The sequence below is a fragment of the Dermacentor silvarum genome, chromosome 8 (genome assembly GCF_013339745.2).
Source record: "Dermacentor silvarum isolate Dsil-2018 chromosome 8, BIME_Dsil_1.4, whole genome shotgun sequence".
Taxonomy (NCBI): Eukaryota; Metazoa; Arthropoda; class Arachnida; order Ixodida; family Ixodidae; genus Dermacentor; species Dermacentor silvarum.
This window is the reverse complement of record NC_051161.1, coordinates 69,296,878-69,368,966: the sequence shown is the minus strand read 5'-3', so window position 1 is coordinate 69,368,966 and position 72,089 is coordinate 69,296,878. Positions and strand designations below refer to the sequence as shown.

The 72,089-nt window shown below is 48.5% G+C and overlaps 1 protein-coding gene across 1 annotated transcript; it reads left to right on the top strand.

The window, feature by feature from the left end:
- Positions 1–23,615: 23,615 nt before the first annotated feature.
- On the top strand, positions 23,616–26,637 carry LOC119461389 (glutamate--cysteine ligase). The gene has a single exon (XM_037722686.2). The coding sequence runs from the start codon at positions 23,682–23,684 to the stop codon at positions 25,629–25,631; it is 1,950 nt and encodes a 649-aa protein (XP_037578614.1). The 5' UTR covers positions 23,616–23,681; the 3' UTR covers positions 25,632–26,637.
- The last annotated feature ends 45,452 nt before the right edge of the window (positions 26,638–72,089 follow it).

The following is a 72,089-nucleotide window of genomic DNA, read 5'->3' as shown; positions in this document are numbered from 1 at the left end:
TGCTATACCTCGAAAGGTCCAGCCTGTTGTTACCACTAGTACATGCAAACGCGTGAAGCACGTTCACAAACAATTTGTTGTGTAGCCCTCGCCAAACATTCCCACACCACAGCGCCCCCAAGCTTCAATGCGCGAGGAGGTCTTTCGTTCCCAGCATCCACAGCAACGAGGCTGCTAGAAGCACTACACGAGCGCTGAGCGGTTATTCTGTTCAGACGGGGCCACCAGAAACCTCTAAGCACGAAGCCCATACTTCTGGTTAACTAGCTGCGTCATCACCTCTGCTGTCAGTCTTGCGTCTATCGCCTGCCTCAACCTCATCTTTTTGCCACTATAGTGCAACCAAAATTTTAAAGTGATTTCTATACAGAGCCTGCGCTTATATTGGGAAGTGGTATCCAGCCTACCTATTTCTATTTCATTTGGGGATTTTTTTTATACGCATCAAGATAATTTCAGGGCGTGTTATGTCAGTGAACCCCTTCACCCTCAGCTACGTCCATGTCATTTGCCTGTACGGCGTGTAACAATGCACAGCAGCTCCCGGCCACTTTAGTCGATATAAAACCGGATCACTAATCATGCAGCCGCATCAACTCACGTCAAAATGTAGTTCTTATATGCGAGCGCCGCTAACACTTGTAAACCATTCCGGAAAGATACGCCATGTTGAGATATCCACCGACAATGGACCCTTCAAGCCGGAGAACTCTAAAGCTGAAACCTCTTGCGACAGGCCGAGGCGTTCCCTGATTTATATCCCCAATATCTAGCCCGCTTCGCTCGACCGCCTGCAGGGTACGCCGACGAGAAAATTAATTTCGCAGCCGCCAGGAAAACAACGACGCGAGCTCTTTCTTCCCGCACCGCTTCGTCGACGCAATCCGTTCGTCCCGTCAAAAATGGCGGACGCACCTTTCCTGCGCCTCTCCTAGCCGCACCGCTCGGCCTTGGTCCCTCAAAAGAGAATTGATAAGTCGACGAGGCGGGCAACTCCCATCACCGCGCGCCAAAAAAGTCGCAACGCGTGAAAACGAAACAAGAAAACGGTCGTTCAAAAACGAAACGCAAGAAACGGGGAAGCCGAGAGAGAAGAGGTGAAGCACGAAACAGGCAGGGCTCTCGAGAGGAGAGGCCTCTCCGGAGCGTCCAGTTCCGCGCATGTTGGGGCAGTAGCGGCGGCTCACATCAAAGGCACCGACCCTGGCCTGTGGAGAGCCAGCACACGCACACACACACACCGGGCCGTCCGATAGGGGAGCCCCAATCCAATTCGAGAGCACACCACGCCGTGCGGCGCAGCTCTGGCCGAACCTACCGCGAAAAAGAAAGAAAAACATCTCCGTATACGCGCTACGCACTAAGTAATAGAAGGAGAGAGATGGGGCGAAGGAAAGGCCAGATAATAAACAGCCCGTACTCAGAGAAGATGAGGAAGAGGGTAAGGAGGTGTGGAGAGAGAGAGAGAGAGTTGGGGGCACACTCATCGGAAATCTCTGCCCTGTGTGTGCCGCAACACGCCAGGCGTGCTGCCTTCTGGATGAAATAAAGTAACAAAAAAACACACACACAAAGAGAAGCCTCGCCATCCATCAAGGCGAGCCGAGGCTGATAGCCGCCGGTGAGAACGGCGACCACGTGCTTCGATTTCGCGCTTGTCCCGCATGCCGCCGCGAGGAGATGACGATGACGCTCTCGCTGACGCCGGTGCAGCTAGCGCCGATGGCCGAATAACAATCTCCCATTTCCCTTCGTTTCTTTCTCTCTCTCTCAGTCAGCTTCTCTCTTCCTCGGCCGCCATTTTGAGCAATCCCCCCTTCTTTAAGCCATTCCGACTTCTGCGCTCTTTGATGGTCACCCGCTCCCAAACGAGGCGTGACCGTTTTCACGTACGTTTACTCGGATGCGGTAACAGTCTCACGCAAGCAGCTGTAACAATGAAGCCTTTTGCGTGCGAGCGCCGGAGAGCCACTATAGGGAGTACCTTGAAATTGAAAAACCGATTTGCAACGCTGTTGGTTGCCTGCTTGCGTGGTAATCTCGCAGCTTTGGCCCGAGACTCCAGATGGTGCACCCGGCGCGTGGTTAGTGCGTCGCAACGAAATATGTCACTCCGAGTGCAGCGACGGATTATCATTAAGCCTCATTATTTAGAAAAATTATTGCATTTATTAAGTTTGCTGCGAGATCCGTGCAACTTCTCATAGGTGATCGCATTAAACATATCAGCACATATCATCGTCTTCTACTTTTACTTCTTGTTATCCTTTTTTATTCTACGGCCTAGTTTACGCCTACCACAGGACGAAAGCCTCCATCAGTGATCTTCAGTTATAACCATGGCTTGTGACAGGCGACTCCACCCTATGGTATGCCCACAAAGTCCTTAATATATAGTGATACTCTCGAATCCTCTGCCATCCTCGACGGCGTTTCCCTTCCCCCGTCGCCCATTCTGGTGCGCAAATAGAGACCACCGCTTATCCGCAAGCTCTATGCATTCGATGACCTGGCCAACTCCACTATTTCCGATTAATCTAAACTAGAATATCAACCATCAGATCTTTCTCTATCACTAATCATAGCGTCGTCTTCCTAATACCCTGTCTTGGATAAGCGTATTACCATCGCGCCGTGATAGTAATCCTTAATATTATTAAATTCCTCGCGAATGATAATATCAATCACGTGGATGTGTACTATATACTGCAACGGGGACACTGCGCCGATGTAAACACAGCCTTTTACTAGCCGCACTAGTTGTTGTTGTTTTTGTTGTTGCCTCAAAACGTGGCTCGTACCCATGAGGGGGATTGGCCACACTGGAGGTAACGAAAATTCGCCATCTTCCAGCTTCAGACGCTTCGTCTTCTCATTCCTTTCCGCGTGCAGCTGCTTCGTACCATAGTTTCCATTTCAGCCCGTAACATACGACTCCCCCTCCTCTTTTATGGTTCAGAGTAACAACACAGTCGTTTAGATATAAGAAGGTTAAGAGATAGTGTAAGCAAGGAAGCAAGAGGTCTGCGGAAGCTATATATTGAGCGTAAAGATATGCTGAAGAGTAATACTGAGTAACTCTGTAATGAAATTATTTAAAAACGATTTTTTAAATTGGCAGAACAATGTTAGTTTTTACTAGAAGAAACGCCCCTTATTGAACTTCCTGCCGAAAACCTCCACACCAGTTCCTCAGTCTGACGTCACCAATACCAAAGTATCTCAAAGTGCGTCACCGAAATCAAAGTATTTCCTTTTTTACTTCCGTTTTAGGCCAAGAAACGGATCGCGAAACTTGCTAGCTTGAGTCGTTGGTTCGCTTAGAACGCAGTGCTGTCCTGCTTTGCCACACAATAATTTCACGAGAGCCGAATAGGTACTGCAAAAATGCATGACATCACTTCGAGCAGGTGCGGCAACTTCATGGTGGCGTCCCTTCAACTGCATTTTTCGCTTTTATGCCTGTTCTGGCTTGCCGTGCAACCTTATACAGAATCCATGATTAAGGTTTCTTTAACGTATTAAAAACAATTGGTTTGTGGGCAGTGCGCATGAGCAGAACCCCAGCATTCCTTTTACACCGGGCAGATAGCGTCAGGTAGCTTTGGAACTGCTATATTAGCGCGATGGCGTTAAGGGCCCAGTGTCACAGAAAATCCGGTGTCGGTGATGGCGTCGGCGGCGTTGTCCGTTGGAGAAAAATCCTCCCGAACCACGCAGGCACTCCGAGTGGCGATAGGCGTTACTGAACTAATTTCTCAAACTAAAATGCATCAGAAAATTCGCGAAGTACAAGTTACACGCAACCTACAGAAATGATAGCGTCGGATTGTAACTTGAATATACGAGAAAAAAAAAATGTCACAGTTTCGCCTTAAGGGCGAAGCAATGAATGCGATAGCAACACAGCAATGTCATACGAAGTAAGGTGAGCGGCTTTGGTAGCAATATGAATTGTAGTAAACATGAGCTGATTAAGTAATCAGGTGTGCTGCGGCGTAAGTAGACCGACATGAAGAGAGACTCGATGACCACGAGAAGGCGCGTGTGAAACGGTGGTGTTGATGAGAAGCGCTTCCCGTGGGCAGCGCGTGCGAAGGGACACACCTGTAGTGCTGCACTGCCGATCCGGGATGCATTGCATGTGTAGCGTGCGTTGGAAAATGTGGCCCGACTATTACTAACTGAATGAACAAGCGTGGTGTGAGCGCGCACAAACAAACATGAATAGATCACAGTGAATGACTGCAGACAACGACGGTCAAAACGCTGGCAGCGAGCCCATACGCCGCAGCGGGCGAAGGTACGTGCGGTCTATCGCTTCAACTGAAACTGAGCGGCGAATGCACGGCGCATAAAGGTCAGAGCCGTGTGGAGATAAGAGGCGAGCGACGAGCGCGGTTGTTGGCAGAGTTGAAGTGCGCCCCCCCCCCCCCCCCCCCCCCCGCGCTCCCTCCGGTGCTGGCTTCCCGTTTCCTTGCTTGCGCGTGGGTGATTGGGTGCGTTCGCTCTCCGTGATAGCGCGCGTCCCCGCACGCGTCCGCTCGGGCATACGGCGCGCGGCGAAGATTTTATCTATAGGGAACCTCACGGCGATGGCGACGACGACGGCGACGGCAGAAATCCGGTTGAAGTGTCCATATAATTGCTATCGCAATAATATAATTTTGTTATGTGGGAACTGAAACGCAAACCCCTTTACCAGCTGCCGTTTGAGCTTTGTCTTAGTGGGAGCGGCGCGCCCCACTCTGTTCTTTGCAACACCGCCAGATGGCGCTCGCCTCCGCGCATCTGAGCAAAATTAGTTTTAGAGAAGCACAGAGCAAAATTAGTTTTGAAGAAAGGCTCAGGAACATGGATGAAAATAAATGGGCGGCTAAAGTGCACAAGTATCTCTACATGAAAAGCGTGGACACAGAATGGAGGAAGAGGTCAAGGAAGTTGGCAACCAAGTACAGGATAATCGAAACTGTAAATAGACAACCAGGAGTCATCAGAAAGAAAATGAGAGAAATAGAGACCGTGAACTGGATGCAAAGAATGGAAACAAAAAGCACAATGGAGATTTACACGAATGAGACGAAAGAAATTAGAAGCGAAAATCTGTGCGATAACACAAAGGGCAGTGCCTTGCTATTTGAGGCTCGAGCCGGTTGCCTAAGGACCAAAAGATACCGGAGCAAATATTCGGATCTAGATGAGGCATGTGTGTGCTACAGTAAAGATCCAGAGACCACTCAGGACATCCTAATGGAATGCGACGGGATCCACCCAGCGAGAACCATACGTAACGTGCAACTCCCAGAAGTGCTTGGGTTTAAAGTGGAAGGTAACATCAACAGATCAGCCGTAGAGATAAGCAAGAGACGATTAGAGTACTGGTGGAAAAGAGCAGGGAAAAGATGGATACGACCTGATCTCTTAAAATCATAGGTAGTGGTACAAGATAATTTTTTTAAAAAGAAAAAAAAATAATGAGAGGTATACAAAAATGCTAGATAAAGAACATGTATAGTATACCTGATTAAATCAAGCAGGCTAGGTGACTATTTGTCGCCGCCCTGTTTCAAAGGGGATGCCAATAAATCATCATCATCATGAATGCTAGATAAACAACATGTATAGTATACCTGATTAAATCAAGCAGGCTAGGTGACTATTTGTCGCCCCATTTCAAAGGGGATGCCAATAAATCATCATCATCATCATCTGCGGCAGCGGCGGCGCCCGCTGTGCGGGGGAAATTAAAAAAAAAAAAAAGAACCAGGAAGCTCGCCTTCGTGCATAGCGTTCACCGCCAGCGTTTCCACGTAAACATTAGGGTTACATAAACTGCAGTTGCCGGGAAGCGTGAGAAGCAGTCGGGGATCTTTGAATCCTATAGCGTTCCACACTTAAAGGCGAATATTAAGCGTCCTCCAAGTTTTTTAAAGCTCATTTCTGACTCTTGAGTCTCGTTCCATGTGCGCGTGTGCGCCTATATGCCGAGGATGTCCTTAGATATTTTACCCTCTATGCCTCTTTCACCCTCTTCCAGAGTAGGGTAGCAAACCAGATGCTGTTGTTGTTGTTGCCTCAAAAAAACAGATGCTGTTCTGGTTAACCTGCCCACCTTCGTTTTTGTCCTTCTCTTTCCCTGCAATGAAAACAAAAGCTCTGTGCGTACTTTTCATATGTTCAAGCTCCGTTGCTGCAATTAACGAAGAAATTCCAGAAAGAATGGCGCGAATGAACAGGGACGAGGTAGAAAACACGAACGAGAGTATGTTTGCTATCTCGTCCCAGTTCTTTTGCGCTATTCTTTCTTAAGCATGGAATACCAACACGCCCAACATTTAGTACTTCTATATAGCAAAGAAAGCAGCGCACGAGTTAAAGGCAGACTGAAAGGTACCACAGCATTTTACTGGCGCTACCACAACAATGAAATGCAAGACACTAAAGGTCCCTGAAGGACAGGCAGAATTACAACATTATTGCGCCATTGGCATTCATCGACATTACCGCAAGACTGCAATGTAGAGCAGGGATTTACTACTATCATGAAAAGAAAAGAGAAATCACTCCTGTCACTCGCGCTGGCAGACATACACATAATGATTGCACGTCTGTTTGTTATAGCATTTCTTGTGCAGCTTGGAATGGCTCTGCTTTAAGTCCGGCTTCTTCGTCTGTCTCCTTGCTCTCGGATGTCGACTGACTCATTTTATCTGGTGCTTGGTGATCCCCGGAATTATCTTCGCTTATCCACCCCATATTGTTCCGAGGAGAAGCCACTTCTTTCTCTGCTGCCTTCTGCTCCTTGATTATGTCCGACCCATCATTTTTCCTGCAATCGTAATGAGGAATTGTTAAGCTCGCTTTTTATTAAGAATGCGGATGTGAAACACGTTTCCGAAACTATACATCACACAATTGTAGGCAGAGAGAGTTTGAAACAATTCATTTTAAGGTATAGAGCAAAAAAAAAGTGATAAATGATCATAACAACTGATCTACATCCGAGTTTCGTATAAGTTCCCTCCCGTGTGTGTGATAAACGTTCGTTTGGTATATATATATATATATATATATATATATATATATATATATATATATATATATATATATATATATATATAGCTCCTATGTCAACAGCACTTCGTTCTGTTAGTTTTGTGTGCTACTTCACTATATATGTATGAGACTTGGTGTTTGAAAGCTCAGTGTGTGTACTTGAGAGGGTGTAATTTTTCGGGGTCTGAACTGTCTCTTGCTTTTCACTCAAAGCTGTACGTTTACGACAACACGGCCACACCTTACGCTATTAATGATCGGTATATATTCTTAGTGAGTCAAGTAATTCCGGCCGCCACCTTACTCAGCTTTAGTTTTTTTGCAAGCGTACACATACCTTATAGAAACCGTTGAATATATACGCTAATGTATCAGCCACCACTGCATATCCAGACGGAACAGATTATGATTCTCAAGAGAGACGCACTCATTCTTGTTGCTGCCTTTCGAAAACGTACTTCAGTTATTATCGTTGCTTAATAGCTGTGCGTCACATTGATTTAGCCTCTCGTGGTACCGCTGACCAAAGTTGTTGGATTCCAATGGCTCTGAGGTATGAAAGACAGAAGCACAAAGGTAACAAAGAGCAAAAATGCCATTCTAATGTTTTTCGCGTTATCGCACTTACATACTTTGAACCTGTAACAACCAGCCCATGCTACCGTTATTCTGCTAGCGTTCTTTGTGGCAAGCGCCGCAAGACTGTAGAGTGCCTCTCCTATCAGTATATTTTTCTTTCAACGTGGCGTTTTCAGCGCCACTCATCGCGTGTAGATTAGGCTTGTGCTGACGACATCGCGTAGCAGCATTCAATTGCTGAGCTCTTGTTTGTACTTGTACCTGCGGCAGTCTCTGCCTGATCATATTCAGGGCAAAAACAAAATCATTTTCGGTTTAGTTGGCCTTCACCGCTGATACGCTCCACTTCGCGAGCTTATCTCACCGACGTGTCCGATGTCCAGTGAGAACCGCGAGCTGCATGTCGTCCCCGTTGTTACCTGCTCAACATACTGTAGAAACAAGAACTAGGCCCCATAACGACTAGTTGGCACACCCTTTCTGTTCTCGTTTTCCTTCTATACGAGTATGCGCACTAACTATACGCAGGCAGGGAGGAAGGCTAAGTCGCGCAGCCGCCTGCAACGCTAATCACGTACATTTCTCATGACGAAGTCTCCGCACCTGCGTGTAATACTGAGCTGTAACGGACTGACGACGACGAGACGACGCGTAATGCCCCGCCCGCGAATCACGGTTACACGACACGCGTCGCGCAATCTAAACCAGCTCTCGCGCAAAGCAAACTCAGCGGTCCTCGGCTAATGCACGCCCTTCAACGCATACGAACGCAGCAGCACGCTACCCGTCTATTAATACGGCCGACGCAGCCGAAGCGAGCTTGTCTACTGAGAAACAAACCTTTACAAGCGAGCGTAGCAAGCCGCTCCCGGCTTATGCATGGGCATGGTCCGCGCACCGCCTATGTATATAGAGCCGGCAGCGCGCGTCCCAATGAGCAGATGATGGAATATCACCGTTCCCCGAGCAGCTAGCCCTCTAGCGCGCTCCGGCGGCACGCATAGACCGACAGGCCAGCGGTGATGCGAGAGTGCATCGAAATAATATTTAAAAAAGGAAAAAAAGACTAAAAAATGTGCAGTACAAGCCTGACCGAGGGTTTGAGAGGGCGCTGTGGCCGTGAGGGGCTATAACATAGAGGAGGAGGAGGGGGAGGAGAGGTGGAATTCCGGCCGGACTTCCCAGGTAGTGTCCACCGCCGCCCCGCTGCTAGGGCGTCCGAGAAAAGACCGGTCACGACGTAGGTTAAGCAAACACGCCGCTGTCATCCCCCCTCTCACTGGCAACCCCCCCCCCCTCTCTCCCACTCCCTGACTCAACAGGCGGCTACACCGCCGCTTTCCTTCCTCCTCCTCCTCCTCCTCCTCGGCAGCCACGAGCTGCTCCGCGTCATCCCCTTTCCACTCACCATCTCTCCGTTCACCATCGCAATTACGCTCGCTTTCCTCGGCCCTGCGTCAGGTCGCAGAACGAGGCGCGTAGCGCAAGCGGCCGTCGCCGACGGAGCGGATGCTTCTCTGTTGCGATGATCAGCGGGCCACCTGTTGCGCGGTGAAGTTTCAGCTGCCCCAGCGAACGCTCGCGGTGTTGTACTTTCCCACGCGAATAGACCCGGTCGTTTAGTTTAAAATACAACTCTGGTGGCTCCCACCATGTTACCCCGAAGGATGATAGTCGAGTGAGTGATCGTGCCTTTCGAAAAAAAAAAAAAAAAAGCATTTTCTTGCTTCGAAACCATGCAGAAATGACTTCGTTACTACCACCACTGATCACTCGTAGAGATCCGCGCTCTTACTGCAGCAATGTTATGTGCAAGTTTTTCTTTGCACACTCGCGCTCGTTCATGCAACACGATTGCTCCCTATAATACGGTGGCAGCTTATGATTAGCATAGTCTAGGTACTTGGGATGCTTTAACTTGGGTCTTTCAAGTACTTAGCAATGCTTAAGCTTGTGGTGATGCCAGGCGCAGTGATGCCTATAGTTCGTTGATGTGATTTCTTTACCAATTTACTATTATTATATTTTGCATTGTTCGTTTTTGCAGCAACATATCTGGGAAAGCTGGCTGTCATGTATCATATTTCCAAGTAGTTGCTATAAAAGAAAAATATATTTGTACGAACTGAATGACAACAGCTGCTTCACTGAACCTAGGCACGCAATGGAAACTAAAAGCGCTGTGTGCGCCTCAAACAAAAATTTTCTCGAGTTAACTAAGGCAGCATGTGTGGAACAATTTTTTTTCGTTTCGCCTCTCTTTCCCTTTCCATTTGCTTTCTTTGTTTTTCTTTTCTTATTTTATTCTTCGAATATTTTCTTACATCTAACGGCGGCTGTGCCCTGCTTTGCGACTGCATTTCTCTGGATCTCTCGAACAACGTTTCTTTAAAAGTGAATTTTATGGCTTGCTAAAGAGGACGCACGTCTCTGCAAGAGTCAGCCACGCCAGCGAAATATTGCTCTATAACTGAAACCTGTCCCCCACAATGATCTCAGTTAACGTCTCCTCAATCTTCACTGTATTCTCGCAGATCAAAGCGCATTCAATTGTTATTATTTGAACACGAAAGTGAGGCTGATACCTATAAAGTAGATTTCAGGATCCAAGAGACATGTTGCAGCATTCCAGGCCTAATTTATATACTTTGTTTAGCAGGAAATAGCTGGATTTTTAGAAACATGAACATATATAACGACCAGAACCGTCGATAACTGTAGCATGGTCAAAGATTAATCAGTGACATCTTCAAACTGACTACCAAGCAACTACACAGGGCAGGAATGCTTCGAATATCATCATCGTTCCAGCATACAGTTCCAGTAAAGGCTCCACGGTGTATACCGTCCATGCTGCGCATGTTTTTACCCGCGCACCGCCGCTCCTGCGGAAGACGCAGCTCCCGAGCTGTGGCGCAAGAGTCGGAAGGGAGCGTTCCGCGGCGTACTACCCTTTAATTACGGGGCTCGCCGCCAGGAGGCAGGAGGGGCGCATGCACGGCGGCCGGCACTGGGGGCCGGCTCGCTGGCCGCGCGCGAGCGCGCTTGTTCCCACTTTGTTGAAAAGCGTGGCATCTCCGTCTCGGGGGGCCGCGGCATCGCTGAAAGCTGTTCTTCAAATGCATAACGAGCCGACCCGTCGATCGTGCCGCTCGCCCGGAACGACTGCTTGCTTTTTCTTACCTCTCTCTCTCTCTCCTTCACTCTCTCTCTTTCTCGATTGCTTTGCTTTTCTTTGATCGCTCGCCCTCTCTCTGTCAGTTTTGGTCCTCGAGTTTTGTTTTTTCGTCGACCAGGTCGGCGTGCACGCTTTCAAAGCCAGGTCACGGTGGTTACGAACTGAGCTTCACTATATTAGGGGGGCCGGCTTGCCACCCCCCCCTCCCCCCTCCCCGTTCCAGCCTCCTCCCCGATCACCACCGGAAGCCTCGTTACTTTGCGGGCTCTGTGCATGATCTTTTCACCCTCGCCCTCTCCCGACTTTTTTCTCTTTCCCTCTTACTCTCACGGATGACGGAGAGCTGGTCGGTTGATATGCTAACTCGCTGAAAGGCATTTGCATACTAATGGCGGATGCCGTTCGCCGCCTGACGAGGGAGAAAGCCTACAGCGAGGCTGGAAGCCTGTTTGTTTGACTACGGAGCCTAATTATAATTGCACCCATCCCGGACACTTTTTTCTTTTCTATTTTTCCTCCTTTTCTTGTTCACGGGGTTCCTTCTTGCATATTTGTATATGGTCGCGGAAAACGCGTAAGCATTGCCACGACAACGTACACTACGATTGCATTTTCTCATACGCTTGGCATCACGAGTTCATGCACAAACTTCTGAAGCGACGATTTCCAATGTTCACCAATCGACGCGTTTCGTTTATACTTATTTTTGCTTCGTTTGCATTTGAGCGCGATCTGACGCCCAACTACGCCTACAGAGCATAGTAGGAAGCCGGAAGCTTCATGGAGCGCGCGGCTTTATGCAGCGTAACATTGTTTGAGACGGTAAGAAAACGTCCACTGCAATCAATTCTTAAAGATCAAAAATTAAATTCCGAAGTTTTACGTGCCAAAACCACGATCTGATTATTAGGCACACCGTAGTGAGGGACTCCGGATTAATTTTGTCCAGCCTGGGGTTCATTAACGTGCACCCAATGCATGGTACACGGGCGCTTTCTCATTTCACCCCAATCGAAATGCGGCCGCCGCGGCCGGGATTTCATCCCGCGACCTCAGGCTTAGCAGCGCAACGCCCTAGCCGATTGGCTACCACGGCGGGAGCTATAAATTTTAATTTTCATTTTCATTTTACTTGGTATTAGTCTTTTACTTATGCCTGATGGTGTTTACCTCTCGCCCGGCTAAATGGTAGATTCTGTGCATCGTGGTTAACTTCTTACCTTGTGGGCATATCCTTACGCTATCTGTTACAATGCATGTCAAACACCCTTTCGAAACAACTTCAGACTTTAATACTACAGCGTAATTTGCTTCAACTTGAAGACGCACAAAGGCGTGTCAATGTCAACGCTTTCGCGGTTCCGTATAGAGAAGACGTGGCGTGTGCACATCACGTGGTTGAGAGAAAAAGTCAATACGCCCACGCGGCACAGAAATCCTACGCAAATGTCACGCGCAGAACCCCCTGCTTCTCTTCGAAGATATGTATATACGGTCATTCTGCTAGCGTACAGAGCAAAGACGTCAAGTAGCACACAAATATTGGGCATATCAGCAATACGCTTATTTCGGGCGCGTGTAGATATGTCTCGCATGGGAATAACTACCTGTGCGGAAAATCAATACGTAGCACACTGGCAAGCACGACGAAGAATGTCGAGCGAAGGATGCCGACAAGCTCTATGTGGCTTATGTGGGTACAAAGGGTCACATATACAGTGCTTGCATGCAACGGGAGTAGTTCACAGGATCACTGACACTTTCTCCTTTAAAGATGTGATTTCAGTTTTACGTATATGTAAGAAGACTATTACTGGGAATGCGCTGGCCTGAAAGAATTTGGTGAGGCAATAATAATAATAATAATAATAATAATAATAATAATAATAATAATAATAATAATAATAATAATAATAATAATAATAATAATAATAATAATAATAATAATACAGAGAAGCTGTTAAGGAGGGATTCATAGGGCGAAGGCCGGCGTACGACGGCATGGTGGATATCAAATGTCAATGCAACGCAAAGTGTGTCGGAGCCCCAAATTCGCTTTGTAACGTAATGGTCTATGATCACGAAATAAATGTTATCCTTGCGTAGGAGCCGTCAGCCAGTCACACTAGGCCGGGAGCCAGCGAACAAACTCCTAGTACATCCGAATGGCGTGAGAACTTGCTTACACGGCGTCGCTGTCTTTGATGTGGCAATTGCTCAGATTGGCATACATCTATTTTTTTTTCCTGGAACAATTTCAATTTAGAATCATTAGGGTTAATGCAGAATATAGTCGTTTCGATTATTAGACTCAACGCACCATGAAGTAATTTGACCTTGCTTGTTGCAGTCCAACTGGACTGCAACAGTGGCTCCAATGCGTGCCAGTGATAACGAGCTTCCATAGCATATATATATATATATATATATATATATATATATATATATATATATATATATATATATATATATATATACATTACGGCACTGAACTGGGACCTTGTTGTAGAACGATAGTGTTTTCTGAAGAATAACCAACCGACGTCGACACAAAAGTCGACAAATTCACGAAAAGTAAGGTGAGAGATGCGAGAGGTGTAGATGAAGCAACTCAAAGAGGCGAATGAACGTTCGTGTCGAGCATCGTTTTAAAGGCGAAGCTTTTCTTTGCGGACCTCGCGGGGTTTCCGTGACCGCGGGTGCTGCGTGGCTGTTCGTTAGCCGAATAGGCCAACCAGTCACAGCGGAGAACGTGCACAACATCGCCGCCGGTTTCCTTGCACCGCCATCAGATGGCGCTCGCTTCCGCGCATCCACGGATTTCCAGAGACGAAAAGAGACCGTTATATGTGGCTTTTCTTAGACATTACCTGAGCGTATGACAGCGTAGACCGCAACATTTTGTGGAATATTCTGAAAGGGGAAGGCTTATGCAACGACTGTATGCAGCTTTTGAGGGAGATTTACCTAGAAAATACAATTTGCGTTGAATGGAAAAGGATGAGGAACGAGGAGAAAGTTGATATGGCTACATGCATATTGCGTGTTTCTTGTGGACGATGCGCGCGGGCACCCGATGAAGAAGACGAACAGCTCCTTGCTCTCGAGCTGTTAGATGAACTGACCAGCGCTGCATTTGCCTTTTGTAAATAGTCTCCAGTGCATAATCCATCGTTCGCGTAACATTTTCGTAGAGGTGCCGTTCCCCGTCCTCGCCACGGAGCTCCGCACCTTCCAGTTCAGTCCACCAAGGGACTGAGACAGGGGTACCCTTTATCCCCACAGTTGCTTATGATGTACATGGTAAGGATGGAAAGGGTACTCGAAAGAATCAATATCGGGTTTAATCTCTCACACTATAGTAGAGCAGCAGCTTCCAGGTTTGTTTTATGCGGATGACATTTTGCAGCTTGCTAACAAGCGAAGTGATATGCAACGTCTGGCTATTATCTGTGGACAGGAATGCGAGTATTTAGGATTGAAATTTAGCGTTACAAAATCAGGTTTTATGGTAGTAAATGAAAACAGTGAACAGACAGTGTCAATACAGGGCCAGGAAATACCTCGGTCAATAGAATACAAATATCTTGGTGTATGGATAAACGAAGGTGATCATCCTCCTCCTCATCATCATCAGCCTATTCATGTCCACTGTAGGACGAAGGCCTCTCCCTGTGATCTCCCCTTACCCCTGTCTTGCGCTAGATGATTCCAACTAGCGCCTGCAAATTTCCTAACTTCATCACCCCGCCTAGCTTTTTGCCCACACAAAGGAAAAAAAACATAATAGCAAAAGGGGAGAGAAATGCGGGCATAATGAAACACAAAGCGCTATGGGGATACACTGATGAGTTCGAGGTGTTCCGGGGTATGTGGAAATGTGAAATGCTTCCAGGACTTACATTTATAAGTGCGGTTGTTTGCTTGAAGTCAGGGTTACAATCACGACTCCATGGCAACCAAAGGTCAGTGGGACGCCTCGCATTGGGCGCTCACGGAAAGACTAGAAATGAAGCTGTGCAGGGTGATACGAGCTGGACAACTTTTGAAGCTCAGAGTAAAATTGATTTCGAAGAATAACTGAGGAATATGAAAGAAAGTAAATGAGTGCGAGAGAGTGGAGGAAAAGAACTAGGAAGCTTAACAGCAAGTATGCGACCGCTATAGTAAGCAACATGGCAACAAAGACCGTAAAACGCAAAGTCAGAGATGCTGAGACAATCTCATGGGTGGCGGCAATGGAAAAGAAACCATCTATGAATAACTACTCAAGAGGGAAAAAAATGAAATCAGGAAAGAAACAATTACCCATAACTCAAAGAGAAGACTGTTACTTTTCGAAGCGAGAACAGGATACCTTAGAACGCGCACTTACAGGTATACAATAAAGAAGAAACGTGTGCTTTGCTGCGGTAAAGCTAGGATAAAGATGGAGCATGTTTTATTAGAATATGAAGATATCTGCCCAGCGGTCAATATTAAGCACCTCTGGCCTCGTTGAGTCCCTTGGTTTCAGCGAGAGCAGGGGGAAAGTAAACATGGCCGCAATTAATAGCGATTAGTAAGAGGCGATTGGAGGTATGGTGGCCGAAACATAGGGAGACCACAAACAACGGAGGCGTACACAAACAAAGATCCCAATGGTGGTTCAGAATTACTTTGATGCTGGAAGTTCTCTCTCTCTCTCATCTCTCTCTGGTGGTGTGGGTGTGTGGTGTGTGGTGTGTTGTGGTGTGTGTGTGTGTGTGTGTGTGTGTGTGTGTGTGTGTGTGTGTGTGTGTGTGTGTGTGTGTGTGTGTGTGTGGTGTGTGTGTGTGTGTGTGTGGGTGTGTGTGTGTGTGGTGTGTGTGTGTGTGTGTGTGTGTGTTGTGTGTGTGTGGTGTGTGTGTGTGTGTGTGTGTGTGTGTGTGTGGTGTGTGTGTGTGTGTGTGTGTGTGTGTGTGTGTGTGTGTGGTGTGTGTGTGTGTGTGTGTGTGTGTGTGTGTGTGTGGTGTGTGTGTGTGTGTGTGTGTGTGTGTGTGTGTGGGTGTGTGTGTGTGGTGTGTGTGTGTGTGTGTGTGTGTGTGTTGTGTGGTGTGGGTGTGGGTGTGTGTGTGTGTGTGGTGTGTGTGGTGTGTGTTGGTGTGTGTGTGTGTGTGTGTGTGTGTGTGTGGGTGTGTGTCACGACCTCAGGCAAAATCAAAACAAGAGCTTGGCGGCGCAACCCACCACCACCACCCCGTTTCAAAGGGGACGCTCATAACATCCATCCATCCATCCATCCGCGGCGGCGACGGCGGCCGTGCGGGAGAAAATAAAAAAATGAACCAGAGAGCTCGACTTCGCGCGTCCGCGGCAGCGGCATTGCATTAGCCTCTCTACAATGCCTGAATAAAGCCTTCCATGTCACTTTGTGCGGACATTCAATGAACACAAACTCGTGTTTCCACTCTTTACGCACTCACACAAAGCTTCGCTGTATATAGATTCCAACTGGTTGGATCTGCTGCATTTCTTTATTTCTTTTTCAGCCATTATATTTTTAAAGAAATTAGTGCTCCAAACGATCATGTACTGCTACAAGAAAACCTACAGGCTATTGGGGACTGGTGCATTCGATGGGACATGAAGTTAAACACTGAAAAAAGTGTACTTCTGCGTATTACAAGAAAGAAAATTCCTAGCACGTTCACTTACTCTATAAACCAGTGTGATATACAGGAGGTTGACAAATGTAAATATCTGGGTGTGACTATCACTAACAAACTCACCTGGTCATTAGCCTCTCTACAATGCCTGAATAAAGCCTTCCATGTCACTTTGTGCGGACATTCAATGAACACAAACTCGTGTTTCCACTCTTTACGCACTCACACAAAGCTTCGCTGTATATAGATTCCAACTGGTTGGATCTGCTGCCTTTCTCTATTTCTTTTTCAGCCATTATATGCAATATAAATCATTAGTAATTTCTTTCTCACGTTCACAATTTCTTTTAAGGAATCGATTCTTTTCTAAACTAACGTATGCTCTTGGAATTCTAACAGGTAACTTTCGCACTGGTTATGTTCTCTTATTATCCACGCTGTAAGTATTCCTTTTGATTTACTCCTGCCGATTGTTTTTGGATCTCGAGTAATGGCAGCAAGAAATGACAAAGTGCCAAATATTTCCATTGCTTCAAAGGCAAATATATTTGTGAATGTCTGAGGATCAGCTTCTGATACGTAATCGTCATCATCATCGTCGTCATCATCATCATCATCATCACCATTAGTGCAAGCATCAGCAGCAACAACGAGGACAACAACAACAAACCTGTTTAAATTTCAGTGCACAAGAACGACGCAACAACAACAACAACGACGACGACGCCTTCCAGAGATCTACGCTTACCTGCCCCTATTCTGCATCAACAGAACCGGCGCTACGCCTGCAAATTTCGTAATCTCAACGTTCCATTTATCATGCTGCTGCTTTCAACTGCGTTTCTCTACGCTTGGCACCCGTTTTGTTTTCCTAACAGATCAATAGGTACTTCTCTAACCATTACAAGACCTTCACAACACTGCGTCTTACACTGAGCCTTCACTCAACGCACGTTTTGTTACATAATCTGGTAGAAAGTTTGTCGCAAACAGCGGCAAATGATGTTCTGCTCTGAAAAAAAAAAAGGGGGGGGGCAAATAACTAAGCAAGAATCAAAACACGCCCACGTTATTTCTGTTAAACACGCCCACTTGATTAGCAAACTAGTGACATCAATGACTGACACATTGACGCAATAAGACGGTCACCAGGTGTTCACAGTAGCGAAAGTCACAATGGCGGGAATAATGGCATACAGTATAGGCACCCTGCAATGCAGTTTGGCTGTACATGTCGCACCACCTAGCAGCGGCGGTGAGCACCCGCGAGTAGGCCCGCACCGCCACTTCACCTTTGACCATGCTTCGCTCAGGCGCACCTGAAAGCTTCCTTTTCAGATTTTTCAATGGATTCACCGCGACCACTCGGCAGCTCCTCCGTGAGAAGTGTGAACAACAAGAACATGCGCATATACTGCTGCCTTAGGTATTTTCACAACCGCGAAGGGGATGTCGGCATCAAATTGTGCCGCTTCCCTTCAAGAATGTGGGGAGAAACCCGGCGGCTGAAGGTGGATCGTCGTGGTTCGGGCCGTCAAGTAAGAGTCGCTCTTGCGAATTTCTGTTGAACTATGACGCAAACGCAAAATTAAAAAATGTAAAAAAAGAAGAAAAGAAAACACAAGGCAGCGTCCATGAAAACGCACAATAAAGCGACAACTGCATAAACACGCGTGATCTGATTCCCGCTGTTGTAAATTGGTTTGATTAATTGTTTAGCTAGTCTCGCTCCAAAACAAATGCGCAGTGGTTGTTATGTGTCAAATCTAGCTTCGTAAGCGCTCCGCGTTGGACCTTTGTAGTTCTTGTTGTGCATTAATAAGCCAATGTGCAGCTCCTTTCTGCGCCTGGATCAAGACGCGACTGCTGAAACCGGGCTCATTCATGCCGTCGTTTTCTCGCGTTTAGAACAACAGAACTAAGGCTGGAGTGCACCGCAGCACACATCGAGTATTCGCAAAATAGCACTTCTCTCGCGCACGCTAGCACACATTTGTTCAGTCTTGGTGTTGCTTAGTGTCAGCTGATTGCTCTCTGTTATGTTTCAGCGATGATAACCTCTCACACTGGAGCCCGAATGACAACACCAGAATATGCTAGAGGCTCGTTGTCAACGGAGAAAAAAGCTCCATAAAGAATCATTCAAGTTACCTTCCAACTCGCCAAAACCTCGACAAATGTGATAAGGCACGCTCGAAGTATACTGAAGCTACAAATGAAAGTTGAAAAACGTCTACGGCCGTATTTGCCCACTTAAGCGGAATAAATTATTTATTTGTTAACTTACTTTGAGTTCGACGTCGTAAACGTGCTTTATTTGTCGTGACAAGAACTTTTCTGCGATGTCCGTCCTGTTTACTTTTTTGACACGAAATACATGGTTGTTGTCGTAAAGTCGACGTCCTTTCTCGAGTGTCGGTGGTCGAAAATGGGCCTCAATGTTTTCAATTGCCTTAAAAACCACAGTTTAGAACGTCCGACTTGTTTCAAATGAGCGCCGCAGAAGCATGCCTTCGTAGAAGTGGCCGCCTCGGTGTTTCGCGGAACTGACACGGCGGCGCTGACGGCTAAGCCGATCGCTGCGCCGCCTGACCATTGAAGGGAGCCTATAGTCACGCACCGAAGGGGCACGCCATTTCCATAGTTGCACAAAGTTCCGGGCGGCTCGCATTTGGCGCAGGAGGGGAATGTGGATGGCGGCTGGGAGGGAGTACGCGTATACATAACTCGCCTCACTGTTTAGCTGTCCTCACTGTAGCTGCAGTGTCCTTCGACAGCCCTTGTCGGGCGGCTCCTGCCGTCTTCAGGGCCAATTAGTGACTCGGCAGTCCGGCGAACGTTTCTCAGTCGTTCCTGGCAAGGACACACCATCGTCCCCAGCTGCGTGGGCACTTGCACACACACACACACGCACTCGCCAATCACGCCGCTTATAGATTGGCTCAGGATGTATATACGACGAGCCGCTAAATGTGCCTCATGTGTCGAGCCAAGCCTGTCTCATCGGCTTTTCCTTGTGAGGATAGCCGTCGGCACCAGGAACGATACCTTCGGGTCGCTTCGGTGATCGTCGTTCACGGAACACTGCGAATAATGAAAAGAAAGAAGTGGATCTGCGACTGTTCTCATCGGGCGCCGTAGTTCCGACGGGACCGCCGAGCGAGACGTGTCCTCTGATTGTGCACGACGGAAACAACGGTATAGAAGGAATAGGTCGAGCACTCGCGGAAAAAAAAAAAAAAAAAGAACGACAACTAAAAGACAAAGCACTGGGGCCAGTACGCCGACTGGAATAAACCTCCGTTGGGCATGCTGCGGGATAAAGAGGGGAAATAAATAAAAATGGAGTACGAAGAAGGTGGGGTGGTGGGTGAGGTTGTTGTGTCCATCAGAACTCGTTAGTCGCACCGGCGGAGATACTGAAGAAATCGGTATAGGCGTGTGCGCGCGCTTTGCAGAGAAAGAGGGAAAACGTTGCTAGGAAAGCAGGAATAACACAAGCAAACACACACACACACAAAATTTTGTTTCTTCTTATTTTTGACGCATTATGTCGCTTGGGGAGTTGTCCTGCAATCAGGTTAAGGAACGTGGTTCCGCCAAAACAACAGACGGACACGGAAAGGCAAGGAAAAAAAATAATAACAATAAACTGGTTCAACACTCCACCACCAAACCGCTCGCTTCCAGTGGGTTTGTGCGTGCGTAATTCTGTGTTTGTGCATCGAGGAGGGACCGCGCCGTGTGTAGCAGAAAAGAGAGGCGCACCGCGCGAGCTACAGGTTCTTTTTGTCGGAGCCGCGCGGCCCGTCGTAAAGCAGTTGTTCTTGGCGTTTCCCTCTAGAAGCGATGGGCTTCGTTTCACTATTTTTTTTTTGTTTTAAAGGTCCCGGACTATGACAGCCAGACACGGAGCTGTATCGTTGTGCAGGCCGAAGAAGGGGAGGGGAAACGGAGGGGGGTGGAAAGGTAGTAATACAGTACTGGTTTGTTTGTCTTGCTCGGTATACGATGAAGCCGGAGACAGGGGCGGGGAGACGGCTACGGATGTTGTAACATTCTCCCCGCGCGAAGGACACCCTCAGCATAATCGCGCGGACCGTGTGGAAGAGGGAAGCGAATGAAACCTGAGAATAGGAAGAGGGAGAGAGAGAGAAATAAATAAACGGAAACGTGACTAGCGCGAACGGAGACCAAGATGAGAGGCATATATTTGCGTTCGGTCTTTTCGGTTGTGTTCACTTCTTTCTTTGCGTTTCTGTATACCTATATTATGCATATTCCTGTTCAGCGTTGCGCTTTTTGACAGTGTTATATAAATATGTTCTGTTCCATCCCGGCTGCCTGATTGTCTCTGTCAGAAACACGAGACCGCTAGTTACGCTAACAGAATAATAATAATAATAATAATAATAATAATAATAATAATAATAATAATAATAATAATAATAATAATAATAATAATAATAATAATAATAAAATGAAGCAGGGAACAACGTGTGCTGAGTGGAAGCTTTTCCTTTTTACTTTTTTTTACTTTTTTTTTTCTTTTTTTTTCGGGTGCTCATACGCCTCGAAAAAAAAGAAAAGAAGTCGAGTGTGTCCTCGAGGAGATCGTTATCGTGCTGGGTTACCTCAGATGTTACTTCTACTGGAATGGTTCTGCCATTGTGCTTTACACAGGCTTCATTCGGAATGCCTCTGTACGGACAAAGAACAATAGAAATGGTGACAAGTAGGAGCTTCGACAGTGATTTGTCAGCCACGCAAACGAGTTTCCACCAGTGTCGAAACTAAAAAGAAGATAGGTAACTTGTAGGAGCAGCAAAGGACAAAGCTGTTAGAGTATGGAGTGGAGGGCCGTCACTGCTCCGAAGGCAAAGGATTACGCATTTGTTCCTCAAGGTTCGCATGCCTCAGATTTTTGGAGTTAGAACGAGGATAATTACCTCGATGCCTCTTGAAAACGAGGATCAATTTTAAACTAATTACCTTATGGCACACGTTGCCACTCAGCTAATTATCAAGGCATATCAACTTGAAGCGAATTCACAAACCAGCACCAATTTTGAGATAAGCGCTGTCAACCTTGCGGTAAGACGCACTGTAGTTCCACTTACTTCTATTTTTAAAACAAAACCCTCTTTAACGCATTGCAGTACAAAATTAGTAGGAAACCAATGTTTCCTTGTACAATTTGGGAACAAGAATTTCGAACCATCTGTCATCCTCGGAATGCGTTCCAAGTGAAAGTGGCTTGGGAACACACCGGCCAGAATTCGTTAATTTCAATACGGGCACTAAAGGAATTAGTTAAAGATTAAGTAGTGAAAATTATTAATTAGTTGATTATGTATTCGGATTTCATGTGCAACTCATGTTCGCATCTTCAAACAATACAGCTCAAGGATTAGAAGTGTACTATCGGCCATAGGTGCAATTTGAACATAACTGTAAATTAAAAAAAAATTATTTATTTATTTATTTATTTATTTATTTATTTATTTATTTATTTATTTATTTGCAATATTGCACCTCCTTAGATGAGAGATAGAAAGGTGGGCGAAATACCTATGACGTCACGCGCTGACAACAAAAATTGAATAAAAAGACGAATATATAAAGTACGGGTGCAACCATGCAAGACAGGAAAATCACAGTAAACATGGTTACGAGTGGGACTAGGACGAGTCAGAATGAAAATTCAGTACGTCGAATAGACTACACCAAATGCATGCACGTGAACACTCACTGTTTCAAGGTTACGACTTAAAATAGAAAGTACAAACAAAATCGCAAATATACCATATGATGCGATATGCCCCAAAATACGCAGGCAATAGCAAAATACTTGGCGCGAACATATTTTGCCAGCTTTAGGGAGCGCTTAAAAATCTACATGACGAAAATAATATTCTTGTGATTCGGAAAACAGGATGGTAACACTGACACTTCTGTGCAATTAGCCTTAATAGATTCATTTTCTTCTGTTATGAGATCTATTTTTCTTGTGAACTCTGGTAACGAATCTGTACTGGTAATGGAGGGATATACCTGATTCGATTCTCTAATTGCAAGGGGGAAGAACGAGAGCTTAAATTAGATCTATATTCCGGACAAGATTAGCGTAAAACGCTATTCAAGCACTGGCTGAGGATTTATGTTACTCTTTGTAGTCATATTTCCAGATTTTCTTAAAGCGATTCCAGGATACACTGCAGAGGCTCCTTTATATATATAAAGCTTGATTCCTGGACATGGTGACCACATTCTGGAGAGCACAATATATAAAGGCGGTCGTCTATTCAGATATATAGAGGCATGTTAGCTAAATAACGTACTTAGATAGTCAAAATAAATTCGGAATCCTTTACACTGGCAACTCCCGTATACCGATGTATTGGGACGTAAAATATTTACAGTCGGTAATGGCTACAGGGTTTCGACATAGCTATTACGCAATTATAATGGCATCTACGGTTTAAAGTAATCAACTTGCGCGCAATTTTCGAGTGTAAGCAATTAAAAATCGCTCACCAAGGACGCACGTATAACCTGCACAGGTGACAGCGCGTGATTGCCTGTGAAACAACATTTCGCGGTGATACAAAAAACAAGTCGTAGTTTTAACGCTGCCCAGAAAGAGAAAATTCGATTCTTAATCAACAAAAGATAAGAGTTGCCTTGCCCTTTTGTATTCTTTTTTCCTTTGCATAAGCTAGCGAAACCAAAGCCCCTGCTGCGCTGAGCGAACTTATCTGCACTTACCACATCGCGCGCAGATAATACCAGACAGAATGCCGAAAAATATTTGCGCAAGGCACCATGATTGCTCATTGTAAAGGAAGTTGTCCGCTCGTTATCTCTATTTTTAAGAGGCTCGCTCTGTTATCACAGGAATTGCGTAAGCTGCCCTACTTTCTAGAATCGCCGAAATTACAGAACGGACATAACGACGTTCAAAGAAAGAAGGCAGATTTTTTTTATAAACAAGCGACAGAAAATTTTATTATCGCAGATTTCCCAGTTGCATTTTTGTTTGCTCAACGCCATGAATCAACACATACAGCCCGCCAAGCAAGCGATGTGCTTTCCGAAATCGAAACCGAAAGCGAAACCGTGTAGTAGCACAACGCCGGTCGCGGCGCTGCGGTCGTTGCGCGGCGCATGCGCGTTTGCGGATTAGTGCAAAGCAGACACGGGAGGCGGCTGCCGTGAATGCGCGTGCTTGCGGCTGAATTATGGGACTACTAAGCGAAGGATCACCGCTTTCGTGGCCGGAAACGAAGAAATTAGCGAATCACGTCCGCGAGCATGCTGTCACGCAGTTCATCAACCTGTATCGGCGCCTGAAAGACCGCGAAGACGACTGCTTGAAGTGGGGCGACGAAGTGGAATACGTAATCGTGTACCTCGACCACGTCAAGAAGACCGCTCAGGTGAGCCTCAGGGCGAATGAAATTTTGCCAGCCCTCCAGGAGAAAGAGCACCGTGATCCGAACAATGTTAAGTCGCTGTGGCGACCCGAGTTCGGTGCGTACATGATCGAAGGCACGCCGGGGCAGCCCTACGGCAGCCTCATTTCCCACTTTAACGTTGTCGAGGCGAACATGAAGGCCCGGCGTGCCGAAGCGATCGCGTACTTAAAAAATGGAGAGGAAGTTTTGTGCGTGACGACGTTCCCTCGCCTCGGCTGCCCCGGGTTCACGCATCCCGTGTACCAGCCTCATCCGAAGGACAGCAACATGCGCTCGCTTTTCTTTCCCGACGAGGCTACATTTCCGGGCCACCCGCGTTTCAGAACACTGGTGCGCAACATCCGCGAACGTCGCGGCAAGAAGGTTGTGATCAATGTGCCCATCTTCAAGGACAAAAATACACCCAGCCCCTTTGTCGAGGACTTTGCTACGCTCGGCGACGACGGGGAGGCTGCCAGAGCGGCGTTGCCAGACCATGTCTACATGGACTCCATGGGCTTCGGCATGGGTAATTGCTGCCTCCAGGTTACATTCCAAGCTTGCAACATCAGCGAAGCGCGTGTCCTGTACGACCAGCTGGCACCGGTCTGCCCTATCATGCTTGCCCTGAGCGCAGCGTCACCCGTGTTTCGAGGTTATCTCACCGAGAGGGACTGCCGTTGGAACGTGATTGTCAGCTCGGTTGATGACAGAACGGACGAAGAGCTAGGTTTGAAGCCACTACGCGAGAACAAGTTTGTCATTCGCAAGTCCCGTTACTCCACCATAGAATGCTACATATCGGAACTCGGCGAAAAGTACAATGATGTGAAAGTCGTATATGACCAGGACATCTACAACAGGCTGAGATCCGCCGACATAGACCCCCTCTTGGCTCAACACGTGGCACACCTTTTCATCAGGGACCCCATCAGTCTTTTCAGTGAGAAGGTGGACCAGAATGATGAACAAGACACTGACCACTTTGAAAATCTTCAGTCCACAAACTGGCACTCAATGCGGTTCAAGCCTCCGCCACCAAACAGTAGCATTGGCTGGCGCGTTGAGTTCAGACCTACTGAACTGCAGATGACCGAGTTTGAGAATGCTGCCTATGTTGTCTTTGTCGTCTTGCTAACTCGCGTGATTCTCTCGTACAAGCTAAGCTTCCTTATGCCGATCTCAAAAGTGGACCAGAACATGGAGGCTGCCCAGAAGCGTGATGCTGTGCGAACTCAGAAGTTCTGGTTTCGCAGCGACCTTCTGACTTGCATGAGCCCACCTATCTTGGGCCCCACAATGAGCCCGGGAGGAACTGAGCACCGTGATTACCTTAGTCAAATGAGCATTAATGAGATCATTAATGGAAAGCCAGGCGAATTCCCTGGTCTTATTCCACTTATCCGCACATTTGTTTCAAGCATGGACGTAGATGTTGACACTCAGTGTACCATTCAGCAGTACCTCAATCTGATTCAAAAGAGGGCTTCGGGAGAACTGTTGACAACTGCGTCATGGATACGCAAATTCATCACTACTCACCCAGAATACAAGCAGGACTCTGTTGTCAGTGAGCGAATCAACTACGACTTACTCTTGTTGATGTCAAAGATTCAACATGGGTCTGTTGGCTGTCCTGAACTGTTTGGAACATCCACTAGCAAAACAAAGGCTCACATTCCATCTGCCATCCTCAATGCAACTAGCACACCTTCAGCGCCAGGCACACAATGAGCCTGTGATGAACCAGTGAAATCGGTATGGTGGTTTTGCCTCTAGAGTGCTGAGCGACTGCGTGCAGTTCTTATTCACGAAGCCAGTTGTTTGTTGGCAGTTATTATTGCTCTACGGGAGATAATTTATTTTTGTATCCTTCCAGTGATTGTAAAGTGAGCCTTATTTGCACACATACATAGTTAATAAAAACGACATACTATAAACAAGATGGCCCTGCTAACAAATTATCAACATGCCAAGCTGCCTTTGAAAACACTATGTTACGTTAGAAGGCTACTAAAGTAGCTAACAGCTGTGCTAGTCGGGGGTTTTCCAGGGGTCTAGCTCCAGTGTAATAACAAAAATTATGTTTTAGTTTGTCTGATGTGTGCATGTGGATACTTGCACTGTGGTAGATGGTAATTATGGGTGCTGTATATCTAGTCTGTTTCAAACTGCATCCTGCTTATCTGGTTACTGCTTCCATTGCTTGAGTATTGCATGCAACACCTAGAAGCACAGAGAATTCTATTCAAATGTAGCACAAGAAAACCTTGTTCTACATCAAACATGCACATATGTACATGGTATTAGCTTGTGTCATGTCCATTTTAGAGCCTGATGTCTGCCTATCTTGCAAATGCTATCTTTACAATTAAGCCATTTTAATGTATGTGCATATACGTAGTTATGGATGTGCTTTCTTCTCTTACTCAGGATGAGTGCCCAAATTTATGCTTTTTGTTCCATACAACTTTATGTAATCTTTGGGCATGTATGTGGAAGTCTTTTTTTCCTGACATTCCGCCAGATGTATGTGATAGATGTTTTTACAAAAGGTTTATTGTTTGTTAAACCATCTCTTGCCCTTCCCTGAGCACATCAGCTTGTTGCAAGAACAAATGTTGCCTGTTAGCATATTGATGTGCTCTGTGCTTGTGATGTATCGTGAAATTATCATTATTGGCGATATTGTTTCTTTAAGAGATCATTTCTTGTTAATAAACAGTTGGAACCAAGTGGACTTTGCAAATTTTTTAGAAACTATACCTGTGTGTGAATTGTCTTCAGTGCATTCTGTATGTTAATTTGCAACAAACCACACTTTGAAAAAGAGCTATTCAATACCATCTGCTTATTGGGGTGAGTGTGGCTACTAATAAGGTGATGCCAGATATACGATGCATCAAGTAGTTCTTTGCAGTACAGTTTGAAACAGGAAGTATGGTTCATCTTCATTGAATTTCCTTCATAAAAGCTTGATTACATCATGCTGAAGCATCACCTCAGTATTGAGCAGGAGTAATTATTCAAGCTCCTCTAAACTTTAACGTGGAAATGCACCATTTACTGACCAGAGAACCTTGCAAATTGTGCACGTAATTACTAAGTGTAAGTACCATTACAGCTTAATTTTAATACAAGCATCAACACAATTAGGGCGACAGCATTTTAGTGGATACGTGATGCATGTGTCTGTGCTTGTTAACTTGGGACTCATCAGTTTGATGTTATAAGAGGGTATGCACTAATGCAAAATGAGGTCTAAAGAAAAGGCATGGTAGTTGAGATTCGAAATCAGGTATGTTGAGCTATGTCATTGAGAATGAGGCTACAATAAGCCTCTCTGTCACCCAGTTGCAGTTTTACATATGTTAAACAGCATCCGTAAGTTGCATGCTTTCAATTTTATCTAATAGACGTGCTTGAGTGCCAGTGCATATGCAGCTTGCAAAATCAGTCCTCAATGATGTATCTTCAATTGAAAATCAGGTGATACACTGATCTATGCTCTGTTGTGTTGTGATTTGCATATTTAGCTGATGCGCTCTTCGGTGTCTGTATACAATTAGTCTCCCTGAGTTTGAAGGGGTGCACCCATGTATACATGGGCTGCTCATCTGTATGTATGTGGGTGAAAAGATCAAATAAGCTAATTTAAAGATATAGCCAAATAATCTTTGGTTGGCAGTATAGGTTGCCGTTCTTGCATAAGCCTATCATTCTTTGCATAGGTTCCTGTTGCTCTCTACTAGAATTTGCCAATCTTGTCAAGAAGCAAGAGGAAGAAACCCTAACTCCCTCCCCCCCCTACACACACACACCGCAACATAAAGCCTAGTTACTAGCACTGCCATAGACAGCAGACACTTCTTAAGATACACTTTCAAAATGCATTCATTGCAAAAGTAGTGACTTGCACAAATGAAATTTCGTCAATTCAGGTGCACAGAAGTACCCATTACCCAAAGACAATGAATGAAGGAGCATTAACGCAAACAGGCAAATATAAAGAGAATGTTTATGGCACTGAACATCACTGAAACAACTGTTTTATGCACTCATTGTTTTGTTCAAGCCATTTTGTCATTTTTGCCTGTTTCCACTGAGCAAATTGATGAGTTCTCACAAGAAACTGACATATAACAGAACTTCGTCAGCATCACAAAAATAGCATTTAAATGAACTTGCTTAGACATCTTGGATGGAAAACAACCTTGGCCTGGTGGGCATTCCCATTAGGTAACGGAACTTCGACATTTGGCTTCAGCTAGTACATGTATACATAGAAATAGATGCTCTTTGTTGCAGTTAGTTTATCAAATACTATTTATTTATTTATTGCCTTAGTGTTTCCTGTATTCAAAGTGCTCAGTTCGAATCTTCATCCAAGCAACCACATTTTTTAGGCTTGTAGCATCCTGAATCCAGCAAAAGACATCTGCCGAGTGCCATTGGGGCCGGACTAATCCAGGTGCGATGGCATTAGGCAGGCCTACTGAGCTTCAAATTGACACTCCCTCACCACAATGAGCCTCCCTGGCACAATACTTGGTCATTATAAATTTGCTGTATTTGTGCCTTACCCTCGACTTCAACTCTGGCCTATGAATACAACACAGTCACATTAAAATTAAGTGTGTAAGTTCCATGTATAACTAGGGTTGAGGTTAGAAGGGCTTTGCAGGATATGTCCACAGGAAAATTGGCAGGAGAAGATGGAATAACACTCGTTTTGATAAAAGGTGGACGGGACCTTGTATTCGAAAAGCTTGCAGCCCTTTATTTGAGAGAGAAAGCTCATTAATGAAATGCAGCAATTTCTACTGGCATGTGTGTAGTCGCCTACATGCTACACATTTTCAGTGACTCAGGACTTCAAGTATACGAGTGATTTTGAAGAAAGATAACTTAATGTTAACTTACAACAAGGGAGACAATAAAAAAGTGAAAAATTATGGGTTTATTAGTTTGCTTTCAGTACTGTATAATATTTTCACCAAGTTAATTTTCAATAGAACAGGGGCGACATTTGGCTTCAGCTAGTCCTGATAGCAGGGTGGCTTTAGAAATGTATATTCAGCTATGAATCACATCCGTGCCATCAGTAAGGTCAGAAAAATATAACCATCCTCTTTATGTGACCTTCATGGATTGATTATGACGTGTTCGAGTCCATAAAGATACAGCAGTCAAGAAGGAGAGGAAGCATACGTAAATGTTTTAGGCCACTTCTACAGAGATTCCACAGCTACCATAATTCATCATATGTAAAAGTGGAAGCATAAAAAATAATTAGAGCCAGCACTGTCAGGCAAGGAGGCTGCGATCTGCACAATGCTCGAAGCAAGGTGCTTGATAAAAGAAAGGCAAAAGTGATGGAACGAAAATTGATGGGTACATAATGTTAAAGACAGAAATACAATCGTATGGATCAGAGTAAATGGGTGTTTTGCTAATATGATGTACCAATTGAGAGGGAGGTGGGCACACCATGTGATGCAGATCTTTGATTCAGTCATGGTCTACTAGGCTAACAAAGTTTCTGCCAATGGAAATGCACTTGAAGTCTGCAGAGGATTACATTATGTGATTAAATTAGGAAATTCGCAAGTGTGGGATGGAGTCAAATGATGCAAGACCAGAGTAAATGGAAGTCTCAAGGAGTATTTGCTTACAGTGGACAGCGCGTGAAATAAAAAAAAAAGAAAAAAAAAGTTCGTCCATTTGCATAGCTAGTAATGCACATACACCCGTAATATAAATGCCTGTAGAATTTTTTTTTTTTTGCTTTACTTTTCTTTCTCTGCTTTAATTGATTTTGCGTCGCATTGTAGTATTGACTGACCTGTGCTGACTAGTGCTGTCTGTGCTGCTGACGTTTTGGGGACCTGTGCCCGATGCCGTCACAACGTCGTCGGCGATATCGTGACTCCGTTACAGTAACGAAATAGCCGTTTTTGTTTGCAGCGCCAGGGAACCTGCTCAGGGCAAACTAAAAATCAAAGCACGTATCGTGCATCTGGCGATCCATCTACCTCGCTGATTAAGAACGTACTCGCGAGCCGCCATAGATTAACGCTGAAAAAGGGCGACCAACGAAACGACCTGGAGCGATAACTTGTTCTCGCGCAGCCTGTCCCTACGTCTTACCAGGAGGAAACATTTAAGGCCAGAGGCTCGCTACGGGTGAGACTTATGGACCCGTAAGAAACTTTTTTTTTTTCTTTCTGGTATTCGGGAATGTGCTGCAAGTGCGATTTCGCGTGCACCGAAGAGGCGCCGTTTTCTACGAATTAGTGCCTCGGGTCGGTCCATTACCGCGCAAGGTGGCCGCGGGACGTCGTCCCATTGGAAAATGGCGACACAGCTGCAGCGAGGGACGACGCCGGACCCCTACAGCGCGAGGCAAAGGCTACAGCGCTGTCTTGCAGAGAGCCGTGAGCGCCGGACAAGCGACACTGGCGGAGAAAGGGCGAGAGCAGGTTGGCTCGCCGGCTTCGAGGACACATCTTCGCCGGACCCCCGTGGTCCCCCTGTGGCCGCAAACGCGCGGTAGAAGAAAACCTGCAGAAGTCCTACAGAAGACCGCATGTAGGGTGAATAGTAAGGCATCGAAAAAAAAAAAATGCGGTAAAAGAGAAAGAAATGAGGCTCCTGCCTTCGCCATATTCAGCTATATACACACAGAGGGAGGGTCGACCTTCGACGGCCTCGCGGTAGCAGCGGCGTTCAGTTGTGCCGGCTTAGAGGTCGGGGGAAGGAGAGAAAGAAAGCTCAGTCTATAAATTTCCTTCCAGGCGCGCCGGACCGTGCGCGCCGCTATTGGCGATTTCTTGAAGGTGTTTTGACTCGGAAAATTCCTCGCGCGATCCCGCGGGAGTTGCGCGCTCCGCCGCCTCCGTTGGCAGCGGATGGAAAATCGGCTATGCGCGAAACAGCGCGGGAGGCGACGGGGACTTGAAAGAGCGCCGCCGTGTCCTATTCGGGGCGCGATTGTGCGCGCGCGCCTTGTGTCCACCGCGCCGCGCCGTACGTGTGAATCGTCGCGCCCCCGCGAGTCGCGCGCGCGCACAAAGGGGAAGGTCGCCCCCGGGTGCAAATCCCCGCGACTTTTTTTCTCATCCGCCGCCGCCCCCCGTAGTTGCGGCAGGTCTCGAACGCCGGCGCGTCAGCATCTCTTCTAGACGTACGTCCTTCCGTTTAGCGACGAGCACGAAGAAGAAAACAAGCAAGTACATCGCGCGCGCGCGCGCGCGCCTTTGGTGTGCAGCGCTGTCGCATGCAGAACGAAAGGCGACAAAGACCGAGGCGAATCGCTCGATGCCCGTGTGAAAAGCCTGGCGAAAGCGGCTTTCGCGCTTGACCCGTACGTGGTGTGTGTGCGTGTGTGTGTGTGTGTGCGTCGCCTTGACGCGCTGGAATCTCGCGCTCGCTCCCTCTCTGTCGGGCCGCGGCGATGACACGTTTTTCGCAGGCGTGACTCTGTCCTCGAGGTTGCTTACATACATCTCTATATAGTGCCTACCTACGTTGCGCAGCTAGAGGAAAACGCACGGGCGTCTGTCGTTGACAGGCAGTGTACGTAAGTATGTAAGTGAGTGTATGTAAGTATGTAAAGTGCATGATGAATAGCGAATTGATGATCCAGCGCCGTATAAATGAATGCGGGAGCGGCGTTGCAGCTGCTGTTGCCGGCCGTATGCTGTAAAAGAGAGATCAAACACAGTCTCTATTAGCCTGCTGCGTGTTATGGCAGGGATGCGTCTGCGACTCCGTTGTAGAAGAATAAAGGAAACAAGAACGAAAATGGGCCGCGCTCCGTTTATAGAAATTATTTTCCATCCGGTTGGGACTGGCACACAGCCGCATAGTTCTGGAATATTACACATTGACCTTGCGTTGCTTGTGTTTGTCGTTTTGTATTTTTTTCTTTCTTGAGGTAGGGAGCGTGTGTGAAAATGTGGCTCCGGTTCCATGGGTGACACACATTTCGATGTCATTATATGCTTGCAAAGATATTTGCGACTACTTTCACGGTTCATATGACACTCAGCGGCCGCGACTTCTGAGGTAGCCTAGTATGGTTCACAAATGGAAGTCTGAATTATTATTATTATTTTTTTTTTTGCGCGAACAGATTTTTAAGAATATTGGCCGTGAAAGACAGCGCTGTTCCGCCTTTTCAAATGCATTTCAGGAAGAGGCAGAAAATACTGGCATCGCCATGTCCAGGGGGCTAATTAAATGCTATAATTTACTAATTAACTGTAAACTTAACCACTGTAGGGCACATATTGCGAAATTGAAGCTGAGCGGTACCGTAGTGAAGTATTGTTTGCTTAGGAGAAACATAGGTAGGGTTAGCGCGACTTTCTAGACGTCCGGCTTTAATGTGTGCTACGACATAGATTGGCGTTCCATTTACCAGTTTCCCAAAAGCGTGCGTCAAGCAGTTTGGGACGATCTAACTGCATGGAACACCAGTTGCGTCTTTTGGCAGAATTTGGGGACGGCTATCCGAAAATTACGCTAGTCTTAGGATTGGTGCTAAATTAATAGACTTAAGTTGACTACTGCTCGGCTGTTGCTCGGCTATTGTAACATGTGTCCCAAAGTGAATAATTAAAAATGTAACCTTTCTTAGCCTGTTGTCTCGCGATTTCGCGACATACCGAATCCTAGCTCATAAATTGAAACGGGACACTTAAGTGAGAGAAATCGTGATTTTGACGTGCTGTGTGGTGAACCAGAAAAAAAAAAACAATATATAAAAAACTAAACATGTATAACACACACACGCACGCAGGCACACTTGCCAGCTGGACTGGTTTCGTAGTTGGTTCAAGCCTACATGCCAAATCTTGCAGTAAGCATTAGATTATCCTGTCAGAACGTGCAATTATTCTAGACGTGGCAGTGAAGCGGGTGCTGACATTCACGTTTATTCCAGAGCCGTGAGTGAGTGGTGAGAGCGCGAGTGAATACCGGTGACTGTGATGTGCGGATGCGAGTGCGGAAGCGTGAACGTAAATTTTTCGATAAGTGGCAGAAGACGTTACTTGGCGAAGAGCAGGTCACATCCGACGTCCACCCTCCGCAAACTCATTTAAACAATGTCGTGTGAAGTATCTTATCGGCGAAACCAGCGGTACAGCTGTCGCCACAAACATTGCAACAGCCGACATCCGGCTGACGCGGCTCGTATGACCACGTTGCTAACGTTTGCCAGACATTAAAACGGAAAGAAAATAGAAACGAAAAGCGTGTGCGTGCGTGCGTGCGTGCGTGCGTGTGTGTGTGTGTGTGTGTGTGTGTGTGTGTGTGTGTGTGTGTGTGTGTGTGTGTGTGTGTGTGTGTGTGTGCGTGTGTGTGTGCGTGCGTGCGTGCGTGCGTGCGTGCGTGCGTGCGTGCGTGCGTGCTGCGCTATGATTACGCGATGATTAACAATACAGTTAGTGCTTGGACATTTGTAAAAGATAACGCGTAATAAATAAACTCACTAGTACTTTTGACGCCCAGAAGCATGAACGTAAGGCAAATCCATGCACTATAATTATCATTTCCATTTAATGGCAGGCTAATATTCGAAACTTTCGAATAATGATTCAAATACTGTCCTATGCGATTCGTTCTTCAAGTCGCATAGTCACTACTCCATTCGATTCTGGAATCGACTACTCACTATTCGAAAATTCGAATATTTTTCGAGTATTTTTTGTAATGCATCACGTCGTCGACTGGGCACGATAAAAAAAAATGAAATTGAAGCGCAAGTGCGATAACCGTACTTCCATCCGCAGTGAACCCAATAGAGCACGCCGCGTCGTTCAGACATCCCGACTTTTCCGGCTAAACACGATCACTCGTGATAAGATACTGTTTAGGCACGGCATTTGGCAGTGGGTATTGCTTGTTGCTATTTATATATTCAACATATGTGTCCCCTCATCTGATAAAATATGAATACGTTTCATTGCAATATGCTTGGTAAAATACTGACGTCATCTGCAATGAACATTCACACTGAAGAAAAATTGCTTTTTTTGTAATTTTGCACATTCTTGATTTTATCACGAAGGTGTACACATATTTTATACGATTATGTACGCGACCGTGCATGCTCCCAAGAGCGGTGAGTTTGCGTACAAACAGCCGAGTTGTGTCTAATACTCCGTTTGTGCGTTGAACAAAGCATGCTTTACGATGTGCAGTGTAACCACAAGATATATATATATATATATATATATATATATATATATATATAAGGATGGCAGGGATGTTAACCAGTCAAGAGTCCGGTTGGCTACCCTACTCTAGGGGAAGGGAGAAGGGGACAACTTTGTAACGTAGTATATACCTTGATGTAGAAATCGATATTATTAGTGAGGAGGCTGTAGATTACTCGCAAAGTATTAGAAAGATCGCGGATATTTCATTCGCCTCTGGCACTATTCGGTTCGGATTCGATTGGGTCTCAAAAACTGCTATTCGTACATCCCTATATTTCCATGACAGCGGAACGATCGGAGTGCCATAGTTGCCTCTGGAAATTTAATAGGAAATTATATCTCACGTACAGCCTGCTCTTAGTGCAACGCTGACACGGTGCGGTGAAAGGGAACTGGCGTCCTGCGCTGTGTTAAGCAGGTTTTTAATAAAACGCCTGCGTGCAGCTAAATGGTTAACACGCGACAACGAAACCCACTAACATTTGCAAACCGTTCGTGCGCAACTGTTCGCATATACGAACGAATCGCGCGGCCAACCCCTAATAAGCAAAGATAATGCCAGTCTGCCCACTGACGAGTGTTGCGTAGGTGAAACTTAATTACTCGGGCCCCCTGAAACACATTATCGTTTCATAAGTACCACGTACGAAGTATATTGGTAAGATGTCGAGCACTACTTGATGGTGCTTGCCGTATGCGCTCAACCCATGGTAATTCTTGTGTAGGTTTTCTTCCTACGATAAATGCGTGTAAAAAAAGAAGGAAATGGTTGTGTTCCAACTTAATGATTGTTCATATAGCAGCCTATTATCTTCCTATACAATGATAGCAAGGTCCCGGCCTGCACGATTGCATGACGAATAAAAACCGTAAGTTAATTTTTTCACCTTATCACCTTGAGATTGACGGAAGCATTCGGATAACCCAATCCGTGCTGTTCATTTAACGTGGTGGTATTTTAAATATCAGTTTCTCTCAGTACACATTAGAATATATCAGTACACGTCAGTTTAGCCATCCGTTTAGGAAATCAATCTGCTGCTTCTCCTTTCTGTATTAGAAATGCTTTCATCATGTAAAACACCTGAAGCGAAATAAAGATCACGGGTGCCGTGTTCTAGTATACGTATCCTTGCTATTTTTTTTTCTGCCGCCATTCTGGTGAGCTTTCTCCCCCCACGCAGAGTATGCTACGTGGCGAACATACATACTGGTAGCGCACACTCTCTCCCTTTTTCTACTTTTCTTTCGCCCTACACGTTTCGCGCCGTTTCGCAACGAAGAAAGTCACACATCTGCATCGGGAGTAGGCCCCTATTAACCTCATTCGGGTTGTCGGTGTTGGTGTGTGATCGAACACCTTCGTATCGCTCCACATTGCATATACGGGCCAGCCCTTATATACGAGGGACATGCGTGGTGCGCCCAAATGCGTAGGACGACGCTGGAGCTGTGGTGAGGGTGGGGGGGGGGTCCTGCCGACCGGCTCGGGCGAGGCAGCAGCATCAGCAGCGGCTGCAGAAACGCAATCTGCTGCTCGGACGGGCCTCGGGGCCAAGCAAAACAGCTCGCGCGGGGCCACAGCTGCGCGGACGTGTAGCTTGACGCGCGCACCCCCATACATCCTCCTCAGAGTTGAAAGCGGCGGCGGCAGCGCCTTCTCCTGGGCCCGCATGGGCAGGCATTTAGAGCCGGGAAACCGGGGCCCCCGTCTCCCTTTCGCCCACTAAGTGCGCCCAGCGATGGGGGCTCGGGCCGCGAGTATCGGCGAGAGCGCGGTCCGCGCCGGGTGTCGGGTGTCAAGATGAACGCCGCCGCCGTCACACCCGAGCCGCTGCTGTGGGCCGCTTTACTGGTGCGACTCTTGCCATCGTCGTCATCATCACCCTGTGTGCCAGGGGGGGATTGGTTGCGCGACTATCCGCTGTTGAGAGAGAAGGCTTCCAGATTGAAGCGGTGGGGGCGCCCCCAATGGCGCCGGAGGGCCGCGCGGTCCTGGACCCGGTCGACCCCAGCCGATGCGTGGGAGCAAAATGGAGTGGGCGGCGCGGCTTCAAACGACTGCCGAGTTTCAACTTTCTTTTTCTTTTTTTTTTTTCGCGCAACACGTCGCTTGAGCCATTTCAGGGGTATAGAACGCATAGAGTTTCGTACGAAAATGGCTAGCTGTACGAAAATGGCCATGTTAGCTGTACTTGCAGCTGCCGTGGACACCAGCGCCACCTAGTAATTTTTGTAGGAAGCTTTGTGGTGTGAACGCATATGCCTGGTACCCTGAAGAAGTGAGACCCAAGCCGCTTGGGCTTCACGACCTCACTACCCGCTCAGCACGGTTAATTCTTTCTGCTCATGATATAAATTATCCGAGCCTTTCCTGTAAGCAGGATATTGCGCGTCGATTTTTGCCCAAGAAGTAGCCTGACACTTCTTGTGAGCTTGGACATCAATCAACATAAAAAAAGAAAAAAAAAAGCATTTAAAGAAACGTAAACCTGATTTAAGCTTAAATGTTTTCTGAAACTGGCCGGACAACTAAAAAACCTAGATAATGAGAAAGAAAGACAGAGTTCACAAGGCACGTGCTATGCAAGCACTCAATACCTCGTTACTAAGTCACCCGTGTCAAAACATTCACGTGTTCAACTCATTTCTGTAGTCTATATATATTGAAGCTATATATGTCTCAAGTGATATACCACTCCTCCTTTTTTAATATGTCATCATCGTCATCATTTATTGTCCCTTAAAGACCCCTCTCAGGGTCTTACATAAAGCGGGAGCAAGGACACCGATAAACACTATGACCATAATTATAGATTGAGAAAAAACAAGAGAACTCAGTATTGAAATCGATGAGCGAAACAACTGAAACCACAAATTAACACAACGAAAGCTATACAACAGGTTAGCATAACGCGGTTGACAATGTTTATTTGCGAGAAAATGAATACAAAATTCCTGGGGCGCACTAGCAGCACTGTACAACTGGTAAACATTAAACAAAGTGACAACACAGCCGGGATGTATCTGTCATATCTATTCGTTGTTGTCACAGTGGGCAAGGCGTCAAGAGATGGACAAGTCTGCCGCAAAGAAATTATGGGCGTCATCCGCAGGCTCGGAGTGGCAGCATTACTACGCTTATACGTTTTGACAGATGCCATCTGTTGTTCATCTAAAAAGGTGCCGATTGGGCGAGTGTCGTTAAATCTCTTGCTTCCGGGTACATATATTGCGCACGAATTGTACATACCAGTTCATTTCGGTGCCCTACATTGATACGAACTGCTCTGCACATCGGTTTCGTATAGTCGATCTGAAGATTTACTAAAAGTTAACGAGGTCGTACCACATTGTTACCGCCTTTCAACACCCGCCGTGCTTGCTCAGTGGCTATGATGTTGGGCTGCTGAGCGCGAGGTCGCGCGATCGAATCCTGGCCAAGGCGGCCGCATTTCTACGGGGGCGAAATGCGAAAACACCCGTGTACTTAGATTTAGGTGCAGGTTAAAGAACCCCACGTGGTCGAAATTAATCCGGGGCCCCCCACTACGGCGTGCCTCATAATCAGGTCGGCGTTTTGGCACGTAAAACCCCCATAATTTTTTACCGCCTTTCAACGATTTCTTTCTTTCTTTCTTTCTTTCTTTCTTTCTTTCTTTCTTTCTTTCTTCTTTCTTTCTTTTTTCAAACTGTGCGCAGGAAAATAACACTTAAAGCGTGCAATTCCCACGTTAATTATTGATCGAACCATGTAATGGCTTCATTATTCGCGGTAATAAATAGTGGTGCCTAGAAAGAAGAAACACTGAAACTTCTTCTTATCTAACAAATCACTGTTATTTCCAGGTTCTGTTGTCATTTGTTGGTGTAGATTGATGTGGAGAGTTTGGGACCTTGTCTGCCTCGACTTCTCCATTTGAACGCGAATCAATAGCAAAGACACACTGTCACGCCCATTCTGACGTGAACTTCGATGGAAACTAGGCAACACTAAGCCATTTCAACATAGACAGTGCTTACTAATAGTATCAGGGAGGAGGGAGGTAAGAGGGGAATGTTAAAGTAGTTAAGAGGCGGGGGGGGGGGGGGGGTGAATGTTAAAGTAACAAGCAGTTAAGAACATCGTAACATCGTCACTAAAGGCGTCCGCAAGATTCCGCGTCCTATTCGACGTACGGTGTGCCGTACTCAGTGCATTCAACAAGTGCAGAACAGCTTCAAAATCACGTTCCCACACCACTTCGACAGCCGGTGCAGCCGTCTTTCAGGTGCGTAACATGTTACGTTGAACGCTGTGATGCACTGTACGTTCCTCGCTTAATTCCGTTGCGGAAGCGAGGCCTTGCACGCTTGAAAAGTTCCCAAATTGTGTCCATTCCAAGAACTGGTGCAGCCCACTGCGTCTTCGTGTTGTCACGAGAACCATTTCATTCAAGATGCGTTGCGCGCCCTAAAAACTTGCGCAATAATTATCCTTGAAAGCAGATGTAGCTATTATAGCAGACTCGATCAACTAACACTTTGTAGCTCGAAAACTAAATATTCATGGGCAGACCTGGGCCTTTATTCCCAAAGGCTCCTATATATAGTAGGGGCACGGCGACATTGGCTGGCGCTCAGGCCCCCGCCACGTATGACAGCTTATATGATTGATAGTAAGAACACTGCACAGACAGCATTTACGTGGCGAGATGTTTTGTGAACACAGGATCTGAAATGTAAGCGTGCGCATCATGTAAAAAAGAAAGTGTTTTCCCAACTTCATGGGAAGAGAGACAGGAGAGCTGACGTGCTTAACTCGCACTTTCCTTGGCGCGTCTAACTTTATATAATGTCACGGGGACGCGCCTCGTCGTCTTTATTAAAGGTGAAAAAATGGGAAATTTGGCCTCTGGTAGGGCCGGCTTTCCCAAAAGCATAGGTGGGGGGGGGGGGGGGGGACAACTAAAACATACAAACATAAAAACAAACAAACAAGATTATGAAAATGCAACAAAACTGACAAAAGTCTACCAATTGACAAAACACTAAGAGAGCAAGTGCGTGGAGAGTGAGTGAGAGAGATTGTAGAGAGGAAGAGGCACTGCAACCTCTTTCTCTCTCTCTCTCTCTCTCTCTCTCTCTACAGACTCTGTTACTGCATTGCCATTTGGTACAGACTTTTGACAGAGTTTTGCATTTTCATTATCTTTTTGTTTGTTTGTTGATCACGGCGAGCCTAAGTGCTCTCTCGCACCACTCAACTCTCCTCGCGCCTTTGTAACACTCCCTCCCCTCTTTATTTATCCGCTAGGGTGCCTCGATGCCACGGCGGGAGGCGGCGCCGACATCGAGACATCCTATAGTTTCAGCTAAACAAGCGTCCCACCGTAGGGGCAGGGCAGCGAGAAAGAGCCACTTGCGCCAGAGAACAAACGGTGATTGTCGGCCAAGCAGAGCGTGCAGCCTTGGCGAAGCAAGCCGCGATCGCGTGAAACGTGTGCCAGCAAAATGTGTTATATCGTTATGTTTGCAGCTGAAAAAAAAAAAAAGAAGGAAAATGGGAATTTCTGAACCTACATGCTCGCGGTGTCGGCGTTGCAAGAGTTGCAAGAGGAGACAGGCGCCGCTCTGCGGCGTCTATATAGTGTTATCGGTGTAGTATACCAGGGAGCCTACATTTAGGTTCCCTGTGTAGTACCGGTGCTACATATTCTACCGGTGTTAGCATATGCTTGGAGGATAACAAAAGAAGCTCGAGAACAAGTTAAGGATCGCGCAAGGAGCGATGGATCGAAATAGGTTAGGCGTCGCGTTAAGAGACAGGAAGAGAGTGTCGATCAGAGAGCAAACGGAGATAGCCGATAACCTAGTTGACATTAAGAGAAAGAAATTGTGCTGCACAGGCTATTAAATGCGTAGGGTAGATAACCGGTGGACCATTAGAGTTATAGATGGGTACCAAGGAAAGGGCAGCGCACTAGGCTCTTAGCCAGGATTTTTTAAGGGGAGGGGGGGGGGGGTGCAAGGTTGCATACACCCACTCGGGGGTTTCCAAGAACCTTTCAGGTCTCTCTTAGAATTTTGGCGCTGATTATTACGGCCGCGAATGCCCATAATAGCCGTAGGATAAGCGCCTTTGTTCATAGGCGACGTGCCAGGCATAAAAGGGAGTAGGGCGCCGGCCAGGTAAATTTTCGGGGGGCTGACTATACTACTACCACTCCGCAATGCTTTAATCTACAGGACGCTCGTATAACGAGAATTTTAGCACTCCTCTATGTTTATGCTGCGGTATATTGTGTGCGTTTTAAGCGAAGCTTTATAGGCTCGCAAGTTTCGGCGGCGGTGGTGGTGGTGGCGGTGTCACGCTGAAAAGTGGGCCGATCCTGGTGATAGTGCAGAAAGGGTCCAAGCTCAATGATACATACCCCTGTGGGCTCGGGGACCTGTAACGTGCCCTTGAACTCGCCTTCTCACACGTGGGACCCAAAGAGACAACATCACCAGCCCTTCTCCGGTCGAGAAAATGGGGGTAAGCGAAGCTTATCGTCCGATTCTAGAGCGAGGGCTTCCGAAGCCCAGGCGAAACGTCAGCGAAGAACCGCGTACCCCGAGTTGCGGGAGCGCGATGTTGAGGCCAAACGTAAACGAAGAGCCGTCGACCCTGAGTTTAGGGCAAACGAAGCGAAACTCCTACGACAGTATCGTCTCGCCACAATGCTTCGCTTACCCCCATTTTTCTCGACAGGGGAAGGGCTCTGAATTTTTTTTTCTCTTTAATACCCTCGGCTACCACAATCCCCATTTGTCTGTCAGATACAGAGGGTACAGCCACATTTCATCGTCGTCGCCATCATCATCATTATCATCATCATTATCATCATTGGTGAGTTCGACCATTGTGTGCGAACAAGGAGGCTTCTTATTGCGCAAGTGCGAGAAACGAATACTCGCTGGCCTTGGGTGACATTTTCTGCTCGGCAATATACATCGCTACAGCAATCTACAGCAGCGAGAGTGGGCGGACGAATAGGGGGCGGGGAGGAATCGCTGGCTGGAATCTGCAGCGCGCCAGGCGTGAAAAGGAAATGCACGCGCAGCATGCACGCTCTGCAGCTTCGGGGGATTCCGAATGCAGGCACGCCGAAAAAGAAAAAAGCGCAGTTGTGTAATCGCTCGATCGCAGAGCCAGCGAACCGTGAAACGTGCTTGGAAGGCACATGCGCTGCTGCGTACAGGCGTCGCCCGGCTTACGTGCACGGCGTCTAGGCTTTCACCCGTGGGTAGCGGTTAGGCAGTGCGCGATCACGTTTTCGTCGCGCATACGGCAAACTGCCGGTATATATATCCGTCGTGTCTTACGCCTTGCTGACAGCTTGCTCGATTTTGTTTCTGTACGGGTGGAAATCAGCAAAGCAAGAGTGCCAGGTGCTTGCGCGCTTCGTCATTCCTATCCTGTTTTCGCTCTGGGGTGTAATGTTGCGTTGGACTCGAAGTCCTCTTCGTGCTTCGAGTTTATTAGCTGTGAATAAAGAGAAGCTTAGGGAGGATGAAAAGGGGGGGGGGGGGGGGGTGAAAAGGGAGCGTATTTCGAAATCGTGTACAGCGCAAGAACAAAAAAAAAAAAGGGATAACAAAATAACAACACGCGATCGAAACAAGTCCATGAATAATGCAGAAAATTAAAAACAGTTAGAGGGTAATTAAGAAATTACCGAAAAAAGAAGTTGCATAAATCCGCATTGAGTAAGCGAACTACTCGCTCTGCAGTCCGGCTCAAAAGTTAAAACAGTAATACGCCACACAAATTAAGATTAATAAGTTATCAGGATGGAGAGAAAAGAACGCACGTTCACAACGCACTATAAGCAGGTTCAATTAGAAAATCTCGTAGAGCCTTAAAAGCTAATCGCTGCTTGCTGGGAGAACCACCACAGAACAAATACTTTTTGCACATAGAAAGGACGCGTATAGCTCGGTACGCCAGCCTTTCAGTACGTGTTAAATTGCGAACTAAATACAGGAATAACGAGACGGGCGTGATAGCATAGCAATCGGGTTGATTTGCGGTGAATTTAACGCAGTGGATAGTTCGTTGCCTTCAAGCGCCGAAGTCAATATCTTGTAGGCCCCAGGTTAGGGTACTTAACGCAGTCGATAGTTCGTTGTCTTCAAGCGCCGAAGTCAATATCTTGTAGGCCCCAGGTTAGGGTACTCAATACGCTGCGAGCGATATTGTGATCAGACGTTTCTGAAAAGTGCGCTTGAAACTTTCAATTTTTTTTTTTCAAAAATAGACTATCTGTGCAAAGATTCACGCCTTAATTATGACGTGACTGGATGACAGGAAACTGCGCGTTTGAATTTTGCTGCGTTATGTGACCTTGACCTATCATAAGAACAAGGTGAGAGCAGGAGCCAACGTTTCGACAAGTGGACTTGTCTTCTTCAAGGCCTTGAAGAAGACAAGTCCACTTGTCGAAACGTTGGCTCCTGCTCCCACCTTGTTCTCGTGTTACTCATCGTCTTGAATCGCCATCTCCCGCATTCCCCTTCTTGTCCTATCATAGACATTTCTTTGTTCGTTGATGCTTTCATTCAAAACTTCTGCGTCAGAAATATCAAGAACGATGTTATCCCGACAACATTTCTCAACCGCGTCAGAATTAAAATTAACGAAAAAAAAAAAAAAAACAAGCTTAGGTGTAAACCGAGGCTTTTCTTTTTTTCATTTTTCTGTCTGTCTCTTACATAACGTATGTCCGTGAACTTGTCTACATTTCGGTGTGAAAGTAGTCTGCTCGTACCTGACACCCTCTGTTTTTCGTTTCTTTTTGCTTTTTGACGTTACTTTGTCCTTTGATGTCACTTCGTCCTTTGTCCTATTCTTCTTTTATTATTATTATTACTTTTTTTTACTTCCTTTACGCAGCCCACGGCTCTTATACATCGCCATGCTTCGCGACAAAATAGGGCGGCGGAAGAGAGATACACGCTCTTTGCTGCGTTTCCAGAGAGTGGAAGTTTCCAATTCTTCGCGTTACGCCGCAGTTCCGGAGCACACATACCTCCTTCAACGACGCAGAACCGCCCGTGTGTATGTGTGTGCGTGCGTGCATGCGTTTGCTTGCGTAGACTGTGTCGAACGTCCTCGAATAAACGACGGAGTCTCCGCACCTCAAACAACGTCCCTGCAACAGGCAGTACCGTTCCAAAGCGAGAGAGACGAGAGACGGAAAAAAAGGGGGAGGGTCAGCGTCCGGCGCTCCTGTCGTTGAGTGTCCGGGTCCACGTGCACAGCGCGCAGTTTGACTGAAGCCTACTCCGAAGGGGACCATGAGGCGCTCCAGAAGAACATAACACTCGGACAAACCACGGTTCACAGAAAGAAAGCAAAAAGAAAGAAAGAAAGAAAAACGGGGGCGGGGGGAGGGGGGGGGGCGATGCTCTGCCTTCACACGGCCTCCGAAAGGGGGTTGAGACGCAGGAGGCACGAATACGCGATACATGATCTGCGCCGTTTTCTGCCCGAGGCCTGGCCTGAGAAGACGACGCCCGCTCATGTGGCAGCCATTCATCATACGCCCAGGGCGATGCGGCGCGCGTCACGGTCTGCGCAAGACAGTTCCCGGACCGGGCCTGGCTTGAGGCCTCGCTCCTTTCCTTCTCGTCCTGCTGAGCCGTATGCGTACTTATACGCTTCAGTGTGTGTAGTTGCGGCAGAGAAGATGCGACAGCGAGTCGTTCAGCAGGACTGACAGTCGCCAGGGAACGTATAAGGACGGGGGGCTGGAAAGGCCTCGTCATTGGCTTCCCGGGAAACATGTCGAGAGGAGGGTGGCAGCTGCGGTGATACGCGCGTTTTCTGTCGACAACGAGGGGAGAAGATCCGTGCCCGGTGTTGAACGTCGGGCGGCATGCACCGCTGGAATCGGAGGTTCCGGAATCGGTCCGTCACGGCAGCTCCCCCTTGCGGTCGGCGTTCGCGGAAAACGAGGAGCAGACCAGGAGGCACCACGTGGGTGCAGAAAGCAAGCTTGGCGAACCTCATTCATTACAGACAAAGAAAATGGTTTCCTCGTAACTACTGCCAACTGAAGCAAAGCGGGGAAGGCGCAGGGCAGAGGTGGATTTTGTCTCTTCGTGTCTGTACTTCGCTCTTGCTGGCGACTGTTGAGATTGTGCACCAACTGCGTTAGATGCAGGAGGAACTGCTGTACATTCCGACGGCAACTCTGTTGTGTGCGAAATGAAACGCAGCACACTTAACCCCACTGGAACTACTACTGCAACTTGCGGCAGAGCTGCTCCACCGTAAGGTGATTAAACCGTGCCATAAAATCAAGTAGTGCCTGGCAGGCAGCTATTGTCATGGTACCGTAACGTCCTGCCCATCCGGAACAACCGGATTAAAGTCAACTATCAGCATTACCGCACACCACGACACATAAGAATAGATCAACGAAGTATCACTTCAAATAAATTCCTCTCTCTCTATCTGATAACATTCTTCAGTGCACTTCTACGTACCTCGTCTCTGAGGGTTGAAAGCAGTAACACTGTGACTGGCTTTCGCACTGTAAGCATAAACGGAAATGTAAGTCAATATAGATTTAATAGAGTACTGTATTTAGTATGCAAGGAGAGAATGCCATAGTAAAAGACGCATCTAAAGATATAGATGATCAGTTTCTTTAGGTAGGAACATTGTTTCTCGTTGCTCTATCATTACTCCATGTCAGACACGTGCAGGCATGAATTGACCTTCACTATTTACAGTGTATTTTTCACATCTTTTATCATGCTGTAGGAATAGCTCACATAGAAAAGTCACAAATAATTTCAATGTGTAAGTAGTATGGGGCTACTTCCCCCGGAAATCTGTGCGTCCGTCTATAACGCGTGACACGATGCGCTCATACATGGGTTCCTCTGGGGGTATTCTGTATATGAGAATGTCTTATGACTACATACTGTGGAGATTGTATACATATATATTATGTGCTATTGTGAAGGACTCTTGATGAAAGGAGTGTTTCACAACATATATAATCAAGCCAGTGAAAATTGGAAGCCATTGCAGCAGCTCCAGTTTCACCATCGCCAACAAAGCTTGCTGCGAAACATTCATTTCACCAAGAGTCCTTCACAAAAGCTCATAAAACATCATGGCATCTTGCTATAAGTGGCAGCTGCATGGGCTCCGTCGCAAGCTGCGACCCCGGGGCTTTGCGCAGTGTTATTCATCCCTGTGCTCTGACATGTAAGAACATCTGGGACTGAGGTCCTCACCGGTGCTTGACGCGGACAAGCCACGTAGTAATACATAATAAATGCAGCTAATGGTGGCTCGAAAAAAACAAATAGATAGCTAATGCACATTATCTGTGCAGGTTGTTTCGCCCACATGATCGGTTCGTTACGCTTCACGGAGAGACAAGCACGAGAAACATTTTGATCGCTTTTTCCCTCACTTTGTTGCGTGCTTTGGTCATCATGGCCGAAGCTAAACTTCTCCATGGGTCCAGCGTCAGTAAAACAGGGAGAAACAACAAAACGAACTAAAGCAAATCGCTGTTGCATCTGCAACGCGTCACAGGCGAGCCCCTGCCACATGCGCGGAGTTCGGTGGCCGCATCATCTTTTCTCTCGAAGTGGCCAAGAGGGGGGCCGCCTGGTTAGTCTGACGCTGTCAGGAGTGTGTATACGCAAGACGTTAGACAACAGACCGGCCACCCAACATCACGCGGCCTCTCCTCTTCCTCCCCTCTTTCACTCGCATCCGCCAGCAGACAGCACGCAGCGGTCCCCCGCAGAAACCGGAAGACGAGCCTCAGTTACACGGGGCCCATGGCCAGCGTCTCTCAAGACGTCACGGCCGCGTCTTCTCGGGCTGTGACGTGCCGGGTCATCTTTGGGCTCCGAGTTGGACTGAGCGCGCGTGCGCACGCGAGATGGCGCTGCTGTACACGACGAAGCAAGCCTTGGGGGCCACCCAGCGTCATGCCTCGAGAACGACTTCCACTCCCATGCATCCACTTCTCGCCCGCGAAGAGGGACTCCGTCGCTTCGGGCAGCCGGAGGCAGGGAGGGAGGCAGGCGTCGCCCGCTTCGAGTAAACAGTGCACATCATGAGGCAAAGGAGACGACGATGGTTCGAGGTCAAGGCAGGCAAAGCCTTTGAGGAAGGAAAAAAGAAGAGAGCGGATACCTCGAGGGAGGAGGTGGCAGGGCGGACGCTGAGCTTCAAAGCCTACAACGACGACGCAGAAAGGCCGCTCGGCCTGTCAACGGTGGTCTGGGCGGTGAGCGGGCAGCCAGGCAAAGAGAAGAAGCGCGTGCAGCGGCGGCGCCGGGGCATTCCTCGTTATCCGGCTGCCGACGCTGCCAGCCATGTTTCGCCTTCCTCGTGAAGCCTCTCGCTGGGGGCTCAGCGGAGGCTCCCCCTCTCTCCCCCCCTGCGCGCGCGCTCTAGCTCTTCCGCCAGATTGACGGGTCCCTGTTTGTTCAGCTGGAAACGGGGGAACAGGTTCCACGCCCACCACCGGCGATTTTCTTGCTTTTGCCTCCTTCGATTCTTTTACTTCTCCCACTCCTCCCCTCGGACTCGCTCGCGTGCTGCCTCTCCGCCATTTGCCGCCTTCTTCCTCCTCATCCTTCGTCTGTGCGTCTCAACGCTCTCACGGCGATCTTGGGGGCTCGCGGGTCTCCGTCCTTCGCGGGTTAGGCCATCGGCGTGTAATCTCTCCTCTACGCGGCGCTACGCTCGACTGGTCATAGCTGCGGTCTTCGAGGTCCCCCTAGCCAAATCGCGAGTTCGCGAGGTGGACCCTAACTTCAGATGGCGCTATAGTTGCCTGAAAAACTGCTTGAAATTCAATGGTATGAAATGCGGCGTTCGTAAAAGCAGCTGTTTGTTTTTTCGCCACCTGTACTGATCGAGGTCACGGGCTATCGCGAGCTTAAGAAAAAAGTTGGCAGTTTCGCCTGAAGGGAGAAGCATTGAAGGCGGTAACAAGGTTCAGCGTTGTGCTGAGGCTCGTCAGACAGCGTTCTAAGAATACGCGGGGTGTCACGTTGGCGCGACACAGCACACAAGGCAACTTTTAGAGCGAGAGCTCTACAACTCCAGGTACAAACCCAGAAAACGCCTGGTTCCGTAAATTTGACCTTCAAGCTCCGCCAAGGTCAAACTGAGACTTAGCCTGCCGCTACCGGCGGCTGCTGCGTACACCGCGTGGGCGCGCATATCTTGAAAGCGATCTGCGAAGTGGACAAAGTGCGTGGTCGCGCCGGCCTCATCTTCAAAGCGATCTGTGATGTGTACAAAGTGCGCCGAGTGCTCTTAGCTTCGTATGCGCTGTGCTTTCGACGCTTGGTTCGCACTGAAGCGAGACACAGCATGAAGGTCAATTCTTTCGCTGCTGCTGCCTCGCCGAGCAGCGTCTGCGTGTTGTCTTGTGGTGTAATTGTAGATGCGGTAGTTGCTGACGGCGCCGAGCAGCGTCTGTGTCCTATCCCAAAGAAAGCAAGACCGTTCTATCGCTCGACAAACTTGGTTTAACCGCTATCAACCACGGCAAATTTTTTTCAACAAAAGACGACACCAACATTTTGAGTCACAAGGACGGCAGAATTTCGCCAGAACGATAACATATACCAAGTACGAATCACTATATACACGGCACGTCTTCCAAGAAGGGTCCGTGTTCACATAGCCTCACTGACATATAAACACACAGAGCCACGGAAACGCGCAGTTACACATAAGCTATTGGAACAATATATAAAACGATGTTGAGTATATACAATGCATACAATTCTTATGCGCTGTACGAACCATTCGCGTGCATTGATAATGCTGTCACAATCCCAGCCATAGCGCAAGCCTTTCCCTAATTATAAAACCTTCGTAGTCACCCTGAGCAACAACATGCTAATTTTCTTTAAAAAATACAAAAAAAAAAAATCATGCTCACCGTAAAGAACGTAACTCCTCGCGAAACATTTAGCACGGAGGTCTTGTCTTTTTATTTTAGTTTCAGTAAAGTATCAGCTGGCAAATGCCAAACAAAATTTGTAGTGCCTAATTTCTCGCTGCTGGCTTTAGGAGAATTGGTAAACGTTGCTAACAGAACCGATACATGGCGCATGGGCTCAAGTACAGAGTGGCATACAGGGTTGATCCAAGTAGGTTCTGGTTCGACCACACAGGCATGTGCTTGAAATTTTGATTATCCGAGCGCATCGTGGGCTGTCCAGAGAGCCCACGATGCGGCGCTGGAGCTTGGTCTCCCCGTCCCGACGTGGGTGCGGCCCGCGGCTTCGTCGCCTCCCTGATAGGGGGCAACAGAGCTTCTCAGGACCTCCATTAAAGTTCTTTGTCTGTCTGTCTGTATCCGAGCGCAAGCACTATCTGAAAGAGTACAAACAAGGTAATCTGGCTCACCGGTGTGCATGGTGCGGGTGCGTACCGTTGTTCGAAAAAGTTGGCGGTTTCGCCCGACAGGTGCAACATCGACGGCGACAGCAAGTTTTAGCGCTGCGCTTGAACTCCGTGGACGGTGTTGTAAGTAAATGAGGGTGCGACATGGCTCCAAGCAGCATGCAAGGTAACTATGGTTTCGCAGAAGGAACAGAGCCCTGACGCAGGCGTCTGATGACGCTAACGTCATGAGCGCCTCTATGCAGTGGCGTTGCAGGCGTCGCAAGTCGACGCTAAAAAGCTCCTTGATCGACGCTCTTCCGCCGAGCTGGTCTGCGGAAAACGTCATGGACGGGCTTTAGCAACACCGTTGGCTCAAAGCTGCCCGTGGTGAGACCAAACCTCCTTGGATGAGACCGATGGGAATCCGTCGTCATTAGTCAGCGCGCCCAGTGAAATATTAAATCCCTGAAGAGCACTGGCGCCGGTACCAGTCAAATTGCATCACTTTCAGATTTCGAGCCCCAATATTGCGTTGCAGTTTTCAATGATTTAGGATAAAAGGAATGCACTGCGAATGAAATTTTAACACGAAAGTGTTTTATGCCGAGGTCCACCAAGACTTCACTGACGTATTTCCGTCACGGAAATACGTCAGCTTACAATGTACACGAACATAATACAAAGAAAGAAACCAGAAGAAAAAGTTCCACAAACATGCAAAATTTGGAAATCGAAACCACGACCTCTCGCGGTCCGCGACGATAGATCGCCGAGCGTTTAACCCATTGCGCCACAAACGCATTTGCAGAGAGCTACACAGACGCGCCTTATATATCTAACACTCCTCCGTGTACCCGCGCTCTTGCTCGGGGCGGTGCCGCCGCCTACGAGCAGAAAAGAGAAGTACTGCATTATGACACTAACGCGCACCGACAGTGAACGCTTCGGTGGTCTCAGCACTACGACGCCTCGATGCCAGCATTCGAAGGGACGCTGGCATCAAGAAGCACTACCAACGCCACCTAGGTGGCGTTCACCGTACTCAGCACAGCGGAGCGTGGCCTCCGCAATTAGCTCTGAAAATGTTTCTGAAGTTGATCGCGGAGGCTGCAATTACGACGCGCTGTACGCGCTGATTTGACTCGGTGACGATTCAGTTACGTGCTTTGTCTTGCGCGTTGTATTAGTGTGTCAGTTACGTGCTTCGTCTTTCGCGTTGTGCTAGCGTGTGCAGCGTAGTGCAGCTTCCATATGCACGACGGTTGCTCATGGTCATCGACGTTGGTAGTCGTGATGGAGGAGACGTGCCACCAGGCGTCAGCGTGGGTGCATCAACGCCTAAGGGCGCTTTAGCCACAAAACACCAATAGACATTATATATCAATGTGCAATAAACATTACACTACTTCTGTGAAGACACGTTTCACTTTCGTGTTCTATACCGATTCCTATATAAGAGGGATCAACCACATTTTTTATGACTATTCATTGCTCTCTGCAATTGCCGAAATTCTGACGAATTAATCAGTCAAGAACATAAGGCTTCGTCAGAGATACTTCGGCATTTCAATATTATAGCGCCTATCTAGCATATCGAATAATTCATACGTACCACCACATCAACGCCGACGCCGATGGTTATAATTCGCCAGGAGTGTCCATATAATCGAAATAACGCTAAAACATGGACGGCAGCTTACCGTTGTCCTCGAAATCGAATGTATAGTATACTCACCACTGCGTTCTACCGGTACTATAAAAGATGGTGACAAAACTTGGATGATAAGAAAGAAACGTGAGGAAGCTAATAACATTCGCACATCGAGTGATGGAACGAACTCTGATGGGGTTGACGTTAGGAAGCAGGAAAAAACAGTATGGTTCACAGATCAAACGGATGTAGCGCTGATTTTCTCGTTGAGAATAGAATGGGAGTTCAGCTGGCTACGGAAAGCACAGAGCAGATAAGCTGTGGTATGCTGCGGAGTGACAGAATGGGTGCCAGTATAGAACAAGAAAGGTAGTATTTTTTTTTTCGCAGGGCTTGCCCTGCGGCAGGTAATTATGAGTAACTTGTGTGCTTACCAGCAACCGGATAGCTCACACTTAGTCTGGTTTCCGGCTCATCAGGGCCACTCAGTCAGCCCCAATGGCTGCAATCCTAACGAGCAAGCTCACTCTGCTGTGCGAGATCTCACATGCCGCGTATCACATATATATAGGGAACTGCTCCAGGATTACTGTGGCTCCTACAAAGACCCACTCAGCACTTTTCACGAAATCACCTCACATTATAGGGACGGCAATAGGTCCCCCCCCCCATTAGAAGCTGGACAGAGCTCAGGCAATCACATTAAGAATGCTTCAAACTAAATCTTATCCTACACCTTTTGTGCTTAACAAAATTGAGCAGGAGTTTCCCGCGGAATGTAAAAGTTGTGGACACGCTCCGTGTCTATTTGATCATATCTTCTGGCTGTGCCCCAACCAAAGGGCTTCGGACCTCAACAGTGAGGAGGACAGGAGTCGACGCATATCCAGCGAAGTCCTCCAACATCAACTCCTGGCCGTCCGGAGAGCTCACGACATCGGGAAAGCCTTTGGCCTACCGGTGCCTACGTGGGTGGAGCCACCGACTTAGCCTGGGGGCTTTTGCCCTCGGGCCCTAGTTTCTCTGGACCAAAATAAAGTTCTTGCCATGCCATGCCATGCCCTGCGGCATAGGTACTTATTTCATTGTAAGGGTGGAAGTCCTTCTCATACAGAAATTGTAGTAGTGGCTTAGCGGAGTTGTCGTCCATGAGCTAAAGACGTACCTGTCTGATTTGTTCGTAGCTTGGCAGCTCATATAATCCTATCTCGAGTAGCCCGCGTTCTTGGGCAGCGCCACAACAGTTGGTGAATGTCCGCTGTAGATGCTGGAGTAGCACACTTTGGACATTTCACGGTCTTCAGGTATTGGATGTCCGTCCCAGGTGACAGAAGGTGTAAGGGTCGCATTAGTCTTTATTAGAGGATGGTAGAGGTGGTGTGATAAAATTAAGAAATTAACACGAACAGCATGCAGTCATTCACGCAAGAGTCCTGTGATGGATATGAAATATGCTTATAAAAATTATATTATGGGGTTTTACGTTCCAACACCAAGATCTTATTATGAGGCACGCCGTAGTGGGGGACCGCGGAATAACTTGGACCACCTGGAGTTCTTTAACGTGCGCCTAAATCTAAGTACACGGGTGTTTTTACTCTGCAGCGTATGGTATAGTCAGCCGTGCTCAGCCGTGTCAACCTCTCAATCTATTTCCTTCTCGTTGTTGTCTGTCTCTTTAGCCAAGGAAAGGCATCTTTGCTGAACGCAGTACTTTCACACTGTTCATGCATGTTCAGGTTATTGTTTTCTTTCATAATAGACGGCAACCTTTTCACTTCAGATGACAATCGTTCAATAGCTCCCTTTGAACTTTCTCCGCTCTCTGTTTTTTTATTATTTTACGTTAGAATGTTTTGGTAAGCCAACGGCGATGAATTCGTCACGAGGGAACGTCATCGCAGATAACCAATAAATTTAGAAACAAAGCCTCCGGTTCGCGTATATGGAAAGGGAGGTTTAACTGTGGAACCGCAGAAGACAAATGTGACGAAAGAGCAGCTGAAAAAGCAGCGAAGATCGGCCTGGAGCTTAACCATTCAGTATTCAAGCGGTTGCCTATACGAACACGCACAGTCACACATTCGAGCAGAAACACCCAGAAACCGCCTGCGTTCTTTTGATTTCCGTTTTTTCTTGTAGAAAGTGTCTCAGGCTGTGCAACGGCGCAACCACGCACAGCGGCGCAACCGTCGCTGTAAAGTTGTAAACTCATTGAAGAACTCCTTTCGTAGCAAGCAAAATTTACAACCCACACCTGAATAGGTGTGCGGGAGCGCCCCTGCAACTACTTGCTAGCTTTACTGCCGCGAATGCGTTTGTGAAACTCGTGAAAGCTGAACCGCTTCTGTCATGGCTGCAGCTGTGGAGAGTCTGAAGTTTAGAACTGAACGTTCGCGTTATTTGAAAAATAACGGGGGCTCCACTAAAATGGAACCAACTGCGTCTCGCTAAGTATTGTACTTGTTCACGTATAAACCGTTATTAACAATGCCCAATGATGCAAGTACTTCCGATTAAGGTGAACAGATGTATAGCAAAAGACGACAGCGTATATAGTTCATGTTTTTAAAGCGAAACATTCGTGGTGTCGAAATGCGTTCAGCGTAGTTGCTGGTCGAAGCGGCAACTACCTGCACGGCATTTTGGTCGTGCATATCATGTGGTTCAGAGTGACGGTTTCAGTATAAGCTCAATATCACTGCCGCTTTGGTCATATTGGTGACATCCTGTTTTTAGACCGAGTGTGGTGCTGAAAAGCTATGGGCGACCAATGCAGACGTGCAAGGGGAGAAGGTTCACCTTGGAAATGACTATTCACGGGCTCATGTCGAAAACTAAATAGCGCAAGCACCAATCAACCAAATAGTCAAAAGTATATTACAGCGAGTGAGGTCACTGACCACGCGAGCGATTCCACTTGGCACAAGAGAAATCATATGGCGATTTCAGAAAGTTGATGTCGCAGACAACGTTTGCCGAGAATGACTGCGCCTCAAGCTAGAAGACTGCTGAATCCTACAGAGCGTGAAAGAACATATATTATTGAAGCACCAAATATAAATAACAAAATATACAGTGTATGTAAAAGCGTTTAGAAGCTATAAAACACATCAGTATTCGGCAAAACTTCGTAGAAAGTTGATCGCGACTCGGGTGGAGCAGACAGGAACTCCGAAAGGCTAAAAACCACCTGAAAGCATTAGCACTATACCATAGCCACCGCCAGCATATGACCTTGTTTTAGTTGTTTTTCGTTCTTGAAGCCTCCTGTGGTTCACATATATGCGACAAAACCTGCGCAGAGACCGGTCGTAGCTTAATGTATTCCTGCATACGTATAAGCGGGACACCCCATATCGAGAGTCTGAATTTTACACAGAGAACAACCGCCCCCAATAGCCACATTTTTCCTCGCCCCTCGGCCCACTAACGAAAAAAAAAAAAAAGTGTACCAGAGGGCCATCCGTCATGGAACGTCTTTCTTCACTCGCGGTTTGCTTAAGAGAGAGCAGTGACATTAGATAACGGAAACCGTCCTCGCCTGAAACGCCCTCCGCGCGACTCCGTGACTCAGCGCGTTCCGGAACGTTCTCAACCCTTTTCTGCTGAAAAAAAAAAAAAAACATAAAGAAAGAAGGAAAACAACATTTCCAACCCTTCCGTTCAAGCAGCGAGGCAATGTTGCACTCTCCCTGGGTTATGTAAATATATGTGCAAGCTCGGTCAACTCGTTCCCTTGCGGTGGTACCAAGCACTCCGTGTGTCTCGTTTCCTTACTTTTCTGACCCCCCCTTACTTCTAAAGCGGGGGGGGGGGGGGGGGGGGATGGGAGCTCGAACGGACCACTTGGTCGCCTCGCGCGCGCGATGGCGCGATTTAATGCCCGCCACGGCGCTAGCAGTTCGGAGAAAAACGCGCCTCTCTTCCCGAGACCCCTATCCTATATATGTGGCTGCTTGTTGGCGGCCCATTTCCTCTTGCACGCCGCGTTGACTTTAATGGTATGCGATCGCGAGACTTGGTGCACGACGTCGCGCTAACAAGGCCGCGCCCACACACGTATTATGTGTACACACACACACACGCAGCAGATGTGAGCGCGCGCGCACGAGCACTCGCGTATAGCTCTCGCCACCACGGGCACAGAAAGGATTCTTTTTCTCCCGCGCTTCTCACTTCGCCGAGTCGCTTTTGACGCGTCGCAGGGCGGGAGCGGAGCTTCTCGCATCGCGGCATCCCGCGCTGCGTGGGAACGCCGTTCTTTCTTGTCGTTTCTAACGTTGGCCTTCTATGGTGTCGAGGGGGTGAGAAAACTTCACTGCTTGATTTTCGTCCGCGTGTTACATTTCGCACGTACTGGCACAACAAGCTCGTGCTCTGTGAAGAAGTTTTGACAAAGCCAGCTATACGACAGTTGGACCTCGGTGAAGCCCTAGTTAATATACCGCGTTCTGTATGAAGCAAACATGCGCTGCGGACCCAGATAGACGCACTCCCTCGCTTTCTCGATAACCACTTACAAAGAAAGGGATACTTGGCGCGCGCAGCGCTGCTTTTGCACCGTGTTTCCCTTCATTCTTGTGCTTCAAGACATGGGGATGTCAACAACAGAAGTATATATAACCTATCAAATATTGCTATAGTTTACTGTAATAGTGTGGGAACAAAATAGCATAGCAGAAGCAGAAATCTAGTTCACAATTTAAGTTAAAACATATAAGCAACGATTTCAGAATTCGATAAACGCAATTAGAAAGTTTTGTGCGACCCGGAGAACAGAGCTGCCTTTTGATGCGCGGGAGGTGTACAGTTGCTTTGCGAAAAACGCACCAGAAAGAATTATCTACCTGGGCTGCTGAAAACATTCCCAACTGAACTGCATGTGGTGAAGGCTCCGATCAAGCTATCTCTTCTCAATATTTTTACGGTGATAGCGCAGACCTTAATACATATATCCCGCTGCGGCACTTGATGGCCATGCATAGCAACAGCAGAAAGCCGTAGCACGCACCACGGGCCCGTGGCACACCAAACACTTTTTCAAAAGTAATGGCAAGAAGTTGAGAGAGGAGGCCGGCAGAGTCGCCCAAAATTGTGCCAACAGAAGCGACTACCTTTACAACGTTAAGTGACCGCCTGGTGATAGGTGGTAATAAGCAGGAACGGTGAGCATTGGCCAAGAATGATAGGAACGACGGGCATGAACGCGTCTTTAATTGCTTCCGCGCACGCAACAAGCTTCGTGTGACGCATGCGCTTCAGCAGCGTCGAAGTATACGCGGTCGGGGTACGAAAGAGCAGTGACGACGGGCGCATGCGAGATCGCGAAACCCGTAATCAAACACGCAACGCAATCCATTTCCAGGATTCCGGCTCGGCTCGGCCAAAAGCGTTTCGACTCTTGCCTTTAATAATGACCAGACTATCGGCATACGCACTGACGCGTTGGCATTGCTTCCGCTGTGCGCTTGGCGCAACTGCGTGGACACACAGCGCAGCCCGGCCGTCGGTGCAATCAAGCAGGTTGCCTCTAATTGCGTCGGCTAATTGCTCCCTTCTCAGAGTATAATGTGTAGGCATATACCCTTACACACATACGTTATACTCGGCGCGCGCCCGCCGTGGACCTCCCTGGATGTTTAGAGCCGCGTGCAAGCAGCTTGGTGGCGCGCGTCGTGTCACTTGCCTTATTTTGTCCACGAGCACATCGAACCGGAAGTTCCTACACGTGGTACGCTGTGCATGCAAATGGCTGGTATTTGTAACAGGCTATATTCTGTTCACCGGGTTGAAAGTCATTATAATGTCGCGGGGTAAACAAACAGAAAGATACAAAAGTTGTCCGCATATATTCCGCATACCTTCAAGTATCTGTAGATAAGAAACCCAGCGCTGTAGTATACATATATAGGGCGGCTATGCACGGCATTGCGCTGCTGAAGACAAGGTCGGGCGTTCGATGCCAGCCGAGGGCGACCGCATTCCGATGGCGGCGGAATGCAAAAACCCCCGTGTACCATGATTTGGGTGCAAGTTAAAGGAACCACAGGTGTTCAAAATTATTCCGGAGCCCTTATTTTATATACGGCATCACTCGTAACTCACTGCGCAGTTACGGGTCGTTAAAGCTCACAATTTAATCTTAGCTAAGAAATACTGCCAAGTCAATAACGTACAGTAATGATTTCCCTGTTTTCTTCTGAACCACGCCTACCTGTCTGCGCCAAGGTTCCGGTGCAGCACTGTATATAGTTCCAAGTGTAATGCTCGACACCACGCTATAGCACCCGTTGCGCGAGCCATTCGTGGCTTCATGTATTTATGTTGATTTTGTCTCTCAAAAGCCTAGCTTCTTCATTCCTTCCTTCCTTCATTGATTCATTCCCACTTCTTCTCTTTCTCCTATTACCGCGAAACTAGTAGAAATATTGTTTTGAAATGGTTCCTTATCAGTCTAAACTGGTTTAGGGTGCCTCTTTAGAGTCCCTTTAAGATGAAACAAATAATTAATGCTGCACGTAAGTTGAAATACATCTGCTGCGAGAGAAAGATGAGATATGCTCTATAGAATAAAGGCTGGTGAGGTTGGCCAGGCGGCACACAGAGCATGCTATATACTCTATAGAGGAATGCAATGACCAATAAAATTATATGCGCAGTACTCGCGTCACTAACACAACCCTATATAGGGCATCTATGATGAGTATCTCGCCGAGAGCGTGTCTCAAAAAAATCACTCCATTTCCCGCTAAAGGGAACCATGTGTGGATGCGAAGCAGCGGGGAGATGGTTAGCTTGAGCGGGAGATGGTTTCGCGGCAGCGGCCCGAGCGCTCATCCGGCGCTGCGCAGGAGAGAGAATGAGGCGCGCGCGCTCCGTCATTTTCATACCGCGGAACTACCGTGGCGCCCCCAGCGGAGTATGCAGCTGTCGCACTACCTGTCGAGCGCGCCGCCCCGGATTCCTAGAGGAGAGAAAGGGGGGGAGAGCGTAGGAGAGGGGAGAGAGGGGGACGCGCATGCGCTGTGAGGGTGTGGCACGCGGGCGCCGCCCCGTAGAGTATTCCTAGAGGAGAGAAAGGGGGAGCGTAGGAGAGGAAATAGAGGAGGAGGGGCGCGCATGCGCGGTGGGGGTGTGGAACGCGGGACAACGGACAGAGCCGCCGGCAAGAAATGCTTCGCATTAAAAAAAAACAGAGGGAAGACAGCGCATACGTGACGCGCAACTGGCGCTGGTCCACGGCCTAAGTACGTCTCACAGCTCGAAGCATGATCCATGACCTATGTTTAGCGCCGATAGAGCGCCATACAGACGAATACGAAATGCAAGGAACGCTCACTGGCCCAAGCCTAAGCATAATAAGCCAAATATAGCTCTGTGACAAGTCTTATTAATTTGGAGTGTGAAGATGGTTTGATTTGGAATGTTAAGAGGGTTTATAAAGAAGGTTAATTCAGACATGCCTCCCGGTGCGATTCAATGCTGGTTACCAAATGTACAGACGCCTCTAAATAAGCGCTGTATTACGCGCACTTGGCACATTGGTGCGAGATTACTCCTGCTAATTGACATGCGGACATCGCATGTCCAAAGCCGGACTTGCCAAAGGTACAGCAACTACTATACTCATAATAATACAACAAGAAATAAGCGCAAACGCAAGCGTAATAATGACCCTCATGATGGGCAGGTCCTGCATTGAGGCTTGGATACAAACAGTCACGCAGAGAAAGTGACAGAGAACGAAAGAGAGGGAGCTAAGAAAAGCGAGACAGTGAAAGGAAATGCAGTCAGCTCACTTATAAACGTATACATAATTAGAACAGTCGAAGCCGATCTGCCGTCTCCGTTTGTCTTGTCGCTGTCTTACCGCAAGGTGGTCGCTCGACGAAGAGCGACGACGAGCGTGACTGACCCAGATCCGGCGTCGTGTCCCATCTATGCTGTCGGGCATGGGACAGCACGCATCACGACTCAGGCGACTGGTGTGTATGCTTGCATGTGTACGGCTGCAGCAGCGGGAAAGCGAGCTCAAGCGCGGAGCACACCAGACACGACCACCGTGACAACGACGAAGACGTGGGACCACGTCGCGACGCACAACGCCGCCACGCGTTCGCCGAGCACGCTTCTTGTTCGTTCTACTTCGTCCGTATAAATATATGCGTACGTCAACCGCGTACGAAAGTTATCTTTTGTTGTTGTTGCTGTTGTTGTTGTTGTTGTTGTTGTTGTTGTTGTTGTTGTTGTTGTTGTTGTTGTTGTTGTTGTTGTTGTTGTTGTTGTTGTTGTTGTTGTTGTTTCGCGTCTTTTATGCCTTCACATATATGCACATTCATGTATGTACTTTTTCTTTCATCCTGGTTCGACCGTCACCGATTTATGTTGCCGCAATGAGTAAGAGTTGTCCGAGTAGCCAAGAAGAAAAGGAAGAAGGATTAGGTGGTGTCCAAACGTGGCGTCCCCAGCGACGGCTGAATAACGGAAGTGAATGTCCAAGGCCATGCTTTTGAGCATTGCAAACGCCATAACCGCTTAAAAAAGTTGTCGCAGTTTCACCTGAAAGGCGAAGCATCAATTGCGATAGCAAATTTGTAGAGAGCTATACGGAGTAATGATAGTAGCTTTATCAGCTGTATAAACTTGGACATGCAGCAGCACCGGCGACACACAGAACTGTTGTCGACACCCTCGGCGTTTTGCCCGCGTTCGCACAAAATGCGTGCGGCGTTGGTGACTGTTGCCGGAGCCTCTGATATAAATAGGCACTTGGTGCCGCAGCTAAACGTCGCCTCCCTTCCCTTCCCCTCACCCCCACGGCCTTTCGTGCGTCAGAAGAAGGCGCGTTTGCTCTACATATATGGTGATGGTAAAGGAGGAAAGAGACGCCTACTTCTGCAGCCCCTAAGGCCCGACCACATTCGGCGTTTTCCCGGCGTTTCCTGGCGTTTCGTCACCCGGCGCCGCTCAGCGTCGACGCTGAGGGAGGCGCCAAGCCGAAACGTCGTACTCAAGGCACACCAGAAATCTCGACGCCGGCGCCGCCGCCGGAAGCGGCTCGATGAACGCCGACGTGGCGCCGACCAATCAGCGCGTGGCCGCGGCCGCGCTGCTGGCAACTTTTGCAAGCGACTTCCGCAGCAACCATTTCGCTTGCGTGCCACCATGTGGCGCCAGTGTCTCGTCGGCGATAGGGTGCCTCGATGCCAGCGCCGCCGTTCAGGGTGGTGCCAACCTTTGACCGCCCCCGCGCCGCCGTTTTCTCGCTGCGACGCCATATTGTGTCACAGCGAGCCGTTGCGATTGCTTGGTGCCGGTGCTGAGTTCGAGGCACAGTGCGCGCGGATGCTTCGCGGACGCTTCTACTTGCTAGACAGTGTTCAGCCGCATGACTGACAAGCTATCAAGTGCATCGTGTCGACATGACGGGCTGTTGTGTTCCCAAGTGCGCCGGATCGACGCGTAAAAGACTGCGTTGTTTTCGCTTCCCCCGGGACCCAGAGCGACGGAAGAGATGGGAAGCCCAAGTAAAGCGCGATCACTGGAAGGCAACGGATAACTCCTGCATTTGCGAGGTAAGTGTCAAGAATGTTTAGACTACCGCACCGTGTTTTTCATTTAAATAAGAAAGTATTCTCTGATCCTCGCTCACGTACCTACGTTCGCTCACGAACTAAGTAAGCACTGCACCGATGCTGTCTGAGTAGCGTATGGTTTGCGAGCGCGCGTCGCATAGGCTTTTTTCGTTTTGATGGGCGCAGTCTGTACCCTTATTTTAAGGACTGACGAAGATGCTTAGCCGCGAAATAGTCTTACATTAGCTACGAATCGTCACGTAAGCCACCTATTTTCCTTTTTCACGGGAAGCACACATCGTGTGTGTCTTTTGTTTCTTTTTTTTTCTTTTTTCGGTACTGGTTATTTGGGACTAAAGAACGCAGTGCTTCGTCTGGGGAGAGCGGCTGTTTTGTACGTGGTAAGCGAAACAATGTGATTTTCTCTGATTTCTCAGGAGATATCTTGCGGACCTCAGGGTGTTACGTTACATAGCTGATTTTTTAGACTTGTACATATTTGTAGCGTGGTGATCGTAAGCCGATGGTCATTCGTGCTCATTCCCGATCGTAGTGGGTACTGTGACGGTCTTTAAATGCCTGTGCACGGTATGCCCAGGTGTAGTAGAGTTAAGGGGCATCATGGGACCAAAATGTTTCGGCGCTTTCTGGCATGGTGTCTGTTGTAGCCTGTGCATTTCTTCGAAACGTGTGAAGCGAGGTAATACAGCATTGCTTCTGCTAAAATTTATTTTTAAGCACTGTAATGGGTTCTCTGTATTTACAAGGCAACTTTTCATATCGATAATCACTTTTGTTGTTTTACCTGTACTTAGAAACACTTTTAAGAGGACCAGTACGAGGGAAATCGACAGGATGGGCACCGTCTGTCATCATGGACTATATTTTCGAAGTGAAAAACATTGCTAATCTGTACTTGACTGTCTTAGTTTCATTTACGGTTTTTGTACGTGATATGTATGCAGTGTTGTTTATTTTTTCAATGTAGTTATCAGTGTTCTAATGGTTATTTATGAAATGTTCTGTACTCGCCATCGATGTGTTTGGCTGATGCGACGTATTCGATGGTAGCTGATGTATGTATTCTGGCTGGATATCTTGATTAATATTACCCGCGGTTGCATTTTCTTGTTTGCATTCTTGTTTTCGATTTATATTGTGTGTAATAAGGTTGATGTACTCACTTGAACCCCCCCCCCCCCCCACGTAATGAATAAATAAAAAAAAAAAAACTCTCTATCCCGAATTGTGTGTCGAGCCTACCTTGCGAATTAATTTTTTTATCTCGTCTTTCAACATAACCTTCAGGCGCCACACAGTACATATAATTTTTCATGCACATATCTCGTTCATGATTGATTGTACTAGACATTATAAGTAAATGTATTTTGTGCATCGTTTGATTTCTTGTGTGTACTACGCAAGATTGACACAGACAAGTTACGTTACATTTTTCTCTACAGCACTAACTAAACTTTATTTTCACATCGCAGTTATTTTTACACCAGCTTAATCCTGTCAGCACACAGTTTTGTGGGCAAAAAAAGCTAAAATTGCGCGTAGATATCGTCAAATAATTGCAACTAACGCGAAGAGCACGCGCAACGCAAGGGAAACTAACCGCCGTGCGCGAGTGGCTGGCTACGGTAAAGGAGGCGTGACGTGTAAACCAAAATACAACAGCGAAAAAGAAAAACTTCCACACACAGGGGGTCGCAAACCTTATATACCAAGCATCGAAGCGCAAAAAAAAAAAAAAATAGTGCGTATTTTAAACATACACACGGCATATTAAATGTGATTGAATTAGGCAACTTGGGGCATGTTCCCGGCGCCATACATTTACGTCTTCGACCTTCGACGAGTTAACGGCTATTGGTTATAAAGATATGCAGATGGGACACCGATAAAAAAATCCTCATCAAGGCAAAGCACTTGGAAGCGCGCCGCGAGTAACACTTTATGAACGCAAGCGTAGCTGAGACTCAGCTCGTGTGACACAATATGGCGGCGCCAGCGGGGTTGTCTCCACCCTGGACGGCGGCGCTGGGCATCGAGGCACCCTAGTCGGCGAGGTGGCGCCGTCTGAGAAAGCAGCCGCTCGTACCTTCGAGCGCGCTGCCGTGAATGTTTTTGTGTGTGTGTGCCGCAGAACTATAAACAGGGCTTAAAAACCTTAATCTGGAACATTACTCATAGTTCACTTGAATGACATTGCACACTGCTTCTGGTTAAATCTGTCTGGTCACATTGTGCGACGCTGGACTGGCGCTGTTTGCGTGCGTCTCATGTGGCTGGGTGACCTCTCCGGCGCCGTTAATGCAACGACGCCGAGAGACGCAACGGCAGGAAACGCCGGTGAAAACGCTGAATGTGGGCCGGGCTTTAAGGGAGTTGGCGCTGAGCCGTGCTCCCTCAAGGGCTGCAGAAGATAGCGCCAACCTTTCCCTTTCCCTCAAGAACCACTTATCTATCTAAGGGAGCACGGCGCAATCTGGGCATCAGCGAGGCGGCCCTGGCGGAGTTGCTAGCGGACCACTTCGCCCCCCCGGCTGCCCTCGCTGCGGCCATCCTGCCGGTCGGACTTCCCCCTGCCAACCCGCCTACCTGCCTGCTGGAGCTGCATCCGGAGTGGGCGACCAGCCAGATCGCGGCCATCTGCCAGGACCCACTGACTCTCCACGAGCTGCAGATGGCCCTGAGGAGGGGCAAGCGTCGCAGTGCACCGGGAGCAGACGGAGTGACACTCCAGATGCTCCGCAACCTGGCCACCAGTGAGCAACGACGCCTGCTCGACTGCTACAACAACATCTGGTGGTCAGGACAGGTGCCGGAGGCCTGGCGCACAGCCATCGTGGCCCCCATTCTGAAGAGCAATAAGCCGGCTAACGAGCTGTCCTCATACCGACCGGTCTCTCTCACCTCCGCTGCCTGCAAGGTGATGGAGGCCATTGCTCTGGCACGGCTCGAATGGGTGGCCCGCGCCTGCGGGTTCCTCGCGGACCAGCAGACAGGCTTCCGGCGCCGAAGGTGCACTGCGGACTCCATCGCAGACGTCGTCTCCACCCTGGAGGACGCCAGGGCCAGCGGAGACCTCGCCATGCTCCTCCTCATCGACGTCAAGGGGGCGTTCGATGGCCTCCCACATGCGGTCGTCCAGCAGGCTCTGGACCTCCTGGGCATTGGCGGCAACCTGCGGCGGTTCCTGTCATCGTTCCTGAATGACCGCACCCTCAGGGTCCGCGTGGGCCATGCAAGGAGCACTCCCCGTCCAGTCGCAGCAGGCGTACCACAAGGGTCAGTGGTGAGCCCGTTTCTCTTCAACCTCGCCCTGGCCCGGTTGCCTGCTGCACTGCCGACCGACCCTCACTACAAGGTGGAGTGCTCCATCTACGCGGATGACATCGCCCTGTGGGTGCGGGGACCGCCACAGTCAAGCCGCCACGTGTGCCTGGCCCTCCAGAGAGCCCTGGACACCACGGCCGCCTACCTGGGAAGCATCGGACTCTCGGTTTCGACGGGGAAGACGGTGGCCCTCCTCGTCCACCCGAGAGCAGCGGCACGGCGCTCAGCTCCCCGGCTGCAGCTGGAAGGCGTGCGCATCCCATGGAGTACGACTGTGTCGTACCTTGGGCTGCGCATCGACCACCGGCTAACCTGGCTACCGGCAGTCGGGGCCATGCAGACCCAGACCATCAGGGTCCGCAAGGCCGTGTCGCAGCTCCTTGCCCATGGAGAGGGGTGCTCGGTGAAGTGGGCCCTGCGGCTCTACGAGGCGGCGGCCACATCACGCCTGCGGTACGCCCTCCCGCTGGTGGCGCTGCCGCCACGCCGCCTCGAAAAGTTGGAGCTGCAGCACCGGGCGGCCATCCGACTCTGCCTGGGCGTCCCCCGGAGCTCCCAGATTGCCGCTACCCTTGCGGAGGCTGGAGCATGGCCCCTGTCGCTCCTCTTCCTGCAGCAGGGGCTGAGGCACGTCGACCGCCTCCACCATGCTCCTGATGGCAGAGGCCTGCTGCGTCGCCTCCAGTCCCGGCCTTCCTCAAGGATGGGTCAGCTGTGCCGCCTCTACGAGGAGGTGGTTGGCAACCCACCGCCGAATGCGGTACAGCTGCCCCCACCGCAGAGGCCTCCTGTCCCCATCGCCACGGAGCTGCCCGGGATTTCGAAGAGGCGCTCACCCGCTTGCGCCCTGCAGCAGACGGCCGCCTGCCTCCTGGACGAGACCCTCGGAGACCACCTCCTGGTGTACGTCGACGGTTCGGTGGTACCGGACACCGGCTCTGCCACGGCGGCCTGCACGGCACCAGCCCTGCAGAAGAGCAGGCAGTGTCGACTGCCCAGACACGCCAGCTCGACTGCAGCGGAGGTGGCAGGCCTCCACCTGGCCGTCGACCTACTCTCTGAGGAGCTTCCTGGGGTACCAGCGGCCATCCTCTGCGACTCCAGGGCAGCCCTCCTCGGCCTGCAGAGGCCAGAAAGCGCCAGCCTTGGAGTCGCACTGCTGTCTACCCGGCTGACAGCGCTGCAGGACGCAGGCCACCCGGTGTCCCTGCACTGGATCCCCGCCCACGTAGGGATCCCGGGCAACGAGGCAGCCGACACCCTGGCGAAGGACGCCCACCACTCCACTGTGCCCCTCAGTCGGGCCGTGACGGAGGGCGACTTCACAGGACTGAGGCTGCGGCGACACCTGGCGACCCACCACCCAGACAAACGGGTGGCACTGGGATGCCCCCCACGACCACTCCCCCAGCGAGGCCTGGCTCGCAGGGAGACCTCGCTCCTTCTCCGGCTCCGCATCGGCTGCAGCTGGACGGCAGCACGCAGCTACCGACTGGGACGAGCGACGTCCCCGGCCTGCAGCTCCTGCGGGGAGCCGGAGACGATCGAACATCTCCTGCTGGCCTGCCCGGCGTACCTCCAGCAGCGGGGCCCACTCCTGCAGGAGTTCCGCCGCCTGGGCCTCCCCTGTGGCAAGGAGGAAGATCTCCTCTTCCCCGGCCGACACCACCTTTCTGCACTTCGAGGCGTCGTGGAGTTCCTTGACTCGTCAGGGCTCTCCGCACGCCTCTAAGGACATTTCTACAAGCGGGAAGGCCTCACGGCCTCCCACTCCACCCCGGGCCTGACCGGCCTGGCACAACACCCCTGCAGACTCTGCAGCACACCAAGGCCTTCCATCTCGGCCTGATACGTGCCGCCTATGCCTGCCGGTTTTGCTTCGCCCAGCCATGGCGTCTCCACTCTATCCCTTCTTTCGCTCCCACTTACCCCTCCCCGTTGGCGCTGAGCCGTGCTCCCTCAAGGGCTGCAGAAGATAGCGCCAACCTTTCCCTTTCCCTCAAGAACCACTTACCACCGGCGCAAAACGCGCGTTTGTTCTCCGCCGTGCGTTCACTCCCAGTGAAAGCGTGCGTCCCTCGCGCCCTTTCACTCGCACATACAGCGTTCGGCGGCGCGCGGCGACGATTTCATCTCCATTGACGTCATACGGAACCTCACGGCGACGGCAACGGCGACGGCGACGCCGACGGCAGAAATCTGCTTTGGAGTGTCCATATAATTGCTATCGCAATAAAAAGCCGTAAACACGACATAGTCGCCATGTTGTGACATGACCTATAGAGAGCAAACAACTACAATACTCATATCGAATTACAGCACGTTTAGATTTGGCCTGTGGCGACACTGTTCTTACTTAACATCATACTCGTACTTTCGATTGTCTGCTGCTTCGGAAATGATGTGAAGACTTCAAGCCAGGTCACGTCTTACCTTCCTCGCCAATGCAAGAAGGACGAGGAAGCCATGTAGCTTAATAGCATACCTTGCCGTTTCATGAGGCACCAAGCCACACTAAACGCCGCTTTACCAAACTTCTCTGTGATGCTCAACTAAACTCGACGTGATCAGCCCGTTAGCTTACAGCTAACCGGCTGTGGTCTAAGTTCAATCTTTGAGGCATACCCCCACTGCGAGTGCATACGCAGCTTAGAACATTAGTGTCCCAATTTCGCGAAGTTACGGTTCTAGTGCAGTCGCGATACAGTCGATACCACATCAGTAATGCACAGCCAGTTAACTGAATTGCTTAGTGGTCCAAGGTGGTTGTCACCGATTGTTTTAAGCAACTTAGCTCTGTCTTAACAATGAGTATCCCCCCCCCCCCCCCCCAAAATAGAAGGGGAGTTTCTTGTCAGGGAAGTAAAATAAAGAATACGGTTCGTTTGCTCCTCGATAAGGTATCGACAAGGTACAGAAATTCACTTTCTCAGAGTATAGAAATGTTGCAAATAAATATATGGGGATTACGTGGTTCTGCCCTTCACAAGGGTCCTGTATTGCCGGAATTCTTGGCAATGTTTGTTGGAGATGGTTAACGGACAGATAAATATCTTTATTTCGAGGATTAACTGCTTCTTATGCTCCACGGCCCGCGGACTGAAGGGCGAGGGCGGGAGCGCCACGTATGAACGCAAACTATAGTGCAGCACTAAATCTCTCGCGAACAGCAAGAAACATTCTTCAGCACCACGCGATGCTTTTATTCCAAAGGTACAACTACATGCTGAAGCAAGCAGTCACAAGCGATCCTTCAAAATCGACCCGAGTAAATCCAAAACTACGCACGAGTACATACGAAGGAACGGTCAGCGTACACACATACAAGTGCTTGTAATTGTCAGAGAGGACATGCCACCCTCGTATACAAAGCAAAGACGGGCGACCACCAGCAAACGTCTGCCAACTCTCGGCGGCTTCTGTTCCTCGTTCCTCGCTGTCTAGTTTGCCGTGTTTCAATGGTGAGGCCACCTCGCGAATGCTCGACTCCCGTGGCAGGTTACAAGCTTTTGCAAGGACCGCCGCTCTGTCCTCCCAAGACGTCCGGCTTCTTTGCGAACCGCTGTATGCGCAATGAGGACCCTGGGATTTGCGCGACTATACCACTTCGTGCATGCATATAGGCACGGCCGCATCCATGGCATGCAGCCTAGTGAAATCGCACGCACACAAGCATTGTTCGTTGTATAAGTCCCGTCGACAGGCCGGTGGAGGGCTGCGCCATGTGAGAGCAAGCACTTCGTGTTCAAGATGCTAGTGATACTTTGAGATAGATAGATAGATAGATAGATAGATAGATAGATAGATGGATAGATAGATAGATAGATAGATAGATGGATGGATAGATAGATAGATAGATAGATAGATAGATAGATAGATAGATAGATAGATAGATAGATAGATAGATAGATAGATAGATAGATAGATAGATAGATAAAAATTGATCTATCTGATCTTATCCAGAAACTCATCTCTCTCTCCGCCATTGTATCTAATCGTGTCAGCGATGTCGGACTCGCCGTTGAAGCTGTTGGCAGGATTTTGGTGTTAGATCTTGGCAAAATATAAATTTTTCTAAAGCTAAGAAAAAGAAGTGGGGGGGGGGATAAAAGAGAGAAGAGGGAAAGACAACAATAATACCAAATAAATGGTTGGTCTTTGATTAGGTTAAATCCACAGCGCAGCAACTCGGAATGCAGCAGTCGACGACGCGTCCCGTTTTCCCCTTCCGTCTTCTCGTTACTCGTGCGCTCATGGCATGTTGTCCAAAGAGCGTTTCACTGTTCCCCCTCGTCAGATTCTATTTCTGCAACCGTAATCCGTGACTGGACGCTCACATATACACTGGCAGTGGATGAACTGTTGGGTCCTGCTTACGGATGGATACCGCTCCGTGACCGGACTTTTGCAACAGAAGCCTGTAGTCTTCTACGATTTGGACGCCGCGTAACAGCGGCCCCCAAGGTGCATTCGCTGGAGCGGGCAGCTGGGCCAAGGAACAGACGCTACTGACAGCGGGCGTAGGCCGTCTCGCTTTGAAAGCTCACGATCCAAAGCTCGCGGAGAGTCGACACGCGTTGCGCCGCTTCGTGTATACCACCCAGCGAGCGGACATGTGCGAGACGGTATATGCGCTGATGCGAGCTTTCGATGGCAGCGGTTAGGCAGTCTCAGCGGTCTTGCGTCTGCGTGTGTCGACATCGACTTCCTGATTCGTTCCTACTTAGGCGCATGATCTCGTGACGCCTCGTCTCAACAGGTCCGTAAATGAACACAATAAAAGACAACGTTAGGTTAGGTTTGTCGGTCGAAGTATTTTTTTTCGAGACACCTTTTGTATTTAACTAAAAGAAAGGCTATGGCTAAATGTATATGTTGACGCCTCCCTCCAAATATCTTTACATGTACGTTAGACGGATCCGGCGGTGTTTTTATGGAAGTACGTCCGACGTTTCTCGTTGGTTTTTCCGTGTTTCACGTTAGGATAGGTCGGGCATCATCATCATCAGCAGCAGCAGAAGTCAAATACATATTTCCCTCGCCTCGGCGCTTATTTTGTGTGCGTTGCGGCGCAGGGTGCTTGTTTCAGCGCAGCCTGCGCAGATCAGCGGGCTTATCATTCTGCAACAGCTGCCGCATTTGCTTCCATAGCGTTGAAGCACGCTTTCACAAAAAAAAAAAAAAAAAAATGTGCCAATCGGTGTCCCCCGACGCGACAATATGCCAACGTGTGCTTACTGTTAAGAGCGCAATGCTGGAGTTACGCTTCGCTACCGATCCATAGAGTGATTGCTGGAAATGCGTTCTTATTCCTATAGCTCGCGCATATTATGACGGTAAGGTATGCGTGTATGCCAGTTCTGTGCTTATTTTATCCACTGTATTCTGAAGGTTTTAAGAAGCTTCGCAGAATGCGGTTGTGGAAGAGCGTTCTCCTGACAGATCCGCTATGCGGCCGTATCTTTAAGACGACGAACTGGATTAGACACTTCTTAAAAGAAAGAGGTTGCTTAGCGAAAGCGAAGCGCGAAATTAGTGTTTTTTTTTTAACAGCGGAGCTGTTCTTAGTCGACCCTTCGCCGTCTGTCCGGCTTCACGCAGTTCACGTGACCAGGAGAGGATGAGAGTCGCCCCGGAGGAGGGCAAGTCACCTGACCAGCAGAGGAAAGGCGCGCTGTGGGAGGAGGCGACCAATGAGAGGCCGCGCTGGGCGCGAGGAGAAGAGGCGATAAGAGAAGGTGTTTTCTGATAACACGCAACATGTAGAACTGCTGCCGACGGCTTCCACGTTTCCCCATGTTCGCGCCGAACGCGCGCGGTGTCCGTGACTGCAGCCGATGCCTCTGGTGGCGGTTCGGCAGGTTTCGACCAGAGAACTCGACACTGGTCGAGTAGCGTCAGAAGTCGCTGCCTCTTCTCGCATCGCAACGTTTCAATATAAGTTCCTGTCTGTGTTTACTTGTATTTACGCAATTGCATCACGTGCCACACATGCACATGTAACACTCGGTGTAACAAACACAGCTTCGCTGTTTGACCATCTTCACACTGTCAGCTGAATTGCCTCCTTGCGGATTGTTTTCTTGTTTTTTTTTATATGAGATAGGGAGGATATGTTCCTTCACGGAATGGAAGGGGCGATGATATTTATCTCGCCGTAACCGGGGACTGCGCCAATATGTTAGCACGACTTCATAGATTTCGAAGCATTTTCGCGTTTTATTGCGATAGCAATTATATGGACACTTCAAGCTCATTTCTGCCGTTGCCGTCGTCGTCTTCGTCGCCCTCGTCGTCGCCGTGAGGTTCCGTGTATAGTCCAGCGGCGATAAAATCGTCGCTCCGCGTCGTATGCTGCATGTGGGAGTGAACGCGCGCGAGGATCGCGCGCGTTCGCCGACCGAACGCACAGCAGAGAGCAAACGCGACGTCTTCCGTCGTGCGAAAGACCGTGGGGGAATGGGAGGGAGGGAGGGGAGGCGACGTTTAGCGGCCGCACCAAATGCGTATCTTGCGACCTGGTGCAAGGGGAACTGGCGACTCAATCTCCCAGGCCAAAAGAGGAAAGCGGGAAGGCAGCTTGGGAAGGAGGGGGCGCGGCTTTTACTCTGCCAGCAACTGCGTACTTGTACTTTGCGCGGCTGCGGGCTGTCGCGCGCACCGTATCTTGAAAGCCATCTCCACACGGTTCTTACCTTTGTATGCGCTGTGCTTTCGCCGCTCAGTTTCCATTGAAGCGATAGACCGCACGAACCTTCGGTCGCTGCTGCAGCCGCTCTTGCTCACGCCAGCGTTTTGACAGTGGCTCTCTGCGGTCATCGAGTGTGAACTATTCATGTTTGCTTGTACGCGCTGACACCATGCGTGTTAGTTCAGTTAGTAAGCGAATGTGTTCAAGTTTATACAGCCGATAAAACTACTATCCTTACTCCGTATAGCTCTCTACTAATTTGCTATCGCAATTGATGCGTCGCCTTTCTGGCGAAACTGCGACTTTTTTGTGGCCCCGTTTACGTTTCGAAGTTATCAAACTTCTCAAAGTTCACTAGGCTGAATCTGTGATTTCTTTCGAATGATGTCACGACGTCACAAGTAGCGCGAGAGAGAGAGAGAGAGAGAAAATGATTTAATGAAAGGCAGGGAGGTTAACCAGGACTGATCCCGGTTGGCTACCCTACACTGGGGGAAGGGAAAAGGGGAGAGAGAGATTAAAGGAAAAATAGAAAGTCCACTGTTGATATCGCCGACGTTGCAACAGATCTCTGTTCTATCACTGATGATCAATCAGTCCGGATCATAGACGGTCACTCAGCCCTGTAGTTTTCAAAAATCGCAGCCGCGCCTTTGTGGCCTTTTGCAGCTGTGATATTAGAGGCCATGGTCCCAAGATCTTGGTCAAGGTGAACGGTCTTCTATCTAGCCTATTGAGAACGTTGCACAGGTCATGTCTTTCGTTTTAAATGATGGGCAGTAGCATAGTAGGTGTTCTATAGTCTCATCGACACCGCAGGCATTACACTCGGCGCTATGCAGCCATTCCAATCAAACATGTGTAAGCATTTATGAGTGCAACACCCAAGCGTAAGCGGTACAGCATTGTTTCCTCATTTCGAGGAAATCCAGGCAACAGCCGCAGCTGCATAGATGGGTCGAGAGAATGCAACCGATGCTGGGTGAATTCAGTTGTATGCCACTTCTCCAATGTCATACTGTGCGCTAGCTTGCTTAGGTGTTGGGCTGCGTCAGTCCTCGATAAAGGCACAGAAACAATATTTGGTCCTTCGTGTGCTTTTCTAGCAGCTTCGTCGGCGATGTCGTTGCCGGAAATACCGCAATGACCCGGCAGCCACTGAAACACGACGTCGTGTCCTTTTGCGATCGTATGGTGGTGCATTTCTCGTATCTCCGAGACGAGTTGTTCGCAGGACCCGCGACGAAGAGCTGACAAAAGACATTGTAGGGCCGCCCTTGAATCACATAATATTGCCCACCGATTAGCCGGTTGGTTGTTAATATAATCAATGGCACCTCGGAGGGCAACAAGCTCCGAAGCGGTCGATGATGTCACGTGAGAAGTCTTGTATGTGATCCTCATAGATCGTGATGGTATAACCACTGCGCCGGTGGAGCTGGTCTGAGTGGAAGAGCCATCCGTATATATGTGGATTCGGTCAGAGTAGAAAGTGTGCAAGCAATCGAGAGCTGCTTGCTTCAAGGCCAAGGTAGGCAGGTCAGTCTTTTTTCTTATTCCTGGAACGTGAAGGCGCACTTCAGGTTGTTTTAAACACCACAACGCTGAGGGTGAACGTGTCGTGGGTGTGAACCCCGATGGTAGGGAGGTAGGATGAATGCTGACCACGTTGGAGAATGACGCCTGTGGTCGTCGTTCTGGCAGGGAGGCAAAAGAGCTTGATTGCATCCGTGAAACGTGGCGAATATGGGCCCTAAGCGTGTCGATGGTCATGTAAGTCGTGATCGGATCGTCTTGAGCCGTGATAACTGTTCCTGCTGTTGAGGCGCTCCGCGGAAGTAGCGAGAGAATTTCAGTTTTCAAGTATGCTTGTTCCGTTCTTGTCTCTTCTGGCTTACACAAAGACTCCTCCACCGGTAAACACTGGCGTTTCTGATATCACAGAAGTGCATTTTGCCAATACAGCGTAGCATAACTTTCCGCTTAAAAGGGTGGCGTGTTGGGCTATGTGGTATTCCACTGTGCTGTGACGGCGTATAGCGCGAAGCGGTAACAACATGACAACAAGAGAGCGCTCGTTCCTGTTTCTTGTCGTCCTGTTGTTACCACGTCAGATTCCATTCAAGAATTAAAGATACAGTGGGTGTCAGCCAATCGGGAACGTGATCATGCTAATATGCACACTTCCTGTACGATGTATGTATGTACCTCTATACGCCAGAGCGTCGTCTGCTAAAGCCTCGAAAGCAATCTCAGGCAAAGTGTCGTGTGCCAGAGCGTAGTCT

Excerpts from the sequence above, each read along its gene's own strand:
- LOC119461389 (XM_037722686.2), top strand. The coding sequence starts at position 23,682 with ATGGGACTACTAAGCGAAGGATCACCGCTTTCGTGGCCGGAAACGAAG.